This window comes from Podarcis bocagei, assembly GCF_964188305.1.
Source record: "Podarcis bocagei genome assembly, chromosome: 1".
Classification (NCBI taxonomy): Eukaryota; Metazoa; Chordata; class Lepidosauria; order Squamata; family Lacertidae; genus Podarcis; species Podarcis bocagei.
Genome location: NC_138125.1, coordinates 96,986,723 through 97,058,811, shown reverse-complemented (window position 1 = coordinate 97,058,811; position 72,089 = coordinate 96,986,723). Strand labels below are relative to the sequence as shown.

The following is a 72,089-nucleotide window of genomic DNA, read 5'->3' as shown; positions in this document are numbered from 1 at the left end:
ATGATAGATAGATAGATAGATAGATAGATAGATAGATAGATAGATATAGATAGATAGATAGATGATAGATAGATAGATGATAGATAGATGATAGATAGATAGATAGATAGATAGAGATAGATAGAGATAGATAGTATTCAGTGGGAAAGGGAAATCTCGCCCATTTACTGAATTCAGGTTCCACTGCTTAACACAGTTTAATCTCCCTTCGTCTCTGCGTTGAAGGCGCTGCGATTGCTCTTTTAAATGAAACTCTAACTAGAAGGAATGGGTGTGGACATTTGGAAATTGCAGCCGCGAGAGGAGCGAGAATAAACCTCGAACTTTTCCGACGGAGCTCTGCTGGGGGAGAGGAGAGCCAAGCTGGTCCCTTCCATCGGGCCAAAGAGCGGCCGCATTCGAGTCACGTCCTCCCCTTCGCCTCTTTTCGACGGCGGGGACGGGTCCCTCTTTTTGAGATGGTTATGCAAAAGAGGCCGGGACGTGATCTTGGCGCGATACAAGGGAGACAAGCTAAATATGACCGCCAGAGTCAATAAAGGACGGAGCGATTAAGAAACTCATCTCCCAGGCAATTATTTCAGTAATTGGAAATAGCTTTCTCCCCAAATTTCCCAAAGAAACGAAAAGTAAAGAAAGGCAACACGGAAGAGGGATGTTTAGCTTTTGGTGTGCGGGGGGGGGGGAGAGAAAAGGGGGGAAGCTGGACTAGTTTTCCCCCAACACTACACTGAAAGGGATTGCGCAGTATTTTGCAGATGCAAGCCTCCACTGACGTCACTTTGAAGCATTTCTTGCATTCATTTAAAATCCGATCTGGGTAGCCAACCTAAACACGGGAAACGAGCGCAGATCCAGTCTGTTTAGATTGAAGTATTTAAAGTTAGGCTAACGGACACGCATTGGGTTTCCCCCCATCCTTCTCCGCACCCCACACTTTGACACTTTCGCTCCTTCACTTTCCCTGTGTTATCAAATGCTCGCTTCCATCCCCGATCCTCAGTTTTAAGTTTTATCTCACAAAGGAACATTATCTTTGAGCCCCCAGCGCGCTCTGCTTCCTTTTACTTAGGAGCTGGTTCGGGCAGACGCCATTTGCAAGGGGAAAGCGCCATCTGCTGGCCGCTCTCGGAAAGGCGCGAGGTCTAGTTGTCAGTACTGCAAACTGAACTCGCGCCGTGCGCCAGCAAGTTTGGAGGGGGGAAGAAGCAGCGCGTTTTCTTTCGGGCGCTTGTGGATGCCCCTCTCTTTAGAGGTTTCCTAACACTAGTAGGTGTCTCTTGCTGCGACGAATCGCAATAGCGTCCCTACGGCGAAAGTAGCATTTTCTAGGGTATTGGAGCGTTGCAACTGTGTTGCTTGTAGGTTTCAGAACATTCTGCGCCCTTTTCGGATGCGGAGTAGGGAGGTGCGTGTAATTTAGGGTTAGGGGGCTCCTGATACAGGACTGAGGGCATAGAGAAGGTGACAGGTGCTGTTCACTAGAAAAGAAAGGTTCCTGCGGGTCGGGAGAACCACAGCTGATGGGAAAAGGAGGCAGAGTTCATTAAGGAGGCTGATAAAACAACTGATAGCTAAGCTGGCTTGTGGCATTAATGCAGCACACAGATATCTATCACCAGAGAGACTGACATGTGTGTATCTGTGCGTGCATGAGTGTGCACCAAGCAGCACGTTAACTTCCCACACTTACTGACTTCTTCTTTATTCCAGCAGGCTTTTATATTGAATTCTGATGTTATTATTTAAACTTATTATTGATTTCATTGTACTGAGCCCTCTGTATGCTCCTCAGAAGCAACTGTGATTAAGTGGCATACAAATGGTTGAAATAAATGAATCAATAACTTTTGGGGTGCTTCCAGACAGGTGCGCATTGTGGGATCATTGTGGAACGCATGTATGTGGGTGTCTCCCCCAGCATCGACATGATGATGTTTGCATTAGAATGTCAGCCTATATTCTTCCCCACCCTGCTGTTGAATCCAGATTTATGCAGAGCATCTAGTAAGCTTTGGGGGGGGGAGGGGGATAATCTCAATGATCCGAGGCCAATATTAAGCCCCTGCCCAGAGGCCAATATTGAGCCCCTTCTCTCTGAGCACAAGGCGCATGGCACATGGGTGCTCTTTGCCTCTCCCTGCACCCACAAGCAAAGAAGGGAGATGGATCCTGGTGCCAAAGAGAGAAACGCTGGGGGGGAAACCCCTTCCCCACATTTCTTGGTCCTTGTTGCCAGCGGGCAGGAGGGCAGCTACCCCACCTAAATCAAATAAATAAATAAATAAATAAATAAATAGGTAGAAATAATTAACTAAAAGTAGAAATTGTAGAAAGAATTTGGCAGATTTTCCTGAGCACTTGGGGGGTCCAAAGAAAGTAATTTAAAACAACTGTTGCTGAGACATTTCATTCCAAATCTGCTAGACAGAGCCATACAGAGGGTATGACAGGCGGGTGTCCTGCCCCACCCCCAATAAATCCTGGCTTTGCCCATGTTGCCACCTAGACTCAAGATTCCTTGCCTGTCAATGGGTGCTTCTCTTGCACTCCCATAGGGATCCCGCTGCTATAGCAGTCCTATGGAGATGGCTCCATCCCAGGGTCGGTCCTTTGTAAAGTTTCCAGTCTGTTTGGAGACCGAAATGAACCTGAGAAGAATGGTGCATTTTCACTTCATTTTTAACCCCAAGCATATTATTTCAGTGCAGGGATAAGAAACCTGTGGTATAACATGGTAGGGCAGGGAGAATCTCCTGCACAAAACTCTGGAAAGCTACTACCAGTCAGTGTACACAATGGATGGATTAATGGTCCAGCTTCCTATGAGGCTCATTGTTTCCTCTTTTTCTGGACTGTCCTTGGGATGTGTGCCTAGCATGGGCATAGCCAAGGGGGGCGGGGGGGGGAGTTGTGCCCCCTAGATCAAGTAAAACAATAGAAATACTTAACTGACCAATCATGTCAGTTCTGCCCCCCAACAAAAGTCCTGCCCCCCTAACAAAAATCCTGGCTACGCCCATGGCTAGTGGGGCTGTCGCGATGAGCTCCTGCCCTTTGAAACTGACCACAGCACCACACCCAGCGCCTGAAGCTCCCTGTTCTGTGTGTTGGGCTGCAAGGCCTTCCTTCTCATCTTAGAAACCGAGCTTTCTTCCCGTAAGCTGGAAAATAATCAAAATGAGCAAGTGGCGACGGAAAGTCAGTGAGGCAGCTGGTATAGATAGGCATAAGCTGGCTGTGGCTGATGAGGATTGGAGAGCTACCAGTTCCCCATCCCTGATGCACTGGAAGGAACTGGGCCGTGTTGGTGAAGAGGGCTCATGATGATTCTGAGAGTCTTGGCAGTGTGGACTCGATTGTTTCCCCCAACTAAAAATGTTGATGGGTTCATTACCGTCTCAGCAGCCCACTCTGTGGAACTCCACTCTCTTATGTCAGGCAGCTGTGATATTCATCATGATATAAGTCAGCTGTATATCAGCAGCCCATTCAACAAGTTTCAGAGAACAAAGCCAGCTCCAAGAATCCCTTGAAGCTGATTTTTTGCTGATCTCATTGCATCAAAGGCCAATTGCGAAGCTGACTCATCCTTATCTGAACATCAAACTTGCTTTCTGTGGTGATGGAAAGACCTGCAAGGAAACAAGGGATTTCCCACAAAGGCTGGAGTGGGTGGGATCGATCAAGTTTGTTTAGCCTGCCTGAGGAAGTCAAGGTTGCACTACCTTGAACGGTGATCTCTGTTTATGTGTGGTCCCAATTCTGCCCTGCAAACACCAGCTCACCAACCAACGTGAGGAGCTGTGTATGCTCCATATCTTTAAAGCACCTTCAAAGCACATTTCCTCCCTCAAAGAATTCTGGGCACTGTAGTTTGTTAACAGGAACTGTAACCCTGTGAGAGGTTAACTACAGTGCCCGGAATTCTTTGAGGGGGTGATGTGCTTTGAAGGTGCTTTAAAGGTATAGTGTATACACACAGATGTCTTGCACCACTATCAGGTGGTCTATTTGTTAGCTTTTACCTGAGCGCTGCACATTTTATTTCCCTTTGACCTCTTTGCATCCATCCTCGATGCCCACCCCCCCAACCCCTGTAATTCAGGATAGCACTTCATGCGTTTGATGAATGAATTATCGTCAGCAAAAGCTAATGCATAATACATTAGTTTGCCTTTAAAGTGCTGTAAAACCCTTTGCTGGTTTTGCTGCAACAGACTAATAAGGCTACCCCTCTGAAAAGTTCCTCCTGTTATTGTGACTGTTTACAGAGATACTTAAAAGCTTCCTATGTCCATAGAGAGAAAAGAGGAGATGGTAAAGTATAGCCAAAGGTGGCCTGCTTCACATATTCACAAGTCTAATTTGCAGAGTAGAGATGTAAAATGCTTGGGAGGGGGGGCGGGGCTGCATTTCATAACTGGTTAAATAGTTTGAGTCATTTCTCTTTCCTTTAAGTTATTCATCCACTATTCAAGTGATGGATCCTGTACAGAGGGAAGTTTAATAAAGACAACTGCATCCACCTTCCTTCTTCTTCTTTGGCGAACAATCGTAGCCGAGTAAGATTGTCTTCCATAAACACGGTTTTAACAGTGAGTCTGTAAGTGACTGTGGAGGCCAATTCTGGATCCACATGTCCTTCCACAGTGGGGACATTGGTTTCCAGGCGGGAGTTGATCACGGTGTGGATTTGCCAAGCGTACCTTCCTCCTAGCACGTTTCTCCCTTTCATCCTGAGTTTGAGCATCATCAAAGCCCACGACACCTTTGGTAAAGGCTGTTCTCCAACTGGAGCACTTGCTGGCCAGCGTTTCCCTCTTGTTGATGTTTATACGACATTTTTTTAGATTTGCCTTGAGAGACTCTTTAAACCTCTTCTGTTGACCACCAGCATTATGCTTTCCATTTTTAAGTTTGGAATAGAGTAGCTGCTTTGGAAGACGACCATCAGGCATCTGCACAACACGCCTAGTTGGACCTTCCAACTTCACCTCCCATGCTGTTGCAGACCTACATTTTGGAGGCCCTGAAGCTCAAACTGTTATGGGGGGCCCTTCACAATTAGCAGTGGTGTCTGGGTAGCCACTGTTATCTTCTTCAATTGACTTATTCTACAACAGATCACAACACACACAAAATAATTAACTGCTGCATCACAGATTTCGGTTAAAATTGCTGCAATGCGTTATCTTACACGTCAAAGTCACTGGCGTGAATACAAATTTCCTGCGCCTTATAGTTTTATAGTTTTGTGATTCAAATTGGGTCTACTAGACCCCAAAAATGTAAGCACTGTAGACTTAAGTCACTTCTGGGGCCCTTCTGGGATTAGGGGCCCTGAAGCTTAAGCTTCATTAGTTTCATAGTAGATCCACTCCTGCTTCCATGGACTGAGCAAGTTGGGTTGTTGGGTTGCTTTGAATGCTGACAATCTTGGACTCCAGTGTTACTCATCACTCCCATAAAGGCTGGGTCGGGGAACCTGTGGCACTCTACAGCAGACTCCAGCTCCCTTCAGACCCAGCCAGCATCAACAATGGCCAGGCATGATGGGAGTCCAACAGCATCTGAAGGGCCAAAGCTTTCCAACCACTGCATAAAGGCACCTTCAATTTGTGTGTGTATTTTTTTTAACAATCCATGCTGTAGACCAAAAAAGAAGAAAAGAAAATGTACTACTTGGCTTGATATGCTACACTTCTGCTTAGCCCTACAGCCATGTTTGAATTCCTTCATCAGGCTAAAAACATGACATTCCTAAACTAGGCAAATGATGAAAGCTCCCAGCAACCCTCTCATGAAAGGACTCCCTCTCCCCCCCCCCATGAGCTTTGAGAGGCACATATAATTATCTCTCAACACTTTATGAACACGGGGTTTACTAATTTCTCTTTGATCCAGTGATTTCCCACCCAGAATTTCACGATCATTGTAAATTTGTAGGGAGCCTTGGATAGGGTGATGATGATTTAAGGTTGTCTGATTTTCAGTACTCTTTGAAAGCCCATGCTTCTTGAGTCATCAAAATGTCACTCAGCTCAATTCAGTCTAGTTAAAACTGGAACACTGTACTTGAATAGATTTTGATTGATCTAGTCCCAGACAGAAAATCCCAAACAGCCTAAACTCAAATTATTCTTACCCCAAAGCACTACAGTGTTGTTGTTTAGTCGTTTAGTCGTGTCCGACTCTTTGTGACCCCATGGACCAGAGCACACCAAGCACTTCTGTCTTCCACTGCCTCCCGCAGTTTGGTCAAACCCATGCTGGTAGCTTCGAAAACACCGTCCAACCTTCTCATCTTCTGTCATTCCCTTCTCCTTGTGCCCTCCACCTTTCCCAACATCAGGGTCTTTCCAGGGAGTCTTCTCTTCTCATGAGGTCGCCAAAGTACTGGAGGCTCAGCTTCAGGATCTGTCCTTCCAGTGAGCACTCAGGGCTGATTTCCTTCAGAATGGATAGGTTTGATCTTCTTGCAGTCCATGGGACTCTCAAGAGTCTCCTCTAGCACCATAATTCAAAAGCATCAATCCTTCGGCGATCAGCCTTCTTTATGGTCCAGCTCTCACTTCTATACATCACTACTGGGAAAACCATAGCTTTAACTATATGGACCTTTGTTGGCAAGGTGATGTCTTTTTAAGATGCTGTCTAGGTTTGTCATTGCTTTTCTCCTAAGAAGCAGGCATCTTTTAATTTCGTGACTGCTGTCACCATCTACAGTGATCATGGAACCCAAGAAAGTAAAATCTCTCACTGCCTCCATTTCTTCCCCTTCTATTTGCCAGGAGGTGATGGGACCAGTGGCCATGATCTTAGTTATTTTTATGTTGAGCTTCAGACCATATTTTGCGCTCTCCTCTTTCACTCTCATTAAAAAGTTCTTTAATTCCTCCTCACTTTCTGCCATCAAGGTTGTGACGAACCTGTAGACTTCCAGATTTGTTGGATTACAACTTCCACAATTGCTGACCACAAACTATGCTGGCTGGAGCTGCTGGGAGTTAAGAGTTCAGTGGGATTTGCTTCCAGAAAAGCGTATATGCAATTTCAGGCTAAATATGGACTAAACTTTCACTGAGTTGGTGTTTGTCTTTCTTTGAAGCATGTGACTTGGCTTGCTTCTTCATGTGGAGCCACTGGCCTGTAGGCCCCTTTCTCCTATGAATCAGCTCCCTATTGTGAGGCAGATTGTGGTCTGTAGGTTAATTGATGGAAATAGCTTAGTTGGCACACAGGTCCTTTCCAGCCATTCTGCTAGCATTATGTTGAGATAAATTAGAATACTGTTATGAGTTTGTGGGTGTCAAGCTCCCCTAAATTCCTGGGTCCAGAAGGTGTTAGAATTTAATCAAGGAGACTTAAATTGGATCCCAGGCTCCTAATCCCTGGACCCAGCTTCCCTTGTTGAGGAGATCGTCTGGGAGATGGGCCATTAAGAAAGCATAGGCTCTGGGCTAGGTGGCAAATGGATGGGTGGGGGCCCTCCCTTATTTAGAAGTCAAAGGCAGAGTTTAGAGTTGGCTGCGACCGAGAGGAAAAAAGGTTGCAGGCTAGTAAAGGCAGCAAACTGGAGAGAAGGTCAGAGCACTGTGGTTGATTTCTGTTTGAGTCCAAGGCTGTGCCTATGGGAGAAGCTAGAACCTCTTGGGCTGATGATGCTGTGCTTATTGGGGTGGCATGCAAGAATACCATTGACGCTGAGATTCATGTCATAGGGATGGAGATGATTCAGTAGGGGGTGGCAGTGTTTATCAGAAGGAGAGAAGGACATGGGCCTCATGGCACGCATAATGCAGTCCAGCACCTGAGCTTCTCAATCAGTCATCAGGAATGACCTCATCACCAGCCCTATTTTGGCCCTATGGTGTGTGTTGTCCCTTGTGTCAGAGTCATGGCTGTGCTGTCCACCACTATCATTTCAGCAGGGAATGCAGCCTCTCAGATTATGCCCATGGATAAACTCAGCAACACCCTGCAAGTTAAAAAGGACTCTCATGATGATGATAATGATGATGGTGGCAGCAGTGATGATTAATTCCCAGATTTTGTGCATCTTATTCTCAACTGCAGGTTTCAAGAGACATCTTGTGGCTTTCCTTAGGCACTGCACATCCCTAAGTGGTCCCCACCCCCCTTTTTAATGAAAAAGAATGGCTACAAATTCTAGAGCGCTGCAGAACTATTCTGTGTGCCCAGTGGGACTTGCATGTGTTTATCGAATAGCCACTCTTTCCTCTGCCTTAATACTCAGAGGAGTATTAAGACCCTATTGATGTGCAGACAGTTCAGAATCAATTTGTAATGCAGCATGGGGCTCTGCTGTAGAAGCAACCAGAGTGTATCTGAGAATGCGCAGTGAACTCTTGTGTGCATTTAGCACTGTGGAGTGTAGCTATATTACTAGGAATCCTCATGCAAGAGACGGGACACGGATTTTCTGGTTGTTTGTGGTTTGATAGCATTTCGTAAGATGGATCTGCAGTCCTACTTTTGGAGTTGCCTGGAAAACAAGCTGATACTAACCATTTCACTATCTGGTCCAGTCCACTCACAGAATATTAATGCACACAATTCGAAATTCTTCTTAGGAGTGTCACCACTATCACAGAGAAGACAACATGGGCATTCTTAATACACATTTCATTCGCCATAGTTGTATGTACATGTAAAACTCATAGACTAGCAGTGGGCCCAAGTTACAGAAATACTTGAAATAACTTGAGCCTTTGTCAGCACCCTGGTAAAACAATGTCCCAACTGGTTTTAAACTGCCTTGCCCCTGAGGCTTCATTTCACTATTGCAGATAAATTCAGTGCATTTCCATGTGGATTGTATTGTCCATGTCATTGTTCCCTAGGTCAAACTACTAGGTAGCTACCTCTACCCCCACTCACTCAGGCACAGGGCAATCCTGTGGTTAAAACAAAGCTGTGAAGCAGTAAGTAAGGTAGGGTGAATCTGTCATTTTGCCTCTGTTTCTCATTTCCCCTCCAGTCTTTAATTCAGTTCACCACATTTTTTATTAAAGATTTCTTGGTTTACAAAGTATGTGCCATGTCTCTTTTTTCAAGTTACATTTTCTACAGGTCAGTTTCATTTGTTGAGACATTAGTGTTACATTTCCATCTCTGTTTGCAGATTATTATTATTATTATTATTATTATTATTATTATTATTATTATTTTAAAAGCTCTTATGAATATGCACCAGCAGTTTCGTGAGCGTTTATTCTGATGTGCACATTTTAAAAATGCAATTCTGCCTTACAGATGCGTTTTTTGCAAGCAACTTCCCCTAATATAATGCGCCTTGTGTGTTATTTTCACAAAAAGACACATCTGTTGAATACAGAAGGGACCTTTGCTCACACAAGCAAGCAAGCACATCCTGGCAGAAATGGTCTGGTTTCTTTTCAGAGACAATAATAGCTATGTAACATACAAAGTGGTCCTTCATGCACTAGCTACACAAAAAACAAAACAAAACAGGAAAAAAGGAATTGCTATAGATTGCTGTGGTGATTTGGAGATTTAATCTGAAATCAAACTGGATTTGAGTTTGTTAGTAACTTCTCTCTCTTACATCCTTAATATGAGCCATCACCCATGATGTATACCTGAAGGAGCGTCTCCACCCCCATCATCCAACCCAGACACTGAGGTCTAGCGCCGAGGGCCTTCTGGTGGTTCCCTCACTGTGAGAAGTGAGGTTACAGGGAACCAGGCAGAGGACCTTCTCAGCAGTGGCACCCGCCCTGTGGAATGTCATCCCACCAGATGTCAAGGAAACAAACAACTATCTGACTTTTAGAAGACATCAAAGGCAGCCCTGTTTAGGGAAGTTTTTAATGTTTGATGTTTTATTGTGTTTTTAATAGTCTTTTGGGAGAGACCCAGAGTGGCTGGGGAAACCCAACCGGATGGGTGGGGTATAAATAATAAAAAATTATTATTATTATTATTATTATTATTATTATTATTATTATTATTATATACTAATATTATTGATACAAGTTTGTCATGGCTAGGATAATAAACTTATTAATGTACACTAAAAAAACTGAACTTGCAGAAATGTTGCCAGTGACCCATTTCCAGTTTCTCAACAACATTAGCAATATTAAGGCCCTGCCTGGAAGCTCTCTAACCTGAGATAGCTTTCAGTATGCTGCTCTGAGCTTTTTGGAGGAAGGGCTAGATGTGTGTGCTAGATAGATGGTAGGTGGGTAGGGCTATACGTACACTGGAGTATTTCTTTCTTTTCTTTTTTTACCTGAGAAATAACTATGTTAGTCTCTTGCAGCAGAAACAGCAGATCCTTGTGGCAACTTAAAAACCGAAACATTGCATTCTAAACTTTTGTGGGCTACAGTCCACTGCAACAGATGCATGCAGTGTTATGCTGAGTTGAAGGTCTTCTCTCTGTGCCCTTGGAGGGGAGCTGAATACAGTAGGACTGGCAGGCTCCTGTGAATCCGTTACAACCTCAGTCCCCACCTTCTCCTCAGCTGCCTGTCCTGCATCTGCAAGTGCTTTCTGCCTCTTCTTCCTCCCTCTCACTCAAGCCTGTTGCTTGCTCAGCACCCAACCATTCTGCCCCAGAATCATCCTCTGATCTGTCTTCAGTGTCCCACCACCACTCCCCTGGCTCTGATCCTTTGAGGCTTCTCTAGGGGGTTCTCCGGCTGGAGCCTCCCACCGCTCCTCGTCATCCAGCCAGTCCCCAGCATCCATGCAGATTTCAGTGGAACAGCAAAGGCATAGTTGGCCATGGGACCGTAGCTGCTGGGTGGTGCCATTCTCGGCAAAGGAAACATTGATTCCAATTAAATGATTTGAAGGCAAAAATGGATCCGTTCTTACAAAACATGTAAGAAACTGGGGGAGGCCCAGTTTGTATTGCGTTATGTATTGATTTTTAAATTTAACAAGTACACATGTGAAGTTGAAGGCATCTGATATACATAAAGAGGACAGAACCAGTCTTCTCCATTGAATCCAAACCAGGGAGGTCCTTGAACTCTCTGCTGTCCTCTATGTAGTCCAGTCCACTGTCGATTTCCATGGTGATGATTCTGCTCATTATACTGTGAGGCTACAAATGATGTTGGCTTTGCTTTTTCCTATTTGTACTGGCTGAGATGGCCTCATGGTCTGCCAACAAGAAGCCTTGTGGTGCAAACTTCGGCATTGCTTACTCAAAAGGAAGTCATTTTGCGTTCAGCAAGACTTGTTCCCAGGAAAGAATGCAACAGGACTGCAACCTTTCCTTTCTCAGATTGGTCCAATTCTGAGCCGGCACTGTTTTTTCAACAGGTGGGAGGCAACCATATGAAAACACATATTGTTTGGGCACTAATAAAAGATTTACTGCAGGAGCCTGGTTACTTACGCTTTTTTCGAGTTCTTATCTAAAGCCATATAATGCCTTCTGGCAAATGTTCCACATAATGCTTAGAAAAACCTCCTTGCATCCAAGCCATGACTGGCAGCTGTAAGCAGACAGATCGCCTTGTATGGCCAAACAGTCCAGGGATCACGAGAGATGCCTAGCCAAGATCACTGGTAGAGTTGCTGTCAATTCCTTGTCCATATCTGAGGCCCAGAGAATGTCACATCCTTTGCGAGTTTCAAAATGATAAACTATCTTAGTCAAAATCAAAAATAGCTTATGGGTCCAAGATAGGCATGTTTATCTTAAACAGCTGCCTTTGAAATAAATTTACCCTTGACAAAGGGCAGTAGTTTGAGAATGGAAACACGGCGCAAAAAGCATCTGTTCCCGACTCCAAAACACATATTTCACTGAGATAATTGATCATTTGCACATGGTTTTTTGTGTGCTGATAGACTCTTTGGATAGCTAAGGTGGTGCCTCCAAATATTCTGTTGAAACATGGAATAAACTGGAAGTTAGCGTCACAGCCTGGATACTGTGAAGTGCCTCCTTTGTGACTAGTTACTATGTCAGTGTAGTGTTGTGACTAGAATGTTGGACTAGGACAGGGTTTCCCAAACTTGGGTCTCCAGCTGTTTTTGGACTACAACTCCCATCATCAGGGGTGATGGGAACTGTAGTCCAGAAACAGCTAGAGACCCAAGTTTGGGAAACCCTGCACTAGGACCTGGAAGACCAAGCTTCCAATCACTGTTTGTCCACAAAGCTGACTGGGTGAGCTTAGGCCAGTCATTGTCTCTCAGACTTACCTACCCCACAGGGTTGCTCTGAGGGTAAAATGAAAATGGGGACCAATCTTGAGCTCCCTGAACAAAAGGTGGGGTATAAGTGTAATGATTAGAATAAGTAAATATGAAACCACAATCCACATGCCACTACTGCTAGAGGTTCATGTAGAAGAGCACATAGTTTCTAAGGACCTGCTTTGTTTTGCCTTTTGAATGAATAGCTTGCCCAGGCTTCACCAGCCAGTATTCTGGCTTCTCGCTGCTGTGAGACTTCTGGTTCATATTAAATAACCAGCAGGTTGAGATTAGATGTGTTTTCCCAGGAGAAGAAATATTTCTGAAGAGCACACCTGCAAGCTGCCCCCTCATTAACACACCTCCCATCTTGACTTTAGAAGAAGAGGGCTCTATGTTCCTCCTCCTCCTTCTCTTGGGCTCCTGATGGAAATGGTTATGGGTTGTTTTCATTGCAGCAACACATTCACAGCTTTTATAGAAGCTTAAAGAACAGAAGGGACACAGCTGGTGCTGGCTAGTTAAAAATCATGGGCAGCTTGTTTCGATATTAACGGTGAATAATTCCTGTTGGTCAGGTGGCAGTGGGCTCTGTTATCCAAACAAAACAACACTAGGAAGAAGCCAGCTTGATCTTCAGGTGGTGTCCATCAGCTAAGCCCCATAATACAAGTGTTGTTGTATTGATTTATGTTGACTTGTGTCTGTAATAAATCCATTTCCAAAGGTCAACAGTTCCTTATCCATGGCATCTTTTCTGCAGTGGTGCATCTAGCATAGTCAAAATGGATGCAATCTAACTAGTGCACTATAAGTGGGGCCACCTTTGAAAAACAACCTGCAATCTTCAGTTTGTCCAGAACAGTGGTGAAAAGCAGTTTACTGGGACTTGATGATTTGATCAAATTGCACCAGTGCTTTGTCTACAATGGCTTCCAGGATGCTCCTGGGCTGAGTTCAAAAGTGCTGATTTTAATCTTATAACATCCCAAACTCAAATATCATATCCTCCCAACTGCTTTAGATTATCTTCTGAGGCACTGCTCTTAGGTGTGCCAAGTGAGGTATAAAGGGCAGCTACTGGGATGAGGGCCTTTTCAGTGGTGGCACCCCAGTTGTGGAATGTCCACCCCTGAAAGCCTTGCCTATGCTATGATATCTTTGGCACAAAGAGAAGAACGTTTAGCTTCTTAAGGCTGGAAACAACCCCCTTTAATGTTTTAAGGGCATGGGTTTTTTAAAAAATAAAAATTTCTGAATGTTTCAAGATGTTTAGGCTTCTGTTGTGCTGTTGAGAATATTGATTTTAGTCTTTGCTGGGAGATAACAACAACAACAACAACAACAACAACAACAACAACAACAACAACAACAGCCACTACTCTCCATGACATGATGACTGGGGTCTCTTCAGAGAATACTGCCTCTAATGCACTGGAAATTTAGAGTAATCTAATTCATCTGAAAGTCTTTTTGCTAGAGGAAAAAGCTAGGTGTAACTTGATTCATGAACTAATTTGAAATTGGGGTGAGGATAGCAAACTGTGAATTCTTTGTATTACTTGAATTGTCCAAACTCAGATGATTAAAATGGTTTGATTTCTTCGAAGTCCATCAAGTGTACAGTCGTTCACAGTCCTTCTGACTTCAGCGGAGCTTTTACACGAGCAACTAGATGCTCTTTAAATGTCAGTAACTCATGATCCCTATTATTTTAATTGAGCTCATCAGTTCCAAGTATCAACTTCTGCTGTATATTTTCAGATGAGGAATGTGATAGTTTTCAGGTATGTAGAAAGCTCAATTGTTTCTCTCAGTATTTGACCAACCACACACTTCAGATATCGTATTGATTCATATAGCAGCAATATACCTTCAAAAGGCTCAACATTTATTTGTCAGCTTTACTGGTTATGAGGTGTTAAGAAAAAGCTTCAGAGATTCTTTTCATTGGTGATTTTGTTTGAGGAACAAGGGAGTCATTATTTGAAACGGCACATGTCAATATTAGCTTATCGAAATATAGCGTTGCAGCAGCAGCAGGACCATGTGAATTTGGTAATAATCAACATGATACTCAGAGTGGAGGCTCTCAGCATCTGCTAATGCGAATCAGCAAGGGAAAAGGCCCCAGCAATTTTCTCCTACAGAGCCAATGAAATTAAGCTGCAATCTGAAGAAGGACGCTTCCTCTCCTCTCAAGTTTCCAGAAACTGGTTTGATCTGAAATACAGGGTTTGCAACTGATGGAAAGCAATCCACAGTTAAACCACAAGATGGAGATAGAATGCCTTTTGCTAGGCATCCTAGATCTTCTCCATCGTGGTCAGAAAACGACCCAAAGAAGTGAAGGCCAGGGGGTCAGTCTGGTTAAAGTCAGTAGTCACTCACAGTGCAATCTTGAGCGTGTTAAGTTCAGTGAGGCTTACTCCCTAGTAAGGCTATTTAGATTCGCTGCCTTAGGCTGAAAATACTGTGCACTTGGTAGAAAGTTCCATTGAACCAAGGGCTGGACTGCCTGTGGTTCTCACATTAATTTCATGCAGACTTTAGTCTAAGTTAATATGGGTGGCAGGAAGAGAGAGGGAGAGAGGGAGGCTCTGATTACACCCACTTTTGTCTCTGGCCCTGCCTACCCACAGTGTGTGGATCCTGACAGATTGCCCCTGTGGGAAATCAGGCTCCAACAGAAGGGCGGGGGGGGGGGAGAGGTTGCCCATTTCTGCATTAGACTCAGCAGGACTTCTGTCTGGGAAAACATGCATCAAGCTGCTCTGCGTGTCCCACTGAACCAATGAGTCATGGCTATGGATGGAGGAGAGATTTGATTCAATTCACATTTAAAGGCCAGCTCAGCTCGGCAAAGTTGCACTTTCCAAAGCAATATGCAAATCAAAAGCCAGCCACCTTTCAAAATTTGTGCCTTTCTGAATTTTGCAGCGCGGTTCTCCAGCAGACCATTATACACAAATATACATATACATGCATATAAATGCATACGTCAGTGAAAACAGCATACGTAAATTCATTATATTGGGGAAGATTGCTTGCAAAAAAAAAAAAGTGTATACAAGGAGAAATCCACACTAAAAGGCTGGGGGTTTTTTAAATTAAAAAAAAAATCACAAATTGCTGCAGAAATATGGAGAGCTGAATTTAAGACAGGTAAAATGAGAAACAGAGAGAAGCAATAATTGACAGATGTATCCATCCCAGTTGTGGCAAACCTAACTCCTGTGGAGAACCTCATGAGAACTGGCTAGCATCACTTTCTCTTGATCTTCCCCACCCTTCCGCCAATGAATTCAGGGTTATATACACAACCCCCCCACCTTGTACTTTATCCCCATACCTAGAGGCAGAGAATCCTCCCCTCACCTGGTGATCAGGCCAAAATGATAAAAGGTTGGGAGGCAGGCATCTCCTTCTCTAGGACCCAGCAGCACACTGCTGAGCCTTATTCACTTTGCCTTGGAAGCTCTTTGCTTACTGCAAACAGCACCTTCAGGGACATAAAGCACCCATGGCGGAGGGTTTTTTTTGGCAGGTAACTGCTGTGGGGCCCTGATTGGGAGCAGGACCATGTTTTGGATCGGAGACCCATGGATACTTTTTCTTCAAAATAAAAGTTCCCTGTATGCCCACACTTTGGGTTGTTATAGAACGTAGTCTGGTATTTTGAGCAAAGCTGAGCGAGAGATTTTTAGACTTCTTTCAGGCTCCAGTTACACACAGCTGAGATTGATAGTGGGTTCTGAAACGGGAGCTTCAAATTTATTTTACCAATCTATACTACTCATGAACTCTCTTCTGTCTCTTCAGTACAGTTGGGATCACTCTTGTTTTTGTTTTGTTTTTAAATTAATATTGCCCCAGTTTACAGCTTGCCTTCACCTTTTGAAACAGAGCAAACTTATTATCTAACTGCCTGATCCTAAGCGTTTTTATTTAGAAGAAAATTTATTTTAATATTAATGTCTGTGTAATTTATAAGAACAAGCCAATGCTTTGATTCCTTTTAGGTCAATGTAAAGAAAAAAGGGAGGGAGCTTATAATGACTGCTCCCCGAATTGAATGGGGGGGCGCCCTTTGCGTGGTCATGCTCAGCCCCTGGACCCTATGCAGCAACATTTAGCACAGGCTTGGCTTCGCCTTCCCCCAGGTCGGATACTTGCAGGTCTCTGCCTACCTCAGTCAGTTGTCCAATCCTGCCTGGGGAAGCGTTGCCAAGGTGATCAGGCCAGGTAGGGGGAGGGACCACCTGCCCACACAATCAAGGGAGGATCTTACCTGGGAATCTTCAGTTGGCTCCAGAGCTCCATTATTTGCTTATCAAATAAGCAGGTGTGAATATGTTCCTGAAAAGCAGGCAACATTAATCTCCATCTATGACACTAATACACCTCCCCAATCTTAAATGTACTTCAGGGATTTGTGAATTTACAAGAACCCAGTGAGATGGGTTAGGCAGAGAGAGAGAGCTGCATGTCAACCAGTGAATTTCATGGCTGAGGCAGGATATGATATGGAACTCCATAAAGGTGGGGTGGCCACGCTTAAACATAGATGACACTAATAGATTTGGGGTAAGCCCAAAGGAGTCTATGAAGAGTTCCGAAAGATTTCTCCAGACTCCAAAACCAATTTCGGGGGGAAATGAGATCCTCCCTCGATAGTGGACACAATAGCAAAGCAAAGCACATCAGGCCTACTTTCCTAAGTCTGTTCTTCATTGTTGTCAGTTAGGCAAATTATACGTTCTAGGCCACAAATGAATGTAACTTTCCAGATCTTCTTTCCCTTGAGGCTGACTGTGAACACGAATGACCCTTTGACTAGCTGCAAAGAGAAGTGCTTCGTTTACTTCATTTCCCCCTTACTTAAGAGGAAGGCTCTTGCCAATGCCTTCCTCATAGAGCGGTGGTTCTCAGACTTTCTACCCTGAGGGACCCCTTGAGGTAGCTAAAAGTCATTGAAAGAGAATAATAGTCAGGGACAGGAGGAGGAGGTACTAACTAAATGAAACGGTAATATGCAAATATTTCCAGAAAGGCCAACCAATTCCCCTGATCCGATCTGTGGTCCGCATTTGTAAATACAGATCAGACCTGATCCAGCCTGGACTGATCCAGACCTCATTTGACCCAACTTGGATCTGAATCCAAATAAGACATGGTATTACTTCTGTGTGGCCCCTGGCTTATTTTTGGACCCTATACTTCGGCACAGCAGCTCACAGCATTCTGAATTCAGAATTTATTTTGCCGAGGATAAGCTTTCAGCTTTATAGCTTTTTATTTATTTATTTTATTTTATTTTTGTAAAAGGACACATGTGCACTGGAACCTGTTCCCTTTTGGACAAGACAAAGCTGAATTAGAATTTGTTTTGTTTCAACGTGAAATTTCCATGCATTACTCCATTGTGAGCGCTCTGAAAGTCCAAAATTTCCCAGAATGTCTGTGGCGTAAGTGATTTGAGGACTGTTATTATTGGGAATCTGACAGAAAAGATCATACTGACTTCAAAGACTCTGCATCAAGCCCCAAATTTGTCTCGGAAAGGCAGCATTCCACACGGGAGTGTCTGCGAACATCTGCTAAGCTAATTTAAACAAAGGCATGGCTATAAATCGCCTTCCTTCATGCAAGGCCTCTTCATTCCATTAAGATTATTGCAGTGATTTGCAAATATTAGATGCTGATTAATAAAGGTAAACAATGACAGTCTAGAATGATTGCCTAGAGTTCAAACATTTTACTAATAAGCTGCACATTTGCTTTCCAAAATGTGTTCCCCTTTTCCACTATTTCATTTTCATGCCTTTTAAATTCATTCCTATCAAAGTTTATTGGCTGTTTAAAGAAAGAGACCACATTGTCCCTGTCCCCGTCCCCCCATCTCATCCGCATATGTATGCTTTGTTCAACTTTGGTTTTTATTCCAGCAGTAAGACACATACAGGTATGATATAAAGGCTTCTCAATATCCCATCATTTGTTCTCATTCATAACAATCCATCTGTATTACCCTTAAGAGGCAATTTATTTGTAAGATTTCTTACCTACTTTTCACCGTAAAGTCCAGGGGTGGATTACAACAAGAGAATACAGAATTATAAAAACAGATGAAACCGTTATAATTATAAAACAAGCAAAGCTGTTCCAAAAGGAATAGGGGGGTATAATATTTTTTAAAAAATGTTTTAATGGTTGAAAACTTTATAACAGAAATATGCAATAGATGTTACAGGCAAAATAGGAAATACAAAATAAACAATTATTCATTCTTTAACTAATACTTGCTTTGTACATCCATTTGTGCTTAGATTTGACAAAACCTCCAAGCTTCCCCTTGCGTTCCTGAATTAAGTTTCTTAAATACACGCTTAAGCTTTACTTTCTCTCTCTCTCTTTTACCTCTTGGATATTCAGCAATCTATATATATAATTTTTTATTAGTTTTTTAACATATCATTTTCAACAGTAATTAAACATACTTTTACATCTTATTCAATTTTTTTGACTTCCATCAATCCTGTCTGAAAATTTTCCAATCTAATCTCTCAGTATGCATTTCTTATCTTCCCTATTTCATTTCAAACTCATAACCAATATCTCTATCTTTTTCTACTTTGTAACACTTCGTATATTTCTCCTTACAAAACTTCTTGTAGTCATACTAGCGTAATTTGTTGATTACAGTTGCTCTTCAAATAATTCATATACTTCTTCCAATCTTCTGTAAATCTCTGGTCCCACAGGTTTCGAATCCTTCCTGTCATTTTGTCCAATTCTGCTTTACTTTCTTTATGTTATTTGACTTACTATAAATTTTGTTTTATAAAATTATCCTACTTACACACTGAAGCTCAATCAAGACCTGCCAACAGATTGATCTTTTGACAGTGTTCTTTTACATATACTCTGTATATATCCCACTCTCTGATAAATTTTTCATCTGTAATGTCTCTTAACCTTGCTGATAATCTCACCAGCTCAGCATACTCTCTTATTTTGCTTTGCCATTCTAATTTAGATGGAATATCCTCTCCCTTCCAGCCTTCTGCGATTAGAATTCTGGCAGCAACTGCAACATACATAAAGACTCTCCTGAACTTTTTCGGGATTTCATTACCCACAATTCCTAGCAGGAGGAGGGGTATAACTTCAGCAAAAGAGGTGGGTCACAGAAAATAAAAAGCTTTAATTTGTAAAAAAAAAAAAGCCATGGTAAAGATGTAGTATCAGTATGATTTTATTTTATTTTTAATAGACAAGCAAAATACATTTGCTAACAAAGCAATGATTGGATAAAGGATAAGGATATTGCTGATTCAGTAAGCTGACTAGAAACCTATCTCCATGATCAGTGGAATTCTTGTATGCACATCTACCATATCAGATAGATAGATAGATAGATAGATAGATAGATAGATAGATAGATAGATAGATAGATAGATAGATATATCCCACAGCAGTAATAAAAATCCCTCTCACAAGTGCATCACTTCTTCCAGATTAGTGTTATCAGGAGACACAACATGGAGTTGGGAGCTCCATGTTTTTTCTGCACAGACAGCAGGGAGAAATTTGAACTCGCATTCAAAGGCGAACCTCTTTCTAAAACAATATGTGAACCAAATTGTAGCCATCCTTTGAAATCTGTACTTCTCCAATTTTTGCAATGCAGTTCTCTAGTCAAGTAATTTGTACAAAAAAATTCACCTGGTAGCCTAAAGTGCCCATGCTAGTGAAAATAACATTCAAAAATGCATTTTATTAGGGGAATTCCTGGATGAAAACCAGCCTTTTCCCTGCTGGGCTAGTTTTCTTAATGCCTGCAAAAGTAATACCCACCCCAATCCTAATACTGCAGCCTAAAAGGTTACACTCCATTTGTCCACCTCAGAACTTCATTTTCAGCTGATTCAGCTGCATGTGTAGATGGTGCCCACATACAGAAAAGATGAAGAGATTAGAATGTGCATGTGTTTAGAATTATTCTCCGACTTTAGGACATTTGGAGAGGGGTTTATTGTTTGGTTTGGTTTTGTTTTTGTTCCCACTTTTGCTATATACAGTGGTAGCTCGGGTTACATACGCTTCAGGTTACAGACTCCACTAACCCAGAAATAGTGCTTCAGGTTAAGAACTTTGCTTCAGGATGAGAACAGTAATCGTGCTCTGGCGGTGTGTCGGCAGCAGGAGGCCCCATTAGCTAAAGTGGTGCTTCAGGTTAAGAACAGTTTCAGGTTAAGAACAGACCTCCGGAACGAATTACAGTAAGTACTTAACCTGAGGTACCACTGTATTTTGTGTTTTTATTTTGTGAACTGCCCTGAGATCTTCAGGTGACTCCACAATGTGTGCTAGAAAATCAGCATGTGATTTTTTAACTAGTCAAGCACAGTTATCCAGAATGGATGGATCTATGTTATATTGTGATCACCACCACCACACTCAGCTGAAACACATAGGATGTGGCAAAGAATTGAGGGACAGAACATAAAAATACCCAGATAATTCTTGTAGTTTCTGCATGCCGGTATAGTGTGGCAACAGAATAAAGCTGCTGAAGGGAAGTATTTCTTGGTGTTGATGCTAGCAAGATCCCACCCATCCTGACCATCAGATTGAGCAACAAAGTTCTAAAACTCTCTTCCAGCCTGAGAACATTTTGTGAAATGAAAGTCTAAAATCTGCAATGGAGGTTATCCATGCCCTGGAGGTCATCACAATCTCGTGATCCTTGCCTGAATTAGGAGAAAGGAAGGGAGGACAAGGGGCCTAATAAGCAAAAACTGGAAGTCAAGAGGCAGTTGCACCATCATGTACAATTCCTGATAACTTGAAACTGCAAGAGTCATATAAAGGGGTGGTAGGTTTGCAAGGATTTCCCCATTTTCCTCAGTAGCGCAACCTCTGAATTGGCAATTCTTGTCAATTCTTGTGTGAGTCTGGAAGAATAGGGGACCCTCCAGATTGGTGGTGGTGGTGATTGTTGTTGTTGCTGCTGCTGCTGCTGCTATTGTTGTTGTTTTGCTGATGCATTCTGCAACATGTCACTGGTGAATAAATTGTGCATTAATGGTGAATTGATGCTAGACTGCCCACACGTCATTCCACTTTATGCATTCTTCTGCACCCCCAATGTCATCAAGTTATTGCTGTCTTGAGAAACACACTTGTGCTCTAGTGCAACAAAAGTGTGGGGGGGGGGAAGCATGGGGTCTTAACACCACATTTGAATCCCAGGACTAAAAACACCTTCTAGTCCTGACAATCCATCAGAACATAAACTTGATATGAACAGCACCATATCTCTCCTATGTCTTCCTGTAGCATTATTGTGAACAGAGAATGGTGGATTTGGAAGGTGTCTGTCTATACACATCTATTCTCTCTATGCATCATATTCTAGATTGGCTGAGGGAAATAATATTATCTCACTTAAGCCCATATGATATGGGGAAGATGACTCAGAGAAACATTTCTGTCAGGCGTGCCTGCTTTGATGCAGATAATTTCTTCTTTTCCTCTCCCTTCCTCTCCCTGGTGGTGCCCCTTCCCACCCCACTGATTATTTTACCAGGCCACCCCAATTTTAGTTCAGTTTCTGGGCTGGAGTCTTCAAAACACTTTCCAGGTGGTTTTTTGTATCGGTAGCACAGCTGGGATTGGGATATAAAGCACCAAAAATTCCTAATGATACAGGAATGATCATAACTCAGAGCTTGGCTTCATTTTGTGTGATAAAGCTAAGCAACTTGTCAGGACTGGATGGAGATATGTCAGCTATTCAGCATCTGTGTTTTTACTGCTTTTCAGCAAGGATGTATTCACTGAGGCCAAGTAAATGTATGTATCTATTTTGCATTGCAGGGAGTTGGACCAGACAACCCTTTGTGTCCCTTCCAACTCTACAATGCTATGAATCTATTATGGGGAATCAACTGAGACAGGGATCCTTGCGCCCCAGGCCTGATCCCTGACAGTGTCACAGATAAGTTTCACACGATATTTTCATGCATGTTCCTGGATTACAAATCATGTCCAGTCCCAGGAGCCTTGGGAATCAAAATACTAAAGATCAGTGAGCTTGAATAAGTATATGTACTCAATCAAGAGTGCATTCAAAGGTTCTTGGTTGTTCCTTTGCAACCACGGCTTTATCCGTGGGTGTTGCTTGCCCAAAACAGCAAAGTGAGAGCCGTGGCAGGCTGAATTAAGCCTCTGGCCACCACTGCAACAGAGGAAAACAGAAAGGGTTGCACAGGGAAGAGAGCACAGTTTCTGACCAAGTACTATTATCCTTGTGGCAAGTCCTCCCCCTTTCTTAGGACTACCAAACATAGTGTGGCTATGTGTGCTGCTTTGCCGAGAACAGTCACCTGTCTGAAGAAGTACAGTGGTACCTTGGGTTACATACGCTCCAGGTTACAGACTCCGCTAACCCAGGTTAAGAACTTTGCTTCAGGATGAGAACAGAAATTGTGCTCCGGTGGTGCGACAGCAGCAGGAGGCCCCATTAGCTAAAGTGGTGCTTCAGGTTAAGAACAGTTTCAGGTTAAGTACGTACCTCCGGAACGAATTAAGTACTTAACCCGAGGTACCACTGTACTGCTTTCCCGCCTCTGGGCTGCAGCTACATATGATATTAATTCCTTAAAATACAACCATTCTGCCATCTGTAAACCAGAATTTGTTCTACCTTCAAATCCAAGTATTACAAGATCAAATTCTCTTTCACACAAAAAGTCTATAAGGAATTTCCAATCCTTAACCAGCATCAGCAATAATTTTTTCTCTAATTAAACATGTTAACTTAGCTATCTCAACACCAGGTCCAATAGTTTTATCAGCCATTTTTCTGTTGTGGATAGGGCTGTGTCTTTCCATCAAGAAGTCCTGCTTTCGAAGGGCAGTCCTATCCAAGTCTAGTTTAAAGAAACATCAGAAGGAAGCATCTGGACCTGAGCAGGCACACAGGCCAGCTGGTCAAAAACAATAGATCTGATCATAATGGTTGAGTTACAGTAAGCATTTTTGAATTAGCACCTGTGAAGATGAATTAGCACATGCAAGCTGGTGTCTTCTTTTTGTGGTGATGCATTTCCTCATTAATTGATAATGACTAAGTGGACACCCTAATCCAGGCATAGGCAAACTCCAGCCCTCCAGATGTTTGGGACTACCTGATTCATTGGAAAAGATACTTGCCAAGCCTCCCCACAACTGAGTTGAGCTTTTCCTCCAAAAGGGCCGAATGCATGTTTCAACCCAGTACAAAGTGGGCTATACAATTACTGTACTCAGATCCATCTGCAGGGAATATGGAAAGTGTCTCATAGCGTTCCTCCATCACAGCATCACGCAGCCCCTCTCTCTAATCTTGGAAATGTCGAGCTGACTATACTGTGTGCACAAATAAACAAACTAAGGAAATGGGAATGCACACATCTCCTGAAAAATCAATGTGAGTTTCAAAAGCAAGTAAAAACCTAATGACCCTGGTAATTAACATTCTGTAAGAAGGTTGGTGAATTTCTCATACAAGCCTAAACAATGTGTGACCCGCTAAGTCTGGGGTCGCCAACTTTTTAAAGGACCATTTGGATTTCTTTTCTTTTTTAAAAAAAAAAATTATTTAAGATTCATTAGTTTACAAAAATACGTGCATTGTCTCTTTTTTCAAGTTGTGTTTTCTACAGATGTTACATTCGTTGTGAGACATTAGTGTCACATACAGTGTTAGGTTAGGAAGAGGGGAGGAGGGAATAGTGAGTGGGATGGGGTCGGGTGGCAATGTTTCTGTTCTTCTAATTAGTGTATGTGTGGGGTTTTCTGTCAGTGACACTTGTGTGGGTTTTCTTACTATTCACTCGTATTTCTTTGGTGGTGAGAGAGGTTGGGGGTGGCCTAGGGTGTGGTTGGTTGTCTTTGATTGGCTGTAGTGAAATTTGTTTTTGTGTGTGAGTGGGGTATGTGTGTGTTTTTGGATCAGGTTAGCCAGATTGATTCGTTGATGGCCATGGGTAGGCAACCTAAAGCCCAGGGGCCGCATCAGGCCCAGGGCCCGCGGACGGGAATCAGTGTGTTTTTACATGTGTAGAATGTGTCCTTTTATTTAAAATGCATCTCTGGGTTATTTGTGAGGCATAGGAATTCGTTCATTCCCCCCCCCCAAAAAAAAAAAAATCCGGCCCCCCACAAGGTCTGAGGGACAGTGTACCGGCCCTCTGCTGAAAAAGTTTGCTGACCCCTGTAATGTTGGCGGATTCATCTTGTTGGGCTTGTTGGATTTCTGAGTAAGTAACATTGGTGCCAGCACCTTGGTCACTTTCCTCCCACTTTGCCAGATCAACAAACACACACACACCAGAGATGAAAAGAGAGATATTGCGTGCAGAAACATTCACACTTTGCAAGTGTATAATATATATAATATGTTCATACTGTTCATATTGTGTGTACGCCACGTTCTTGGTTTACACATTTCTGGATTTCCCATGGACTGCTCCCTGCCATGGATACTTCCTCCCAGGAGCTGGTTTTTGGTACTCACAGGACATGCAGGAAGCTACGATGCTATTAATAAGCTTTCTGCTTCCACAAAACCCTACGCCTAAAATCTCAACCTGAGTCAGCACATTTTCTTCCTTTATTTAGCAACCCATTTCACAACAGCAGTCAATGAGTTGCTGCAAATGCTTACGAGAAAACAGATTGTCAAACCACGCTGCAGAGGAAAGACTACACATGCAACTTGAATGTGAGATTAATCTGCTGATCTCTTCCTTCTCTCTCTTAGCTGAGCAAGGTTGTTTCTTTGGTTACATCTTCTTAGTATTTGAACATAAAGGTTGGCGTGTTATTCAAGCAGCTTGCCATTGTATTACAATTTCAGTATGCATTTCTTAGTTGTCCAAGCACACATAGAGAGAGATTTCTTCAGTTCCGGCAACAGAAGTGTCTGATCTGCATCAAGCCACACAAACACCACACAAACCACACAAGCCACACAAACATAAATACATACAAGCCTCATTTCTTCCACCAAACCCCTTCGTCAGACGCAATGTAAACAACAACTGGGTGCTTCCAGATGGTGTTCCTTGTGAGATAAGTGATCCTCATGCATGGTTTTTCTTCTTCTTCTTTTCAGTGCCCACATGACACCATTGCTGTCAAATGCCAACCCATATTTCCCCTTATTTAATCAACATTTATCCTTTCAGATAAGGTGGGGATCTGATAAACAAAACCACAACTGTTGCCAATGAACACCGTTTATGCATTGAGCTTTGTGAATGTTATAATAATAATAAAAAATTTTATTTATATCCCGCCCTCCCCAGCCAAAGTCGAGCTCAGAGCGGCTAACAACAGTAAAAATAGCACAATTTACATAAAACAACAGTCAATTAATTAAAATACATGTTGCTGCTTTTTATTTTCTATTTTTTTTTACAGATTCCAGAGTTAACTCCAACACCCAGGGTACCAGCTGGGTTTCTGCATTGCTTTCATTGTTTTCTATGGCAGTGATACCTCCTGTTGTGCTGGTTTTCACTGGGTTTCATTCAAAATCCACTTTGTTAAATTCTGCAAAGCTCACTTGAAAAATGGGAAAGTGGCAGGAAGGGTTGTGGCGGGGGATGAGGAAAGGGGCTTCCACAAATCACTTTCTTATTACATTTCTCCATCTCTGTCCACATAACAGCCAGGTTTGATCAGCCTTCTCCTCTGTGGAACCGATTGATTTGGTTTATTCTCCAAAGGCCCTCTTCTAATTGTCATTAGTTAGTTAAGCAATTAATTTAGAGCAGTATTGGTCGAAATGTTCAGAAACTAATCTGTTAGAGCCACAGAGAGGAAGAGAAATCAGGCAAGGTGGTACTTATTAGAGGAGTAACATCTGTTGCTGCCAGGACACCAAATTACAAAAGGCAACATGGACACAATTACCTGAACTCCATCAGAAATAATAGGCAGAAGGTAGCAGACAGCAGAGGTTGAAAGCAATCTGGTTTGACTTGGGGAGCCCTGCCAAACGCCCCCATGGAAAAAGAGAAATCAGAGCAGGGAACCTTCTGCCTCGTAGAGCTTTGGCCTTCAGGAACAGTTGAATGTGGGCTGCATTTAAAAAATAATAATGGAGGAAAAATATAAAAATTCTATAGGAAGCTAGTCCAGTTTCAGTGGCAGGAAACGTTGGCCCATTTGACCTATACATTTTTGGTGTGAATTCTTATTTTGAATAACTGATTGTGCAAATTTTTACTATTTTGCAGAGGTTTAGTCTTCTTGTGCCATTTATTGGATGAGACAAGGAGGCAGAAAGTTTACAGAATTCCCCACAGTCGTACAGAAATCCCCCAAAGAATGTCCATAGCACAAACGGATGATGCTAGCTGGTACCTCTTTCTCCCCTTCTGCTTTAGCACTAAAATGCTAAATCAGCTGTGTAAGCTGTTGTTGGTTTACAGTCTTCCATAAAGTGCTGTGGGGCTAGTTTGGCACACCCTGAAATTTGGAGGTAATGTCACAAATTCAGGAGTAAAGGATACGCTTTCAATTAAGGGACACGTGAGAAGCCCAGTCCCATGAGTCTGTTCTTTCAAATCCTCACCGATTCTATCATCAGCTCAGTCATTTTACAAGAAATGGATCATTGTCTGAGAGTAACCTTTTGCTCTAGCCATTGAATACTAAAATCTTTCACACATTAGTCACATGAATGCGGTTCCAAGTATAGAAAGGGGCAGGCACAGTGCCGGATTTACGTAGAAGCTAAACAAGCTATAGCTTAGGGTCCCACTCTCCTGGGGGCCCCCAAAAAAAATTAAAGGGGGGGACTGGATGTACATTTCCAATTGTATTTCAGTTCAACAATTAACTTTGATAAAATAAATATTTTGTTATGTGCAAATGGCTTTAGATACCTATTAGGTCCATAAATCACCATATATTCAACACAAAAAACAGCAACAATTTGTTGTTGACAAAGGACAGCTGGACATATGAAGGGCCCCGTTACCTTCAGTAGCTTAGCCCTGGGCAAGCAGGCAGCCACACAAAATGCATGGACACGGTGGGGGGGGGGTGAAGCAGGCACAACAGTGCAGCTACCCCCTCAGCTCCCTCTTCTACATGTGGAGCCCTTCACATAAATGGGGAGCCTCAAGTTGGGGGGGGAGGTATGGCCCAGTTTTGCACCCTAAAAGTTTTTGCCTGCCCCAAACAAAGCCCATTTATTTATTTATTTATTTATGCATGCTAATTTCAACTAATAGTATTTTAGTATTAGTTCAAAGGGTAGGTGGGCTGATCCAGCGGGAGCATAAATACCAGCCTGTCTGCAAAGTCTCTGCTATGCCACATTAATTATCTGAAGCCTGCAAGTTAGGCCAATCCAACAATAATGCCTTTTGAAATATATTTTAAAAAATAAAAAAATTGTCCAGTAGCACCTTAGAGACCAACCAAGTTTGTTCTGGGTATAAGCTTTCATGTGCAGGCACACTGTGTATCTGAAGAAGTGTGCATGCACATGGAAGCTTATACCCAGAACAAACTTGGTTGGTCTCTAAGGTGCTACTGGACAATTTTTACATTTGTTTATTATTATTATATTATATTATATTATATTATATTATATTATATTATATTATATTATATTATATTATATTATATTATATGCATCAGACCAACGCGGCTACCTACTTGGATCTGGAATAATGCATTTGTTACCTGAAAGTTTTATAAAATGCGATTCACACTGACAAATCAAATTCACATCATCGTCATTTTTAACGCACATCTTTTTTGCTTTCTGTATTAAGACATGCATTGACCAACCTCCTTAGAAGTTTTGGAGGAAGTGCTGAAGACGCCACATCAGAAAGTTGGTGGGGGTTTTTTTTGGTTTTTTTTTTGCAAGTCTAGTACAAAATAACCTGAAACCAACAGAAAAGGTTTGCTTAATAGCACACATTCCCAGCAGATAAAGCTCAGAAACCCCTTCTTCTTCAGTGCCTAAGGTTATCCTGGCAAGATTGTAGTGTGGCTGTCAAAATTTGATCATGGACAACCTTGCTGGAAGTGTTAAAGATACCGGATCCTTTACATTTTCGGACAGGATGAAGTTTTCAGCATCTGGATTTACACCCTTTGAAATAGATGGTAAAGTATTTTCACTGTTTCATAATGATAGAGACTTTAAAAAGCACAATATCTCAAAGCATTTTACTAGTGTTCAAAGGTGCTTTTCTTTTTAAAGGTTTAATTGGGATTCAATTGCATTAAAAACATTGTCTTATTTAAATTTGTGCCATTGACAAATTTAGCAGAATATGGCACTGAATGGTTTAACAGCACAACCCTAACCATGTATACTCAATAAGCCCTATTGAATTCAGTAGCCCTTACTTCCAGGTAAGTGAGGTTAGAGGATTCCTAGGGACCATTACTCACTTTATTAATGTCTATGTGCTTCACATTAGTTAAGAATAGCATGCACGTATTTTAATCAGCCCTTCCCCACAGCATAACACACAAAAATCACACTTATGCTATTTCTGAATATTTCACTAAAAACAGTGTCAAGTTAAATTGATTACACAGCATGCCAACTGACACAAGCTGTGTATATATTTTATACCGGGGTATGCCTGCCTACAAGCAGATGTTTCACTGTGCTTTAAAGGAAGAATTAATTTGTCTTGCATTTCAGAATGAAGGATATATGAAGATGGATGCTTCCATAAAACAAGCTTTTAGTTGCCTTTGTTGTATTTCTGTGGCCAGCAAAGGGAAAGAGGCGAAGGACTTGAGTTCACACAATGGTTTTTTTGTTTGGGTGTAAACATTAGCTAAACATTCAGTGAAACATGCTTTTCACTCTGCACAGCCCTATTTGCCATTCTGAGAACCCAGCAAATGGAAAGTTTGTCTGGAAATACAACCAAGTTGAACAAAGTTATTAAAAAGTACTATATCACAGCCTGCTTCTGCATGAATTCACTGTCAGCTTCAGCCATGCGGCTTGATAGGATCCCTATTTATTCAGAAGCAAGCAATTGATTTTAACTCTCAGTACTTGTGCGTAGGGCTGCAGCCTTAAACAGTAACACAGCACATTGGTCACTCGTTTACAAGCCAAAAGGATGGAATATCAATTCTTAGTGTGTTCTTTCCTCTCCAAAACTAGAACCCAAAGGCCAGAAAAAGACTTGCAAAAGGTGCATTTCGGCTCTGGTTACAATATACCTGATTCTGCTCACTGCAGGCTTCGGACTGTTGGCCTATAAAGGTAATTGATTTTAAATGCTGTTTCCTGTCCCGAATCTAAAGCTAAAAGATTGTGCACTGGTTATATTTTAAATATCCAACAAGTAAATTTGTTTCCAGAAAGGAAACAACCACCAGGACAAGAGGTTAGATGGGGATGAAAGCTGCATCATTTGCTGAAGACCTAGAATGTGTGTTGTCATTTTTAAAAAGAGTTTTAGTCAAGCCTTTAAAAACTCAGAAAGAATGGCAGTATAAAACACAAACACACAGTGGCGTAGCGTGGGGGGTGCAGGGGGGGCCGGCCGCACCGGGCGCAACATCTGGGGGTTAGGGTTAGGGGGCGCAAATCCATGGGTTAGGGGGCGCAAATCCACTGGTTAGGGGGCGCAAATTACTTGCCTTGCCCCGGGTGCTGACAACCTACGCTACGCCACTGCAAACACACACACAAAAGAGTTGTTACAAGGGTTGCACACCACCCCCAATCTCTGCCATGGCAGCAAGATTCCAGGGGGTTCCAGGCACTCACCCAGGATCATGTTTCCACTGGGAATCAAAACACAGTGGAGACTGTCATGTCTTTAAGAGATACGTATTTACAACCTGGGTACAGGTGGAGGGAGTGCAGAGTTAACAGCATTCCCATCCCAAGAAGGGCTTGTCCTTTATAGCAGCTGGGCATTGCATCCATAGGCTTTCTAAGCACCACCTCTGTGCCTCTGCCCCAGCTTGTCTCCAGCCAGCCCCCGTGGCATCTGCCTTTCAGCTCCCTCCCCAACACAGAGTTCTCCCCACCTCCTGCTTCTCCTTCCCAGAAAACCCCTTGCCAAGCAACTCATCCCCCTTTCCCTGCTGTTCCAAGCCTAGTTTTAAAAGGTGATGATTTCCCTGTATCCTATGTGATCGGTTGGCAAAGACCCATCAACACCTTTTGTCATGCTTAACGGCTTCCATCCCAGATGAGGCCCTGGCCTGGAAAGGGAGCTTACCCTGTATTTTTCCACTGGACTGCATCTTCCCTTCAGTACTTCATAAACCAGCTAATTCTTACCCCTTAATTAATTTCTAACATTCACTAACTCTAGCAGTTATGGGTTCCCTTCCACCCTCAAACTCTTGTTACCCCAGATTTGTAACAATATATTACAACTCTAAAAGTCCCAAGCGTGTAACGTGTTTGTGAAAAACAAACACGAAGGCTGCTCAATTCACAGAGGCCAAATTCCGTACATGCGAGGAAATAACCCTCAGACCTTATGCCTCCCAAGCTATTTCCTCAGATGTTCTCCCATCCAGCCACATGTTAGACAAATTTGTCATCTTAAGGACCCAGGTGACAGCTTGGGTAGGAGTGGTTTCAAGTGCTTCTTATCCTACAGGTTGCTAGTGACTTCTTTGTTCTAATGCAGAACTGTTCAGAATATACTGCTGGGGTAATTAGGAATTACAGTATTGTACAAGCCTATTGATCCAAATGGCATCAGGCACTGGTCTTGAACTGGTGGCTCCTGTGACCAGATCCTATATCATAGCTGGATAGCTGGTGGTAGTGATATCACCAATTTCTCTTTCTTTTTGGTTGACTTTTTTGAAATAGAAAGAGGGGGAGAGAAAAAAGAAGACAGGGAAGAGGGAGAAAGGAGCAAGGAGTAAAAATGATGACAAACAGAACATGCCTGTCTTGCCATATATGGTAAAATAGTCAAAGAGGACCCCATACTGTGGGTTGAGGTTAAAGTTGGGTCATGGGACTCAAAAGGTTGAAGGCTGCTTACCTCGGGGACATTGTAAATGTCCATAAAGCCACACAAATAAGAGCCAGCCCCAGCTGCATGTGCTTCATTTGATTCCTTACCACTTAATGCCTCATGGCTGAGGCTTGGAGTATCCGTCGCTTGCAACAGCAATGTGGCTGCTCCAATATTGATATGGGTAAATGTGTGAAAAAAATCTATCATGTGTGTGATGGGGATGACCATGTGGTTTTCTACCATGCCAGCATCTGGTACTTGAGGGGGCCGAAAATGCTGGTGTGTGAAGACTTCCGGGTCAGCGCCATTGGTGAATGGCGGAGTTCCTCCGTTCGGAGGAACGGGCTCCGTGGAAACTGGGTCTTCCCGCCACGGCGAAGGTGGGGACCCGCTAGAAATCCCAGGTGGAGGAAGCCTGGGAACGTGGGGTTTGGCAGGGCACCAGGAGCGCCCCCCTACTCGTAGGGAATCCCATTTAGGGGCTCCGGAGCGAAGTGGGGTGAGAAGCGCGGTGCTGCGAACTGACTGCTACTTTCACGGAGTGAAGCAGCACAGCCATTGCCAGAGAGTGCTGACTTTTTCCTGTGGACAATTGGATTTAAAACAAGTACCCGAGAGTAGAAACGGAAAATTGGATCAAGAAATTTCTTAATTTGGTAACGAAGCGGGAAGGTTCAAAACAGGAAGTCTGCCTTCCACTTTTTGTATATAGACTAAAGCAAAAACTTTGTAAGCTAAAGCCTGGAAAGCTGTCAAAAAAGTCTAAATTTCCTTCATTTAGAATTACTGAAACCCCCTTGGAAGCAGGAGAAAAGGGGGGGGGACTTTGTTCAACCCTAGCAGGAGAGGGAGTGAAGAAGGATAAGTTTCCACCGTCTCTAACCTGGGAACGGGGTGTCAGAGACAGAAATTGTTGGAGAGGTTCATTGACTGTCAATAGAATATTTTGACAGATAGCTAAAGAAGAGAAACAAGCTGATTCCAATGTTGCCTTTTGCATTTTAAAGAAACAAAATATCTGAAAAATATCTGAAAAACGAAAGTAATTTTCCTTTGTTGGACTTGCCTAAAAAAATGGATACAAATAGAAATTGCCTCCTCTAGAGGGAGCTTGTCAAATTGTTGCTGCAGTACATTTGAGGGCTCAACAGATGTGAGATTAAGACCGTGGGAACAGGCTTTTCTGACCTTGACTAAAGATGAGTTGGAAAGAAGAATGGGTGCTTGCCTTATGCAAGACAAGTGCCCTGCTGGAACAGATGCATGAGAAGATGGACTTGATGAATGAGAAAATGGATTTGACTGTTGCAGTTAATAACTGTGGGCAAATAGGGAATATTGATACAGAAATAATCCAGGGACCAACTCATGAATCTGTACTGACTGGGCAAGTGCAGAAGATAATGGAGGAGGATGCGGTTGCACCCCAAATAATACAAATGGAGAGTCCCGAGGCCCTACAGGAGTATGAGCCGTTGTCATTGAAGATTGAAGTTGGAGTGGGCCAGGGGGCGTCTGGAGTTGAGGAGGTTCCCAACATTGGAGAGACCTTGGAATATGCTTTTAAATACTTTTTGGACTATATTGAGGATTGTGGGGAGTGGGACTGTGGGGAATGGGCGGGTTTGATGAAGGGAGATGGAGACAATTTTGGCTTGGAATCCCCCAGAGGCCTACCCCTCAATGAGAAAGGAAAGAAACTAAGAAAGAGGCCAACAAAAGACTAGGAAAAGGGCAAGTATAAACAACAAGAAGAATTGCAGAAGGGACATGGAAGAGACTTAAGGGCCTCGGACATAAGGCTTCCAGGTTGATGGACTAGATGGAATGGACAGTAAGGACTGACACGATCCGAGACCAGGAAGAAGGGACGTTGGATGAAGATTGGAAGAAAATTTATAAAGAAAATTTTCTATTTGGGGAATGGGCTAAAAATTAATGAATACTAGGGAAATGTTGGAATGAAACTATATGACTTTAACAGAAATGATATCAGGAGTAATGTATATTTGATAACTAAGATTCAAGCTTTAAGGTGTTTTAGGGTAAGATAAGGTTAAATTAATTAAGGTAATGTGAATAATAGAATATGGGGAAAGATGGAAAGGATTGGTTGAGTTAATTATTAGATTAAATTAGGTTAGGATAAATTTTTTAACAAAAATTGAGAAAGATGGAAAGAATTTGCTGAAATAACTAATTAAACTAGAATACAAAAAGGGAGGTGTGTGGAAGTCAATGAAACAAGCAAATGGAAGTTTTAGATATGTAATCTGGGATTTGTGTTGTTTTCTTTTTTCTTTTTATCTTTTTGCTGTATTGTTGTATTGGTTTTTGTGTTTTTTCCTTTTTTTGTCTATTACAGTGTTGCTTTTTAATGTTTTTTCCCCCTCTTTTTATAATTCTGAAAACGACTAATAAATATTATTTTTTAAAAAAAGAAAAAAGAAAATGCTGGTGTGTGTGAGAGAGAGACAACCAAATTACCAAATCTGACCACAAGATTGTTGACCTTTAAACGTTATCCCCTTCCTTTGCCACTGCAGTGGGCCAGAGTGTGTGAGGTGATTCTCGGTCCGAAAGCATTGCGCATGGGGTGCTATGGAAGTTCTGTCCATGGAGCACAGATGGAATCCATCACTGGATGCTCTGTTCCTCAAGGGATGGGGTGTGCATGTGTTCACTTGGCCCCAGCTGTGGAACAAGTGGCTTTGGGCTGCCACTATCTGCCCCCAACTACGTTATAGCTTTTGCATGATCGCCCCCTCCTAAGTTAATGAAGTCATAGCCAGTCAATAGCAAATGGATTAAGAAGGGGGAAGTGGCCTTGTTGTGGTGTGCTAGCCCTACTACTGTGTGGACACAAGAAGTGGGGGGATTTGTGCCGTCCGTCATCGTTCACACTATAAGCAATAGGCAAACAGTTGCACAACCATATTTTACATGGCAGTGGTAACAATAATAGATGTGCTGCTGGAGAGTGGGGTAGAACCACATTCTCCCAGGTACAAAACACTGTGACACCGAGGCTCACAAAATGTGATATCCTTGCAATCTCTAGAAAATACATCTAGGCACATAGGAGCCTGACTTATAATGAGTCAGAACATTCTTGCTCAGTATTGTCTACCCTGACGCACAACTGGTCTCCAAGGTTTAGGACAAGGAACATTCCCAACCCTACCAGGAGATGGTGGCGATTGAGCCTGGGACATTCTGCATACAGGACAGGGGTTCTCCCTCTGAGTTATGGCCCTTTTCCGTTGCACATTTGCTGCACTAAAACCCGGCTCTTGAAAAGACCTTGTGACTCTTAGATTTGGATAAAGGGGAAAGTTCTTCACTTTAAAATGCAATCCTATACATGTCTGCTTAGCAGTATGTTCCTTGGCGATTGGGTTGCAGTCTTAGTATTGCATTACCATATTAGGAAAATAACAAAATGAGTGTAGAAGGTTAACAATTGAATAGCAGCTATTAAGAAAGAGGCAATGCACATGATTCACTTCCTCCTGGGCGGCTCCTGCAGACTAATCAGGATGCTGCCTTCTAGGATCCTACTTGCCTATTGTTCTAGGATCCAAGCTCAGTACATAACAGACATCATTGTACTTTACCTATGTCATGATTTCTTCTCCTCTACTTTCAGTCTATGAGATGAGCAAAGACTTGGAAAAGAACAAAGTCAACTTACCTTTAGCAGAAAAACTGGCAAGCTATTTTGTCAATGACACCATCCTTGCCAATGATATTGAGCAAATGGAGGCAATCTCACAAAGACAAGGAGACAATTGGATCAGAAATCTAAAGGAAGAAATTCACATAATCAAACTAAGCAACCAACATTTACAATGGAGAATGACCAATTTTACAGGTATTTTCTTTCTTCTCCTTGGCTGGACATCATTTGGGGGGGGGGCAGTTAATGTGTGAATAGGCATTTCAGTAACCTTCCCATCCAATCTTACATGTTTCACATGAACTACACAAAAGATAGGGTGTGTTTTTTTAACAAAAAAGCAAGGGAAGGGAAAGAGGGGAGGAATCAAGACGTGAGGAAACAGTATATATACACACAACGGGAAGGTAAAGCCAATAAAACTAATCACCAGTGGTTATTGAGTCCATTACAGGAGCTACTGCCCTGGCTGGCAATTAGGCCTTCCGTCTTATTGAATAAGTCATTAATGCAATCTATAATCGGTGTTTGAGCCTCTCGGAGAAAGGAGCCAGTCTCTCTAAGACAATTTGTAGTGAAGAAAAATGCATTAACGGCTCATTCAATAAGGCTGAGGCTTGCTCCAAATGGTACCTTTGCACTACACGGCTCTCTGGCTTCACAGTGAAGGTATGTATGCTGAAACAAAGAAAGTGTAGTGCTCTGATGCAGCCCAGCCCATTGTCAGGAGCCCAGTCCTGCTTCTAAAGCTGAGCTTGTCAATAACAATAGCCTGGTACTGTTCAGGGTGTGAACTGCAGCATTAAGCAGTTTCATGTGAAAGTCCAGCTCACTTACTCTAAGCCTGTATAGCATCCTGAGGACAAGCATGATCAGAGTAAATTTGGGGGAGGGGAAAACGTTTTTTGGACTCCCCATAAAAACAATTGTCCTCTTCTGCTACAGTTTTCACTGAAACTAATGAGCTGGTGGAATTCTGCCTAGAGTTTGTTCTTTTAAAGGTTTCATTTTAACTGTAGACGTCTTCTGCCATTGGTAGGAGATTTCTAGTAGCTATCAATATCTGTTTCAGAACAACTGGAAAGCCACGCACTTCAAGGGCCTCCGGGACCTCCAGGTGGGTGGAAGCGCATCATTTTGAATCTCTCCATCTACAGATCTTGCCCAAGTCCTATGAAGCAGCTGCAGATGACCCAACAGCCCTATTTGATTGCTGTCATTTATTTTATTTTCATATTTTATTATTTACTCTCAGACAAATATATGACAAATAGCATAAACAGAACGTACAATTACAATCATAAAATTTACAAACCACAAAAGCAACTGATATGAGAGTACAGTGGTACCTCGGGTTACATATGCTTCAGGTTACATACGCTTCAGGTTACAGACTCTGCTAACCCAGAAATAGTACCTCGGGTTAAGAACTTTGCTTCAGGATGAGAACAAAAATCGTGCTCCAGCAGCACGGCGGCAGCTGGAGGCCCCATTAGCTAAAGTGGTGCTTCAGGTTAAGAACAGTTTCAGGTTAAGAACGGACCTCTGGAATGAATTAAGTACTTATCCCGAGGTACCACTGTAACTAAATTCGGCATTCACCAACACAGAAACAAGGGCCCGATAGGATTGCAAGTTCATATGCACAACACAGTTTCACATGACATCCAAACCAGGAAACTGTGGATTAAGGACAACTTCCAAACCAGATTATGAAATACAAACCAGCAGTGGCGTAGCGTGGGGGGTGCAGGGGGGCGGCCGCACCGGGGGGGGCAAATCCACGGGGGGGGGGCGCAAATCCACGGGTTAGGGGGCACAAATCCATGGGTTAGGGGGCGCAAATTACTTGCCTTGCCCCGGGTGCTGATAACCCACGCTACGCCACTGCAAACCAGGCTAGGAATGAGCACATGGCTCATTTTTTGTACTGTACAATCTTGTGTTGAGATTGTGGTGCCTGAATGGGACCACTGAAAGATGCAGAAATATATTTGATGTCACATCTTAATGAGTGAAAATTTACATCTTCAATAAAATGAAATAACAGGCAGGCAGGCAGGCAAACAGGGTTCAGTGTGAAATCCATAAAAATTATGTGGCTAATATGTGACTTTGACTTCAGCCATTTGCAATAAGTACAGTGTATTCGAGTTGCAACACACACATGTTCTGGACATCTTTTAGGAAGTAAAGGTGAGAAAGGAGGCATCAGCTTAAGAGGAAGCCAAGGAGAGCCCGGACCAAAGGACAAGCAAAGAACATGAAATCTCAAATCTTCAAGGAGTGGAGGGGGATGGGGATCAATATTTCACATTTTTGACATGCTGTTGTTGTTTTCAGGTGCAGGATTGCCTGGACCAAAAGGAGAAATTGGTAATGTTGCTTGCCCACCTCTGGCACTATAATACCTGTAAACATTTGGGCAATTCCCTTGAACCCACAATTGAACGGAGGCACTTCAGATAGTTTTTACACTGAGTCTATGGCAGGAATTGTCGAAAGGGATGAGCAGCTCTTCTGTGGCCCTATAATGGAGATGTAGCACCTTTGCAAGCCTGTAAGGAAGACATACATTTTTAAATGAATCAACCGTACTTCCTAAATGCTCCAGCAGAATCCAAGGAGAGTAGAGGGGAAGTTCCTTTGAGTTTAGGAGGAAAAGCGATGGGAAGTGCATGGCCACACCTCATTCTGGATAGAGATGTTAAACTCAAGATAGGAGCCCTTCTTTTAAAGAAGGGGAGGAGAAAATTGGATTGAATTGGAGAAAAGAGTCAGGGAATATTGATACTTTGCTAACTCCTCCACTGTTCTACTGCAATCCTCGTTTCTCCCATCCATGTTTCTCTCTTCAGAGTTCTAGGTGTGTGTTTATATAGTGACATGCCCTTAGTGATATTTGGAAAGGGTCTTCATATCCATTTTCTATATAAGTTTTTTGGTAAGTAAATGCTACTGTAGTCAATGGGACTCACTTTGAGGTAGTTGTAAAGAGGACTGCAACCTCAATGTATTTATATTTTAGGATCTCCAGGGATGAGAGGACCTCCAGGTACCCAGGGAGAGAAGGGCGATACAGGTAATGAAAGAAGAGCTGTAGAAACAAATGTTGAAAAGCAGGTGAAATTCCACCTCATTTGCTTTTCAAGCTTACTATTATTTATAATAATTTTTATTAAGTTTTCAATTTTACATTTCAAAATAAACATTTTACAAACTTTAAAATATCCAATGACATCCATTCTTCTTTTTTCATGTTTCATTTTACGTATCATACATTCCTGCTTATTTTACTATAATCATTCAAATCAGTTTCCCACTTTTACATCCCTCAAAAATTATTTACTCTGCTGAATTGATCTTAGTGTTGCCAGCATTTTCAGCTGTATAGTTATTTTCCATATAGTCAACTCATCTTTTTTTTCATTTTGCAATACCATATAATTTAACCTCCACCTAAACGAAGAACATTTCTCACCTGTTAATACTGTTATCAAGATGGCATTGTGATCAGATAATGTCTTGGGTTGAATGTCTACCCCTTTTACCATACTTGTTAATTTTTCCAAAGCCAAAAAAAGAATGTACAATTACAATAATAAAATTTAAAAACCACAAAAGCAACTGATATGAGAGTAACTAAATTCGGCATTCACCAACACAGAAACAAGTGCTTGAAGAATTGTTTGCATTTGAAAAAAGGAAATTGGCAATCTAATGGATGCTTAAGTCGCCATATGTCAGTTAAGTCAAAACTGGACACCATATCAAAAAAGGCATTTGATAATTTCCCTTCTTCTCCACTTTATTATTATTTCTCTGTATTTTTATTTCAGGAACCATGGGGCCAAAGGGTTCAAAAGGAGAGCAAGGACTGCAAGGTAAGGCCCCTTCCACTGGCTTGCAATGGGTGAAGGCATATTAGGTGTAATGTCAGCAGCATTCTGATGCACATTGAGAAATCTTTGCATTACACCATTGGCACTACCAGAGTAACTGAACCAGTATTATGGCAATAATCCAGATCAGGGTAGCCACTGTGATGCCCTCCAGGTTTTGCCAGACTACAACTTTCATCAGTCCCAGCCAGTATCACCAATGATCTGGGATGATGGAAGTTGTAGGTCAACAGCATCTATCCCTGATATTGATTTACACCAGCCTTCCCAAATTTGGTGATCTCCAGATGTTTTTCACTATCATTCCCTGCATTCCTGACCATTTGGCTATGCTGACTAGGCTGGTGGGATTTGTAGTCCAAAATCTTCTGAAGGGCACCAGACTGGGGGGAGGCTGATTTACAGCAATCTATCCAGTTGTAAAATGCAGGGGTGGAGAAAGGGGGGCAATGGGGGCGGGCCACCCTGAGTGTCACCACTGAGGGGGGTGACAAAATGCCAGGCGGCACTCACCACGGGACCTGTAGCGTGCCCGAGCCATGCGTCTCTCCTGGGAGTGACACGGTGGCTTGCGTGACTGCAAGCTCCCCACTGCTCAAATGGTCCACCCACCGCCTCCCCCTCAGCTGTAGGCCGGCTGAGGGGGAGGAGGCAGGCAGACTCCTCAGAGGCCCTGTGGAGCATCCTGCCTCAGCTTGCCCCGCCCCCACGGACAGTTGGCCCCACCCCTGAGTCCCACCCTGCACACCACCTCAGGAGCCCAATCGGCTTGCTCCACCGCTGGTAGAATGTGCCATTCTTATTGTTTTCTCTTAAAATAGACCCCTCCCCCCAATTTTGTATATGCACATAAGAACTTTGCTGGATCAGCCCAGATGTTCACCTAGTCCAGCATTCTGTTTTCAGCTGTAACAAGCCAGATGTCCCTATGAAATTCACAGATTTGGCATGGAAATGATAGATATCCCCTGTGGTTTGCCCTCACCTTTGGTAATCAGAGGTAGCTACGATTGTTTCTGAACATATAAGTCCCCTCTAGCTTCCAGAGCTAACAGCCATTCCTAGATCTACCTTCCATGTGCACGTTTATCCAAATGCATGTCAAGTTGAGAGTGTCAGTTTTTCAAGAATTAAGGCCAAGCTACAAACCGGTAAGGCATATTTACAACCACCCAGCTGGCAGTCCTGCTTTGAGCGAGGATTCAGACAACTCAACCAAGGTGATAGAACAAAACACACAGCTGCTTAAACTAGGAGAAAGCAATGACTGGAAACTAACAGTACAAATTTCAGATGACTTAGAAGACTCAATGGCTGTGTGAGGACCCAATAAAAGGTCTGGCTTCTGACAATCAGTATGTCATAAGATGCCATCACAAGTAAGCCAGTTTCCTCAAATTGCAGCTTTCATGTGTCCTGGGAACAATTAACATGTACATTTCTGATGGCAAGGCATCCTGTGACCATTGTAAACATTCTGCAATATGCACAGGCAGAATTGTTTTAAGACCTGAAACCACTTGCATCAAAGTACAGTGGAACTTTGGTTCTCAAACTTAATTCGTTCCAGGAGTCCGTTTGACTCCCAAAACCATTCAAAAACCAAGGCGCAGCTACCGATTGGATGCAGGAGCTTCCTGCACTCAAGAGGAAGCCAAGTCGGACTTCCCAAAAAAGTTCACAAACCGGAACACTTACGTCATGGTTTGCAGTATTCGGGAGCTGATTCATTCGTCAACTAAGCCATTCAAGAACCAAAGAACCACCATACTTCCAAAAGAAGGCAGTGGACTCACTAGTGTAGCAACTGTGTTGCTTTAAAACAAACAAATAAATAAATCACAATTTTGTTTGTGTGTGTTTTTAAAAAATACAGGTTTAAATGGACTTGATGGTGAAAAGGGATCTGAAGGAAATCTTGGGCCGGCTGGTCCAAAAGGTGAACCAGGAACAAAAGGGGAAATGGGAGACAGGGGACCTCAAGGTAAGACTTTGCCAAGAGTGTTCATAATCATTATGATATTTAATATTTGGAGAAATTTGCACTAAAATGCTGGTGATTTTCATGAGGACTTAAAAATAAGAATAATTGCAAACTGATATGGAAATGTGGAGACTTGAACTTCAGACTAGAGAAGAAACTGAGGAAACAAATGGACAGATTCACCCATTTCTAGATAGGACTGTTCTCCTGCTTTCTTGAGTTGATCCAGCTTGTATCAGTTGGTCACCACATGCAATGGTGTGAAATAGTATGAAGATTATCACTGTTGCCCATATTAGTAATCATTATACTGACTTCCCTAAGATACTGGGAGGCAGGAGCAGAATTGTGTTTTTCTGAACTATTGCCTGTAGACTGTCCTGTATATCTCAGAAACTAAACAGGCGGTGGAGTTACCTTTCCCCCCTTGAAATGATAGCTAGCAATGTGGACCAGCTGCTGACCAGGTAAGTGACTTAGAGGAAAGTCAGCACCCTCATGCATGTTGGGAGCAGGGCACTTCACTAACCTCCTATTGTTGACCAGCTTGTGTAGGCTCCTTGGTTTGGTGCTCTTGGGGCCTGGCATGTGGTACCTGCTGAACAATGAACAGTAGGGGGTGGTTAGCATGGTAGGTCAGACATACACCCACAATTTCCCATCATGCCAGTTTGGATGATGGAGTTGATCTGGGGAGGCAACCAGCCATTGGGCTAGACTAGCTGTTTTTATAGACATAACGAGGTATTGTGTTGCTTGTGGTAGTATATACTTCTAGATTCATTTTCCAGAACTGATAATGATGTTCTTGCAAACATCATTAAATTGGCCTCAAACAGCCCCATGCCAACATGTCAACTCTATGCATATCTTTGGAGGCCAACAATACGTATAATGTCCTATTTTCTTTATACACTGTGTCACAGAATCAGGCAGACTCTGGAAAAGGGAGAAAGCAAATTTAACTTTGTACATTCTAATATTTCATTTTGGGCATATGTGTATGCAATACAGGCAATGAGTATTTAATTATCTTTCTGTCTCTGATTAATGGAAAGGTGTTTATAGTAGGATTTATCTGGTACAAACTAATACGGTGTAATTTATATGTATAAGCATGTGTGTGTTTGGCTAGTTGGAGATATTGTGAAGTCGATTTCTGAGTTGTTTGTATCATGTATAAGCCAGAGTTTTGTCTTAGTTAAACAGAAGAATTATGCAACGTGTAACTTCCATTAAATTGGCATTTGCAAGCCTTAACAGGGGCATGCATGCTAAAAAGAGAAGGCAAAACCCTCCCCAAAAAAACCAGAGCATCACCAATGCAGAAAAGAGCCAAGATAATGCATAGAAGATTGAGAAATGGATCAAATTTTCAGTATACTTTTCTTGACAATAACATTTCTTAAAAGTGCACGCCAGCTAAAAGCTAGGTATGAAACCATTAGCCTCTCTAGTGAATTGGCATTTATGATTGTTAATTAATGTTTCCATTTTATGTAATGTACTTTACAGGTATACAAAGGAATTTAGTATTATTATTGATTTATTATTCAAGGCATTCCCCCTCCCTCTGCATCCCTGGCACTAGAAGACCCTCTTTATCTTCTGCAGTTGTGTAGAATGGAAAATCCAGCAGGCATAGCTTTTCTTGTCCTGTCTAAGAAGTTATAGCAGACCAAGTTCCTTCTTCCATTGGAGCCCTGGCTTCCTTGCTTCCTGAAACCCAAGAGAGAGAAGAAAGGCTGAGTTTATACCCTCCAACATTTCTACAATGAAAATAGGGGCATCCCATTCCATAATGATAATTTTACTGTTTATACCCCACACATTTTATTAGGTTGCCCCCGCACTCTGGGCAGCTTCCAACATAAAAAAAACATAACAAAACATTAAACATTTTTAAAAACCTTCCCTATACAGGATTGCTTTCAGACAGCTCAGGAGGCAGATAACTCCATACCCTCCAACATTCCTCCAATGAAAATAGGGACATCCAAAGGAAAAGTGGGACATTCTGGGATCAAATCAAGGATGGCTTCTCTGACTCAGGGACGTCGCTAGAAAATAGGGACACTTGGAAGGTCTGAGAAATAGCAAAACACACACACAGTTAAAGGAGGGCTTTATGCTCCATCTTATGAATAAGGGTGAGGAACCTGTCTTAAAAAGTGGAAGTTCATTGTTCTGAAAGTGTGTCCATAAGAGAAGGCAACTATCGCACACAGGAAATGAGGACCAGAGGAGAGAGGCACTTGCAAGCCAGGAAAAATTACTGTGCTGTCAGTTTGTTCAGCAATGTTACATGAATGTTTAAAGTAGCTGAAACAGTTAAATAGTGAACAGCGGTAGAGACGATACTGGCAGACAGACTCAAGACTCAGCATTGTCTCTCCAAAGCCTATGCTCAGCCTGAAAACCTTTATCGCCATACTTGTAAAGGGGAAGCCCATGGGTTGCTTGACTGGGACCTGGAAATGACACTGCCCACCTTGTACTCTCAGGCTGAATATTAGGCTGGGCAGCCAAGTGCAGCTCTATACAGTTTAGCCCTCAGGCTTTGTGTTGGTCACCAAGCAACAAAATATTGACCCCGTCTCTTCCAGGAGCTTTAAAACAAAAGCCGCATAAAATCAACATGCGTTGAAAGCTTGTTCAATGTTTGGATTCGTTAAGGGAGAGGTTATTAAGAGTTTTATTGTTTCCTTTGGCAACACTTACACATTGTTCTAACTTGGGAGTTTATGGTGAAGGGCAGATAAGGAATCTAATAAATAATATATTGTATGTGCTAACACCTGAAACAAGCTTGTTCTGTAGGTCTTCCAGGACTCCAAGGACCAGCTGGTGGAAAGGGGGATCTGGGCCCACGAGGACCAGTTGGTCTCACAGGAGAGAAGGGTGTGCAGGGAGAACGAGGCCTGCCAGGTGAGCGGACACAGCAAAGTGCCAAACCTAAACAACATCTGCCATGTTTTTAGGCTTGAAACTAGCCTTACTGACTTAGCCCAACACTCCCTGAATCTTCATCTTGTCAGTGCTCGGTTCAGATACCATAAGGGAAGAATATAACCAGAGAAAACCATGCCTGGATCTTGTCACTCTTAAGGGTAACGACAGACAGGCATTCTAAGACCTGGTTTGCACAACAGGGGAAGCTAAACCATGGTTTATCAGGACCACACAAACTGAATAGTTCTTCCTTCTGCATATTTCTGTTAATCTTCTTGAAATCCAGCGATACTGTTTGCCACAGTTGCATGCAGGCAAATCTGCTGCTTTTCTGTTTTCATCTTATATTGAAAGTTCAGGTGTCTGTTCATCATCATCATCATCATCATTTTTTTGTATGCCGCCCCTCTATAGTTAAAACTATGTTCAAGGAGGCTTACAGCAGGAAAAGATTTACATGATTACAAGCATAGCAAAAAAAGTAATAAACAAGAAATAAAACACATTGAAAAGTACACAACAAAATTGAACAATTTCCACATAAATTATAAGATCAAAAATTAATATCAATAGCAGCAGCAGCGACACCCCCTATGCCCCAGTCCAAGACTCTGTTCCCATTCCTATTCTCATGCCTCCTTATATTCTGTTAGCCATTTGTAACTTAGCTGCAAAATAAAGATAGAAGCATCCCATATATCATTTATGTTCTCTTATGTTCATTTATGTTCTATTTCAGGTATACGTGGTCCCCAAGGACCTCCTGGACAACCAGGTATATTGCAATTAACCTCCTGGACAACCAAGAGAAATGCAATTTAACACAAATACTTCCTACCATTTGTGCTTCATTTAAGGTTCTATTTAGACTGCAATGTTGTACACACTTACATGAGAGTAAGTCAACTGAATCCAGCACAGCTTATCTCTCAGCAGATATGCCTAGGATTGAATAGTTAATCAACATGTAATCCTATACATGTTTACCCAGAAGTGTAACTCTGTTCAGTAGGGCTTACTCTGAAGTAAATGTGATATGGATTGTACACTAATAATACTTACCCAGTGGTACCTACCTCTGAGTAAACTTGCCTAGGATTTTACTAGTAAACTGCTTCTTATTTCACCCATAGCTGTCAATTTTTCCCTTTTCTTGCGAGGAATCCTATTTGGAATAAGGGCATTTCCCTTAAAAAAGGGAAAACGTTGACAGCTATGATTTCACCAACCTGTAACTAACTCCTAAGATTTATTTAAAAAGAAACAGTTCCATTCTGGGGTCCTAAGGCAAACGACAACTGACCTATCTAGTGAAATACTGCTGGGAAGTTGCTGTTTTGGTTTCTTCAGTGGATTTTTGGGCAAGAGGTTCAGGACTAACTTGTGCATCACTTGCTACAACAGCAAAAAAGTAAATGCTGATCAGCTGCCATTGGTTGATCAACAGATGCCTCTACGATCATGAAAAGGCTTTTGTTTTCCTCAGGTTTGTCAATAAGTTTGGTGGTGACTTAATAATCGAAATGAATTCTGACTCTCTGGCCTTGTCCATTCTAACTATCATGCTACTTTATAGATTTGCAGCCAAAGTCTGTGGTTATACACACAAATGCAAAATGATAAATCAACAGGAAGCTGGTGTGAAATGACTGAAGAAGACAATTTCGCTTTGTTGGAAGGCAGTATTTAAGAGAGAGGCATCTGTGAAATGCAAGTGCTGTGTTGTTCTGATACTGTGTTGTTGTCAAGGGATGTCTTGTCCTGAGCCTTGAAAGGATGTGGAACAAAGGAAGCTTCCTGATTCTGAGTCAGACCAATTGGACTATTTAGCTCAGTGTTGTCAACACAGATTGGCAGCAGGTTTCTTGGGTTTCAGGCAAGGGGCAATCCCAGTTGCCAGGGATCAAAGCTGGGACTTTATTTCTGCATGCAAGGCAGGAGCTGTGCCAGCACTAAGCTGCAGTCCTTCTAAACCTTCCCTCGTTCACCAAATATGACAGATACTTCAGTGCTTGATTGCTCTCTCAGTGTCATTCTGGCTTTGACCAAGCTTCTTTGGTTCACTTACAAGGTCCCGCAGGCAGCATGGCGCCACCAGGAAGTCCTGGCCCAAAGGGAGCGCAAGGGGAGAAAGGACAGAAAGGAGAAGCAAGCACCCTGCCAGGTATACAAATGGGAATGTTGCTCAATCTGTTGAAATACTGATTCCCAAGAAGTTTCTGACCTGACCTTCCCCTTTATTCTTTCAGGAGTACCAGGAGTGAAAGGCGATCGGGGGGAAAGGGGTTACAAAGGTGATCCAGGTAAAAATATAAATGGAAGTGGAAGAACCCAGTGTGTGAGCAAAACACATCTCATTCAGAGAGATGTGAGATGCCATAAGGCCAGGACAAATCCTTTGCTGTGGTATCTAAGTGTTTTACAGAGATGTATCACCAATAGAAAAGAGTTTTTATTCCAAGTCGGTCTGTTAGTTCTCCAACATTCCCCAGGCTGAATCTAGCTTCAGAGCGATCTGACCTCTGACAGCCTGGTCAAAAGCTGATCAAGGTATAGTTGGCATTTCCAGTTCCGGAAAAATTACCCAGAGATCTGCTGGTAGGTTCTGCTCCACTTTCTCCTCACCCCAGTTCTAGCTAATTCAGGACTCTAAACTGCCTTACAGAAATCAATGGGACATAGTCTCTCCTGTGAAAATTCCCTGAGGAAAATAGCCATGGAGTGGTGCAATACACATTCCTAGCATGGATCTCCTGTCCTTTTTTTTTTTTGGAGAAATAAATCAGACCACTGGTCCATCTAACCCAGTATCCAGTGTGGACTACAGCTCCAGTAATCTCTGACCATGATCCATGTTGGCTGGGGCTGTTGTGAGTTTGAATCGAGCAGTGTTTGGAGTGCACAATGTTGGCTACATTGGCCTATGATGACTGGCAGCTGCTCTCTAGATTTAGATGGGATTTCTCCCACTTCTACCTGCAGCAGCAGTGCATGAGGAGGGGCACTCCTCTACCCCCCATCACCCTGCTGCCACTCACTGGGGCAGGAAGAGGGCGGGATAAGGCAAGGCTGCAGTGTGATTGGTGGTGTTGGTATGCCACAGGTGTGCCCTGCTAACCCAACTTGGCCCTGCGACCGTGGGTGCCTGGGGCTGTGGGTGCCATGCGGCGTGCCTGGCCCTGGTACCAAAATTTGTGGGTGCTCAGTCCTTTCAAGGGGAAATTTTGTGGCTGCTCAAGCACCCAGGGCCCCAGGGAGTTGGCACCTACGTAACCCAGTGTTCCCCTGACCTCTCTGCTGTCTCTCACCCTGCCCCATTCTGGTTAGCAGCTCCCAATCCACCTCCCAACTCCCCATGCATCACAGCTGTCTATATGGAGGTGGCAGGGCTCTTTTGCATCCGCATAATTAAAACTTTATCTCAATACATACATGTAGTAGAATTTTGAATATTAAGCAAAAGTTTGAAATTCCCATTGTCTTTGGATTTGCCGCTTTATATTCTTTCCCCCTCCCTCCACCCCCATTATTTTAGGCATACCAGGAAGTAAAGGGTCGAAGGGAGATCAGGGAATGACAGGTAAGGCATTTGCTGGAGTTCCTAAATGAAAGTGACGACTCAGTAGAATCAAAGCTGTGTACTCCATACCTTCGGCCCAGTATACTTGAAGGAGCATCTCCACCCCCATCGTTCAGCCCAGACACTGAGGTCCAGCGCTGAGGCCTTCTGGCGGTTTCCTCAATGCGAGAAGTGAGGTTGCAGGGAACCAAGCAGAGGGCCTTCTCGGTGGTGGAGCCCGCCCTGTGGAATGCCCTCCCATCAGATGTCAAGGAAATAAACAACTATCCGACTTTTAGAAGACATCTGAAGGCAGCCCTGTTTAGGGAAGTTTTTAATGTTTGAAGGTTTATTCTGTTTTTAATGTTCTGTTGGAAGCCACCCAGAGTGGCTGGGGAAACCCAGTCAGATGGGCAGGGTAGAAATAGTAACTACTACTACTTCTTCTTCTTCTTCTTCTTCTTCTTCTTCTTCTTCTTCTTCTTCTTCTTCTTCTTCTTTATTATTATGCTCCCCAGAGTGACTTACAGTTAAAACATAATGCAAAAATACAATGCAATGCAGTATTAAAATGCAGCAAAGCTATAATAGTGACATGGGCATATAAACTCTCAAGGGGACGAAGCAAAAACCAGTACTCCAACTACTTAAAAAGTTGCTTTAAAAGCTTGGGGAAATAAAAATAGCTTGAGCCTCCCTAGAGAGAGCAATCATGAGATCGGGGAAGCACTACTGAAAAGTATCTGTCCCGGTTGCTACCTGGTGAACATCAACTCTGATAATGCCTCTTTTTTGACTGAATGGAGGATAGAGAGGAATATGTGACTGTGTGCAGAAATTAGCCCACAGTACAAAGGTGAAATTCACATTCATTGCTCCGCTGAGTTTTATCTGAAGGCCACATTCCTTTCCCTGCAACTTTCCAGGGGCCACATGCCAGAAATTTGATTGATTGCTGTGTTACGTTCTAAAATTATTCGACCTTTGACTTCTATATGTAGTGATTTGCAGTTCTGTTGTGAGCCACTCTGAGCATGTTTTAATGGGGAAAGCGGCATACAGATTTAAATAATAAATAAATAAAGCCCACTGTGTTCCCCAGGGCTTACTCTGTGTTTAGGACCACAACCCTTAACTTTCATTTCTGTGGAAAAGGCAGAGGAATGGCAGGATCCATTTGGTTATTGCACCATAATGGTTTCATGGTTTCTGCAGGTAATGCCCCTTGTGCCATTTGCTGTTGTCTTGTCCCTGTGAAATTGAGACACCCACCTTTCTTACTTAGGGAGCAAAGGCATGCCTGGTGAAAAAGGAAGTAAAGGAAGTGCCGGATCTAATGGGGAGAAAGGCGAACCAGGAAGAAAAGGAGACAGAGGCATTCAGGGATATACAGGTAAAAGAAAGAAGGCAAGACAGAAAGAGACGACTGATTACTATCTGATGTGCTTTATATTGGCACCAAGTTCATGGCAGGGATTACTTCTGAACTGGGAATTTTCTTATTCATAGTCCAGTTTCTTAGCCACTATATTCCAGCAATTAGCTCCAAGCCACAGTTTGCAATGATCATTACACTTGGTTTGACCTAACCATGGTTAGCAATGTTGCACTGTGCTTAGAGGAGTGAAATTGAACATGAGAAGGCAGGAGAAGGAAGAGGAAGAGGGCATGTCTGGGTCCGGGGGGGGGGGGGTTCCCCATCTCCTGAATATGATTAGGAAACTTGGCAGCTTTTGCACGAGGCAAAAACCAGAAATACTGATATCTTATGCAGTTAAGGGAAACTCAAAAAAATTTCATTTGAACCTTATTAATGCAAAAAATTATCTAGATGTGCCATCATTCATTTGTTCCTTCTGTGTTAAATCAGGAGCAACAGGAGCAAAAGGGATTAAAGGTGAAAAGGGGGATTCAGGCAAGTATGGTCTTTTTCTCTATAAGTATATAAACTTTTCCCAATCCAATGTTTTGTGGAGCTTCATTGTACATTAGACATGGGTGGCACTGTGATCTAAACCACTAAGCCTCTTGGGCTTGCCGATCAGAAGGTCAGCGGTTTGAATTTCTGCGACGAAGTGAGCTCCCATTGCTCTATCCCAGTTTCTGCCAACCTAGCAGTTCGATAGCATACCAGTGCAAGTAGATAAATAGGTACCACTGTGGCGGGAAGGTAAATGGCATTTCCGAGCGCTCTGGTTTCCGTCACAGTGTCTCGTTGCACCAGAAGCGGTTTAGTCATGCTGGCCACGTGACCCGGAAAGCTGTCTGTGGACAAACGCTAGCTCCCTTGGCCTGAAGCAAGATGAGCGCTGCACCCCATAGTCGCCTTTGACTGGACTTAATCATCCAGGGGTCCTTTGCCTTTTTACCTTTTTTATTGTACATATGGAGCCCCACATGAAGTGAGGCTTCTCTGTTTCATTTGGTGTCTGAGAAGAAGAACACTAGAGGCACAATAACTTGCTTATCAAGCTTTCTCTGTTAGTGAAGCAAATGTGGGACAGCTTCTCCTTGTGTAGGGAGTCCTATTAGGCTTGTAAGAAGGCATCGACATCTGTTCCGACCCACATTCATTGCTGTTTCTGTCCCACTGCACTTCATATTCTGACAAAAACTACATTACTTATCTCGCTGTCTGCCATGGTGGAATTTTACATTGTTAATTCCGTTGTCATTACATTATTCTGCACCATTCATTTCAATGCAAAAGAAACACAATGCAAGGTATGGGGGGGGGGGGAGCCATCAATTACACATTATTTGTGGACTGAAAACAACAGTGAACACCCAATAAATCAACTTTGGCCATTTATGTTTCTGTTTCCATTGGAAGCCTCCACCATCCGTGATTCATTTCCATGCACACCAGTCAGTAGGGTCAAGGAAACAGTACTCTAAAGTGCAGCAATGCTACTAGTAAACACATATGTGCACATTATCATTTTTATATGTTTATCACAGGATTAGGCTTCAAGTCCCAAGTGATGTCATGTGTCCTTGTGTTACACTGCGAGTTGGCAGCTACTCACGAACAGCTTCCCTTCAAACCACCATCAGAGTTGATTTGGAAGCTTACAAAGCAATAGGCTGGGCCTCATTCTTGGAATGTACAACACATATTTCAGCAACCAAAAAGGAGGGGATGTGTAGAGACCACCTCTCCCATCATTTACTCACACCCTGCCCCAAATCTCGATGTGTTGCCTCTGTCTCCTGATGTGCATAAATGTTGCCTTTCAAAAACATCCAACAGGGAGCAGTTCTGTTGTAAGACTTGTTGGAGGACATCAACGTGGTCGAGTTGAGGTTCTGTATTCAGGAGTATGGGGTACCATATGTGACGACAGCTGGGACACTAATGATGGAGCTGTGATTTGTCGGATGCTGGGATTTAGTCGAGTAGTTGAAACCTTCACTGCAGTTGCAGGTAATTTATTAGTTCATTCCCTGGCTGATTTAATCAAGTCGCAAAAGATTCAATTGTGTGTAATATGACTGTGTTCAAAAATAGCAGGGAAGGGGAAGGTATTTCTCTTTGCCATCCAAAACATGTCACTAGAGTAGAGCTAGGCAAGCAGCCTTATGCTGCTCCCCTCTGAATATTCAGTTTGAATCCTCGAGACCCCTTAAAGGGAGTTTTCAAGTGCTTGAAAGACTCTGCCACTCCAAGGGGGGGGGAAGGTTGGCCAATGTGATGGGGTAGAAACTCCCTTGCAGATGGTAAATGCCTGCTGGGACTCTCATCCTTCCTGGATTGTTTGTAAAGAGAAGGCTCTGTTGTCAGGATCTTTTATTGCTGGGGGTCATGGGAGTTATAGTTGAAGTACAGTTCCCATGACCCCTGGTTGAAAAAGAGACTGGCAGGATCTTCACTTTCCAAATAGTTTGGGAAATGATGAAAGGCTGAGTAGGGGTCCCTTCACTTTGAGGAGCCATCTAGTACCTGGTACCTCATCCCAGACTCACAAAGCAAGTTCTTTGCTCCTTGGGAGATGGGGTAGCAAGCAGTGGAGGTGTGATCAGAACCTCAACAGGCACTGCCTGCTCACAGAAGGCTCTGGCAGCCTTGGCTTCTTCTCAGAAGAATGTGGAGTGTTCACCTAATAGGGGAAGGGCCATAGCTTAGTCATAGAGTGTTTGCTTTGCATACCAAAAGTCCCAGATCCAACCAGGAAGGTGTTTCACCACTGGAACCCAGTGTCCAAAGTTTATTAAAGTGTACTAAAGTCTGCAGGAGGCAGTGGAAGACAGGAGTGCTTGGCGTGCTCTGGTCACGAAGAGTCGGACATGACTAAACGACTAAAGTCTGCATGCTTCCTTTATGGCTAGTTACTGCTTTTGAAGTTGCTGCTGCCTGAAATTGTTTGCTGGACAATAGGATGGTAGAAAAGAAAAGAAGAGTGAGATTCTCTTCCCAAGCAATTTTCATTCTGGAGTAATTAAGCAGTTGTTATGCAGCTCCAGAAGCATTTCCTAAAGCAGCCTCCCCTACCCCTACCCTCCACTTTCCTGGTACTTAGGCATAATGAGATATTAGCATGTGAGTCACACGATGGATTGTTGCTTTGTTATTTTTCACCCTTTTCCTCCCTGTGCTAACTCGTTACATGTCTGCTTGACAGCAGGCTCTGGACAAATCTGGTTGGATGACGTGGGATGTACCGGAACAGAATTCTCCATTTATTCATGTAAAAAACGTGACTGGGGTCAAAACAACTGCAGTCATAATGAAGATGCTGGGGTAGAGTGTGCCTAATGGAAAACAGTTCTGCTCCAATGTCTGAGAAACAATACCTTAATACTGATGATTCCACGAAGAAGTGTGCATGGCACTGTCCTTCAGAGTGTATCTCTTGGCTAATCAGAGAATGGATTAATTTTGTTTGACTCCTTTAATTCCACTGTACAACACATCTCTACGTTCTCCTTTGCTGATCAAGGCTATTCTAATTGGGTATGTGAGGAATCAACATCAGTAACTGGGCTCACTTTATTAGAAGACCAGTAACTGAACTATTATTGCAGGGGAAGGGATGTAGCTCAGTGGTTAGAACATCTGCCTTGCATGAGGAAGGTTCCCGGTTCAATCCCTGGCATCTCCGGGTATGGCTGGGAAATATCCCTGTCTGAAACCCTGGAAAGTCGCTGCCAGCCAAGCGTGGGCAATGCTGAGCTAGATTGACCTAAGGTTTAACTTAGTATAAGGGCACTCCCTGTGTTCCTAATCATGACACAGGAACTACATCCTAATCACATTAACTTGGGAGTAGGGTCTTTAGAAAGGCCTACAATCTTGACTGTTTTCAGTAGCCTTCTCTTGTGTAATGATTTATCATGCTCTTTTGCTGTTGATGGTTTTGGCTGTAGTCCCATTTTATTTGGGCTGGGAGAGCTGGGTGTGTTTTTATAACTGATAGGTTTGTTCATGGTTTGCATTGGGGAAGTTTGATGCTTGTATGTTGTTCCGTTTTTGTGGAAGCTGCCTTGAGATAGTTTTTCCTTGTAAAGGGCCCCCATATAAATCAAGAAATGAAGGACCCATTGAACTGAGGGATGCTGACTTCTGAGTAAGGATGCAGAGGATCCAGATAGAGGAAGGTGACTTGAAAAATATGTGCAGCTGGCTTTTGTAATTCAAACATGCCAAATCATTTTCCAGGTGTCTTCAGCTGGATATTGTCCATAAACCCATTGAAACGTACATCACAGAAACACTTTCGAAAGCAGATGAGACTTGAGGCAACACTTATAGCCTTTGTCTCCCAGAACCTTATGAAAGATAATGCCCATGTTTATTTAGTCTACCTTTCTGTGCCTTGTTCATAACTTCTTCATTTCACTATTTTCCTCTTAGAGCTCTAGCAGTGTTTGGCTGAAGTCACATGACACTGTCCATGATCCCAAGGAAGGATCTGGGTGTGGAGGAGAGAAATGAAACTGTTTCTATTGCCAAAGAGGCAAGCTTCTCAGAGAGAGAGAGAGAGAGAGAGAGAGAGAGAGAGAGAGAGAGAGAGAGAGAGAGCAGTGACCTGCTCCTACTGCTGGTGGGGGCTGCTGTAGTGAAAAAAGAAGCAAAGCTCTCCAAATCAATGTGTTGATTTATTTCTCGATGTCGTGATAAATGTTGAAATGTCAAAGCTCACAATGGCTTGCATAGCCATGATTTCCAAGGGGAGTCCCTGGACTCAATGCAGCCATCCACGTTGATTCCTTATAGATACATACCAAAAAGCACATAGCAGATGGTGCCTTCCAAATGTGCTGGACTTCAACTCCCATCACCCCTGACCATTGACTCTGCTGGTTGAAGCTAAAAGGAGTTGGTAGTCCAACAACAAATGGAAGGACACCACATTGGTCTCCCCAGCCATACGGCACAATAGGCATTATATTAGGATCAGCTGACAGTCCTGTAATAGTAAGTGTAGTGAGTACCATGTTAAACTTTGACTTGTGAGAACTGGGTTCATATTCCTGATCTGCCATGAACTTCACTGGTTGACCTTGGACCAGTCATTGTCTGAGCCTAGCCTCCATAACAAGGATAGTTCCAGACTAGAACTATCCTCCAAACTCCCAAGCTTGCAACACAGGCAAATAACCAATCCAGCAGTTCACATCATCCCTCCTCCTGTGAGTAAAAACTCTGGTGCTTACACTCCCCTGTGTCCCTGCTCCACTGTACCAATGTTTTTATGGTCATGGCATTCCTTTGGACTGTGGGCATTGGTTTTGCTGCCTGATTGGATGGTGGCAATATTGAAAAGATGGCCAATGGAGAGAGAGAGGTGGGGAAAGGGCAAATGAACTGTTGAGCGATTTCTCCAGATTTCCAGTCTGTATAATGAGAACCCTGCTGCATCAGGCGAAAGGCCCATCTAGTCCAGCATCGTGTTCTCACAGGGGCCTACTAGATGCCCGTGCCCGTCTCCCCACTGACCATTCCCAGCAGTTGGTATACAGAAGCATATTTGCTCCAGCACTGGAGGTAGAACATAACCATCATGGCTAATAGCAATTGATAGCCTTATTCTCCATGAATTTTGTCAGTCTGTATACTGGTGAAAACATTCCTGCAAACAACATAGCCATGCATTATTTTATTTTATTTTAAGTGCTGAGTACTTGCATTTGGAGCCAACAAGGTTTACATGGTTAACTTTCTGCTGGTTTAATAATGATATTGTGTAAGTTTCAGAATGTGCAGGTTTTAATTAAATACTTAGGCTTCCATTCACTGACGAATAAACCTTACATATACTTTACTAAATAATACCTCTCCTATACCAAATGTCTAAAGGCAAGCTCATAGTGCCCAATAGAAAAGGTGGATGATATAAGCAAAAACCTATCATAGTCACTTCCTGGGAGAGCCAAAATACATGACTGATCAATTCAGAACTAAGGTCATGTCTGCGCTACACCTTTAAACGCATTTCAAATATGTTAAGCATTCTGAGGCCCCAAGCAAGGAATCTTGGGGACTGTAGTTATAAAGGATCTCTGACAAAAACTTCTCAACCATCTCACAAAATTAAAATTCCCAGGATTCTTTGGGGGAAATCATAGCAGTTAACTCAGATGTCATCTAGTTTAAATGTATAGTGCAGATGTGCCCTGTTATTCCAGTTAATTGGCGTACATCCATGAATGTGTGACACTAAGGAAAGATTCACACCCTACATTTAAAGCACGATTTCCCCCAAAGAATCCTGGGAGATGTAGTTTCTTAAGGATAGTGGGAAATGTAGTCCTGTAGTGGGAAAACTACAATTCCCAGGAATCTTGGGAAAGTCATGCGCTTTAAATGTGGATTGGGTGGCCTTTATTTGTAGGGTATGGATTTGCCCTAAGTTTTAGTGACTGTATAAAGATTCTTGGGTCTCATTCTCATGAGGCACCAAAATTAATAGGGTACCTCTGCAAATGGTAGAAATCTATTCATTCGTAAGAAAAGAAAATGAATCCTGGTTATGAGAAATTTCAGTTACCTTTACATTCAATAGTCAAAACTTTGTGCTCACCATTTCCCCCATAGAAATAGCTAGCATTGCAACAGTACACAAGCATGTCAGACATGGAAAGGGACTGGGGAAACCCATTTTACACCCCACAGCTAGCCTTAGGCAAAGGTTGGGGGATTTAAACAGACACCTAGAAAAGTCATGCTGAAAATGGGCCAGGCCACACATGTAGAGGGAAAGAAAGGATTCTGGAAGCTCCTAAATGACTTGATGAATGACGAGAGCTGATTTCTAGTAGCAGGTCGGGACCTATATCTAGATTACAGTGCAGAATAAAAGAGCAGAATATGAATGCACTGTGCTGCCATTTTTGAGTTTCTTTTAAGGATTGAATGAATGAGGTGTCCCTATCGGGCAGGAGAAAATCACGATGTACCTAGCTGAGCAATTCAGGAATTTCCAAAATCAGCACTGCCAGCTGATGTCTCTCCTATATTTCCCCTACTTATGCCCAGGCATGCCAATATCTGGTATTTGGCCAAACACTCAAGGAAAAAAAATATCATTGAAATTGCTATTTCAGTGTTGAATATAATTGAATGCTAAGTACTATATTTTTAGACCATTTTTTATGCAGAATTTATTATTTCTTCTAAAGCGCATGTCATTTTAGTTGAACTGCAAGCCTAGCAAATGCTGATCTGAAGGCATTTCTGTCTGAAGAAATACAGTGGCACAGAGTCTTGTAATACTTTGTCCTTTGCACAAGAAATATAGAAGAGTGGGCTTAAAACACACATGTGCACACCATAATATCAACATGCTTGACATAGCCGGAGAGAGAAAGAGACCAGCTTTAACACAGAGTGCATATATATACGAGATCTTTTAAATCATGCAATCAGAAAAGCAAACTGTGCTGAATAACCTTCCTTACTACTCTAGGGTTGCCATATTTCAAAAAGTGAAAAACAGGAAACCCCCAAAGTTGTCAAGCTTTTTTTAAAACACACACACCAAAAAACCCCACAAATTTTTGATTGACTTGTCTAGGAACCACCACCTTTTGGAAATCCTCCCCCTCCGGATGTCAATTTCCCCAACCCCCATAATGTATGGCAGCCCTATACTACTCATCCCTCACCACTCTCTGCTTTAAGACACGAGTCCTGGGAATGCCTTCAAGCTTCAACTCAGAATCCTGGAGTCTGTCATTAAGCATCAGATGAAGCTTCCTTTATGGATACAATCAGATCTGGAAGAGAAGATATGGAGGGTCAATTAAAAAATATATTTTCACCTCTAGTGATATGTGCTGCTTTAATGATTATCTTAAGTGTACACTTAAAAGGCAATGTATGGCCGTGGTCCCAGGTTTGGAGTGCCAACGCGGCTGAAGTCAGATGAACAAAATCGACTTAAGCCAATAAGTCCATATCTTTTCCAAACTTGTCCCATCTTCTGAGCCACCCAACCTACCAGCAGCCAAGAATCTTCACTGCATCAATGTAGCCTGTTGCTGTGTGTAAAGGGATCCCTGGGAAAGCACTGGCATTCAGGAAGAACTAGAAGAAGGAGTCTCTGGATCAACAATACATTAGAACAGCTATGGGAAGCTTGTGTGCATGAACCCAGCAGCCTGGCTAGCAGGGTTGGGCCAAGGGGGTTTGCTACTGAAATGCAGAACAGTGAATGGTGTGTCCCCTTCCCCACTCCAGCTCAAGATGTTTACTACCCAGGGCTGGCCAAGTTATCACAGAAGCCTTTTCCTCTGCTCTGGCAGCGGAAATATACCGTATTTTTCGCTCTATAGGATGCACCCGACCATAGGACGCACCTAGTTTTAGAGGGGGAGAACAAGAAAAAAATATTCTCTCCCTCTCTGTGGCAACGCCCCTTCAGCGAAGTGGCAGGAGAAGCGGAGCCCCATCCATTTCTCCTCCCGCTTCGCTGAAGGGGCGCTGAGCAGAGAGGGAAAGCTGCGCAGCGCCTCTCCAGCGAAACGAAGCCAGGAGAGCAAGAGGGATCGGTGCACACTGACCACTCTTGCTCTCCTGGCTTCAGCAAAGGCAACGCGAAGCCTTCAGAGCACAGCAGGAGCTTCCACTGAGCTCCGGAGGCTTTGCGTTGCTTTCGCTGAAGCCACGGAGCCTGCATTCACTCCATAAGACGCACACACATTTCCCTTTAATTTTTGGAGGGGAAAAAGTGTGTCCTATAGAGCGAAAAATACGGTGACCATAAATAAAGCTGGAAGTCTGACCACCCCTGCCCTAGAATATAACACTGACATTTCAGAAGAAAGCCCCCATCCATATCATTCGGGCTGTGTGGTGCCTTGCTACATATGCTGTGGATGTGAAGAGACATCCACAGACACCTCATTTGGAGATTTAACATCTAGAGCAGGTAGGGAGGACCTTTGAGGTTGTTGGGCTCCAGCTGTCATCATCCCTGATCATCGTCCATGCTGACTGGAGATGGTGGGAGATAGGTCTAGCAATGTCTGGAGAGTCTTGGGTTCCAAATATGGTATATCTGTTCTGGCGGCCCTGGCAAAGGAGCTGATCCCTGCTCTAGCAGCTCACACAAACACAATTATAACAAGGCATCCCTGAAATGACAAAAAAGATGGGGAAAGGACAGCAACTTACCTAGAGATCAATCCTAGAAAGCAGGGACTACCCCTTCTAAACATTCTGCAGAACAGCAGAAGGATATGCACCCCTCCACCGTTGGCTGGAAAAAATCACCTTAACATATTTCTTAATGTGGATAAACTTTGTTTGCTGTGTCAGGCATTGGTCCAAAGCCTAGGGCATCAATGTATAGTCCATTCATCAATTAGATTGATGAGCCAGTGTGGTGTAGTGGTTAAGAGCAGTAGTCTCATAATCTGGGGAACCGGGTTCGCGTCTCCGCTCCTCCACATGCAGCTGCTGGGTGACCTTGGGCTAGTCACACTTCTCTGAAGTCTCTCAGCCCCACTCACCTCACAGAGTGTTTGTTGTAGGGGAGGAAGGGAAAGGAGAATGTTAGCCGCTTTGAGACTCCTTCGGGTAGTGATAAAGTGGGATATCAAATCCAAACTCTTCTAGATTAATTGAGCACAAATCAAACATTTAAAAAATGGCTTTAAAATAGTGCCCTCTCTCTTTTGTGAGCAGCAGTTGCTATTGCTGTTGCTTTTTGATTTTTTTTAAAAAAAGCTTAATTGTTTTTAAAACGTGCACTTCCTTAGAAGCACCATTTCTCCTCCTTTGCCACATTGGAGACACATTGACTGTTGTGACATACACATCATCCAAAAACAAGATAAATGTCCTTAGTTTTTTCCTTCCACAGGTCTGTTTTAGCCACATGTTTTAGCCGCATATAGACTTAATTGATTTATCAGCTGAAACCCTTACAGTGAATCAACTTTTTTCTTATTGTGTGACGAAAGACAACACAATCCACAATAGAAACAGACAACCTTGTTGCTTCTAGGTGTTTCGTCTCCTTTCGGATCTTTTGACAAATTGCTCCTTCCCAGCGCTAGGTGGAGCTCAAGGTCCTCATCCCCATTTAGAATAAAGATGTAGTCCAGTGTCACGAGAGAAATATAGCAAGGAGTCACTGACAAAAGTAATCAGTGAGTCTAGGACATTGCGTTGAAATATAAACCGTCTTACTCCAGGTGTGTGCCTAGGCAGATAGGCTACTTGATAATTTCTAGTCATTTTAGCAATGTTTAGATTTCATTGCTTCAAATCTTCAAAAAAAAAGATCGCTCATTTTTTTAAAAAAAGAGAAAAACCTTGCCTCTTTTCACCTTCAGAATTTGCATGGCTGTGCCTGACAACTATCCATTAGAAGCAAATTGGCTACGCATCTGAGAAGGATCTGATGGCTGCTCCCTCCCTCTTTAACTCTGTATCTAGCAATGGGTGAATCCATCAATTCAAATTTCTCCCAGTTTCTCCTTTATCCAGTCATAGGTGCTGTTCACCACATTTCCACACCACTTTCCAATTCCGTGCAACTTTTTCTTAATGTGCACATTTTGGTATGCACTTCTGCATATTATGCACATTCTTGCAAAACGATCACCCCGATATAATGTATTTCATATGTTATTTTCACCAGTAAGTGCCTTTCTGTGCATACCTTACCCTAGTACGTACATTATAATTTTTTACACATTCCTTGTCTGGAGTACTGCATGGCAGAATTCAGAGAGGTGGAACTTTCAAAGGATGACTGTGTTTTAATTTGCTTTTTATATATTTATTTTATTTATTTATTTATATACCACCCTATGCCCGAAGGTCTCAGGGCGTGCACAGAACAATGTCAGAATATAAAACCACAAAATATATAATGAAAATAAAAACAACAACCCAATAACACACACCCCCCAAAAAACCCCCACACATACCTATTTTAAAAAGGCATAGGGTGTCAGTCAAAGCAAAGCAACCAAAGGCCTGGTTAAAAAAGGAACATAATTTGCATGAATTTCAGAGGTTCGTCTCTAAATGCAAACTGAATCGAATTTCTCCCCAATTCCTACCTGAATCTGAGAAAAGGGGGAACGTAGTACTCCGATTTTTCTAGGTCTGCCAGAGTGCAACATGAAATTCCTTCTTTCTACTGCCTATGTCCAAGGCAGCTTACAGGTAACATAAGGATACACTGACGAAAATAACGATAATAGTAAACTGTAACTATTCACCTGGATCTTCCTCATAGGACAATTGGAGGTAGATGATCCTGAAGGAGGGTAGGGGGCCCTGATCTCTTCTTTGCATGGCCCACTCTCCTGAAAATCCTGACATTCCCATCATCCATTGCGGCACAGAAATATCTGAAGTTGTCCAGGGACTAAGAGAAGACTTTGGCAAAAGCAGGAAACATTGTCCTCTTGTAACCGAAGGCATTTCAAGTTTATTGTACATCTTTGTGACTGATCATCAGGCTTCTCATCTCCGCAATCCAATCAGGGCTTCAAAAAGTTTTTAGGACATTGCTACATGGTAGAGATAGTGGAAAATTTGCGTTCCGTTGCTGTCAGTGTAGAACAGACGTGAGGACCATTTGGCAGGAGGGCATCTGCTTGGCAAAAGGTCCCAGGTCCAATTCCCAGCACTTCCAGGCAGGACTGGGAACCGGGTTGGACCAGGTTTTCACTGCCTGAGGCAAAACAGGAACATCCCTCCTCCCCTGGCCACGCCCCACCACCACCTATGTCCTGGCCTCAGTGGCAGCCAGTGGCATAGCGTGGGTTGTCAGCACCCGGGGCAAGGCAAGTAATTTGTGCCCCCTAACCCGTGGATTTGCGCCCCCTAACCCTAACCCCCAGATGTTGCGCCCGGTGTGGCCGCCCCCCCTGCACCCCCCACGCTACGCCACTGGTGGCAGCATCAATTTCCAGGTGCAGGACCACCACAGGAAAAATGGTAATAAAATCCAAGTGGAGAGATTGCTGTTGTGCTTAGATTCTGTTTGCAGGCTTCCCATTGGGGCACCTTGTTGGCTACTGGATGCTGGACTAGAGGGCCTTTGGCCTGATCCAGCAGGATCTTCTTATGTTCTATCTCATTGGCTGTATCAAAGCCTAGTCTCTACACTGGGCCCCTGAGCTTTGTGTAAAACCTGGACTGGAACTGCTCCAGACTCTGGTGTACAGGAACACATAAAACATGGACTGGATTCCCTTAAAATCACACCATATTGCTGTGACTGTTACTCTGATGTGCGCCATTGTGTCCTCTCTCTACATAGTAGATAGGATGAACGATTGTATGTATAAGATAGCTAGTAAAGAATTGTACAGCTATGCTTATCATTACTTCACAGCCCCAATTAAGATTTAGTTAAACAGAATGCAATTACATTGTCATGGATAAAAGGGATACCAGTAATTAAAAATGAATATTTGCCCTTAGGAATGGTTATTATTTCCAGCTGTTTTCCCTTCTCCATCCTTGATCCTTTTTTTTTAATGATGTGAGGCTAAGCTTTTTGAGAACATGGATCGACTGATTACAAAGAAGGACTAAGTTGTTGGCGTTTTAGGGAGAGAAAATGATTTCTCATAATGTCGACTTTGTCCTCTGTCTCTCCCCTCAATATTATATGAGAAAGTGTTGGACAAGCTTCCCTTTATCTCCCAGATGCCTGGCTTTGTAGAACACGAAGTTCAGCAATCTTAGCAATCACCTAAAGAAAGCTACAAATAAGAGGTGTTACAGCAGGTGTAGGAAATTTGGGCCCTCCAGATGTTGCTGCACTACAGCTCTAATCAGGTCCAGCATGCATGGCCAATGACCAGGAATTACGGACCAAATGTTCTTCACAACTGCACTAAGGAAAGGCTGGGCAGGCACCTGTTGGGGTGAAGGCAACATAGAGCAGTTGACCTTTTTTAAGACTTTCCCATCTTGTTGGGACAGTTCCATTTTGCGCTTAGCTAGCTGTCCACTCTATTTCCATCAGATGTGAAGGACATAAGTAGCTACAGTATACAACTTTTAGAAGACATCTGAAGGCAGTGCTGTATAGGAAAGCTTTTGATGTTTGATGTTTTATTCTGCTTTTACAGTGGTGCCCCACAAGACGAATGCCTCGCAAGACGGAAAACTCGCTAGACGAAAGAGTTTTCCGTTTTGGAGGTGCTTCGCAAAACGAATTTCCTATGGGCTTGCTTCGCAAGACGAAAATGTCTTGCGAGTTCCTGCGGGTTCCCCCCTTTTTCTAAGCCGCTAAGCCGCTTATCAGCTGATCCAATAAGCTGATAAGCCGCTAAAAGCCGCTAAAAGCGCTAATCCGCTAATCCGTCAATGGGCTTGCTTCGCAAGACGAAAAAACCGCTAGACGAAGAGAATCACAGAACGGATTCTTTTCGTCTTGCGAGGCACCACTGTATATTTGTGGGAAGCCATGCAGAATGGCTGGGGCAACCCAGTCAGATGGGCAGGGTACAAATAACATAAAATCATCGCCATCATCATCATCATCAGGTTCAGTGGATTCACAGCTTGTTCCTTCCAATGCAGACTTATTATTAGTTGATGTGTGAGGTGGCCTGATTCAATTAATTTTCTGTAAAAAGCAAAAGAAAAATTCATACCTTCATACGGGTCTTTTTATAGTGCATTCACAGCACTGCATTATTCTAGTATGTGAAGGGGATCACTGATAGGATATGTTGAAGGCCAGGGATCTTAGCTGAAAGCAGAGCACACACTTTGCATGAAAAAGGTCCCAGGTTTACACACACACACACACACACACACACACACACACACACCACCACCACCACCACCACCACCATCTCCAGTCTAGGCCTCCTGCCTTAGGATCCTGCAACAGCCACTGTCATTCAATACTGACAATCTTGAGCTAGGTGGACTGAGGGTCTGACTCGGTGCAAAACAGCTTCCCAAGTGAGTAAACAATAGTTTTATGATTGTCTCATTGCTGCTATTGGACTAGAGAAACAAGAGCGTAAGTTTTCTCCCACGTGGAAAATGGTCAAGCTGCATGATCTGTGGTGTTGCTTCCAGCTTAAAGGCTGATCATTATAGTATTGAAATTCAAATACCAAGGTCCTACTTTTAAAAAAATTAATGGGGTAAACCCATTTCTTCACAGGGTTGGATTTCATGCCAACACCTGGAACTGCATTTCTGTTTTTGCTTATAAGCAGTCCGTTTAGAAACAAGGGCATCTGTCAGCCCCATGGATAAGGGACTGGTGGTTTTTCAGTGCCACCAAAGGCATTCTGGGAAATGCCCTGGAGATTCAGCATCAGGATTAGATTTAGATACAAATTATTTAAATGGTACACATCAGATTGCAGCTGATGGACATAGTGCACTTTTCTGTTGACACCACTTGTCCCATTGTTATCTGTCTCCAGGAAAATATTTCAGCTTACTCAAGTGACATGCCATAACAGCACTTTTCTCTGTCTTCATTACAATGGATCTGTGTTACTGTTGCTACAATTTCTTCCCCAATCCTGCCCCTACCCACCTGGACCAGAATCTCTCCATCAAATGAAAGAAACTGGTTAGTTTCATCCCCCATGCTTAGGTTAGTTACCAATGTTGCTGGTAACTCATATTAGAAAAGATATAAAGCTCAGTCGTTACTCCTTTCAAAAGACTGTCTTATTAATTTATTAAGCTGATGTTCTTCCAAGAACTTATTAGCAAATTAAAGAAGATGAATTTTACATGAAGTAAATCAACCAAGATCACATCTTAAATATAAGACCTTTTAAAAGAGCACCCATGTAAAAATAGTGGGAGGTTTTATTAGGATATATCGGGACGCGGGTGGCGCTGTGGGTAAAACCTCAGTGCCTAGGACTTGCTGATCGCATGGTCGGCGGTTCGAATCCCCACGGCGGGGTGAGCTCCCGTCGTTCGGTCCCAGCTCCTGCCCACCTAGCAGTTCGAAAGCACCCCTAAGTGCAAGTAGATAAATAGGTACCGCTTTATAGCGGGAAGGTAAATGGCGTTTCCGTGTGCTGTGCTGGTGCTGGCTCGCCAGAGCAGCTTCGTCACGCTAGCCACGTGACCTGGAAGTGTCTTCGGACGGCGCCGGCTCACGGCCTCTTGAGCGAGATGAGCACGCAACCCTAGAGTTGGACACGACTGGCCCGTACGGGCAGGGGTACCTTTACCTTTACCTTTACTTTATTAGGATATAATGCTAAACTATAGCTTAGCATTACATGAATGAGCCCTGGGTTTGTCAACTGTCTTCTCCCTTCTTCTCAAGTGCAGTCATAAGGATATAGCATGCTTTCATTTTTAGCTAACAGCGGTTTGGTGTTATGTCTGAACTTGGACAAACTGTGGTTAGTCTTAACTTAGGTTTACTGAAATGAGATAGCTTCAGACTGTGGTGTATGTAAAATGAGCCTACTGAAAATCAAAATATGGTATAGGTAACATGAGTCTAATGTGTGTGAGGTGAGGTGAATTGGTATAAAAGATCTGGCTGGTATTGATTTGAGATAGTTCGTTCACATATGCAAACCACCACTGAATGCCGCAGTCGTCATGTTGAAATGCATGTGACAAACAAATGAAATGCATGTGATCTGGCTGGTATTGATTTGAGATAGTTCGTTCACATATGCAAACCACCACTGAATGCCGCAGTCGTCATGTTGAAATGCATGTGACAAACAGCCGCACATACTAGAAGATTTATGTAAATCACTCAAGCAGCTACACATCATATCACAGTAGCTCACAATCCAGGGATTTCTATCAACAATAAGTATACAGTAGCTTGGAGAGCTACATAACACAACCATATTACACAACTGGAACTTCCTATAGAACCGGCACACCAGACTTCTTTTAGATAGACTGATGTAAATCATGTGTAATCCTAATAAATTCATTTACTTGGCTATCTACTGAATTCAGAAATGTACCCTCACTGGGGGGTGGGGGTGGCTAGCAGAAACTCTAAATGATTGCACCTTTTATTTAAATATTTATCTTGTTCAAATTTGACTTAAAATCTATAAGTAATTAGATATTGTACTAGCTACTTCCCCCCTGCCTTTTTTATCTTTTTGCAAAGTGCTTCCCTTAATTTCTTATTCAGGCTATGAGTTACAACTCTAAAATCATTCTAGTCACACCAGGCATCAAAGATCTGAATGGGAGGAGGTAGGGGGAGGGAGTTAAATGCCTTAATATCTTTGAGATTTGCAAAGATATTTGAGGATTTGCTAAGGGATTCGGTGTAAGATGAAGAAAGAGTTTTTGTAAGCAACTCGAATAACTTTTGGCTATGGCTCAAAAGGAAATATGCATCCAAGTGCACGGAGATTATTTAGATCTGAGCCCCCAATAATCATTGTGATTCAATGACTGCCTCTCTCTTTTCTGAGCCTTGGGTTAATGCTAGTTCAGATGAAAAAAACACAAACAGCTCTCCCTCTCCTTTGTAGCTGGTAAATGAATTTTAGCAGTACATGTCCCAACGATAGAAGAAAATGCTCCCGTTAATTACCAGGCATCAAATGCGATTAACTAAAGGCCAGAACTATAAAGTGTATTTGACTTTTTGAGGTGTTGTCACTAGAGAAAGGGAAGGGAGGGAAAAAGCAGGGCAGCAGAACTTTCACGCAAAACTGAGAAAGGACAAGAGTAGCAAAGAGCCTCAACTTTCTGTCCCAGTTTGAAGGACACCGTTTGGGTGCCAGGACCTCGAGACACAAAAGCTCTGCCCAACACCTGCAAGTCCCATTTACCTGGCATTCGTCATCAACCATTTGGTCACATGCAATACAAAACCAGAAGTGCTGATCAAATGCATCGGGGCAGCAATTGCTCTGACAATCTTATGATTATTTTTTCGCATGTTATTTTTTTTATAAAAAAAAACTTCCTTACTTTTAAGTTGTAACCTTGCTTGGCTTACTGCTGCCTTCTTGTAAAAAGCTCCTCTTGCTAATGAGCTGTTGGAAGACGATTAGCATATTTTCTTTTTTTTATATACATATAAATACTCCAGCCTTTAAAAAAAAACCACACCCTAAATGACAGCTGAATCTTGGAGGGAGGCATGGGTTGGGAAGGGGGGTTGTCCCAGCTACTACAATGGTGTAAACTTGCTCTCCCCCCCCAAAAAAAAAATCTGACCTGCAGAATATGGGACACCCAAAAGAACATGGGAAAGAAAAAGTCCCAAGAAATCCCCCTGCTGATTCCTGAGTTTGCTGTGCTTTGTTTGGGCCAATGGAAAGTATTAGGATAAATATGGGAACAGAGTATTCAACATAAAATCTGTTCTGTGGAAGCAGACTTAAGTGCCCTTCCTCTGACACCAAAACATGCACTACCCTCAGATGCATTAGAATTTAGCTTGGGGTAGGGAATTGTCCCCAGCAACATTTCTGGGAGTATTTTTTAATGCTTATAAGGTTTTTTAACATCCCTATCTCTGTGGTTATGGTCTGAAGCTCAACATAAAAAACAACAACTAAGGAATTGATGCTTTTGAATTATGGTGCTGGAGGAGACTCTTGAGAGTCCCATGGACTGCAAGAAGATCAAACCTATCCATTCTTAAGGAAATCAGCCCTGAGTGCTCACTGGAAGGACAGATCGTGAAGCTGAGGCTCCAATACTTTGGCCACCTCATGAGAAGAGAAGACTCCCTGGAAAAGAATCTGATGTTGGGAAAGATGGGAGGGCGCTAGGAGAAGGGGATGACAGAGGACGAGGTGGTTGGACAGTGTTCTCGAAGCTACCAGCATTAGTTTGACCAAACTGTGGGAGGCAGCGGAAGACAGGAGTGCCTGGCATGCTCTGGTCCATGGGGTCATGAAGAGTCGGACACGACTAAACAACTAAACAACAACAACAACATCTCTGTGGTGGATTGTGGGAAATGTGCAATCTGGATGTGGTACAGTTGCCTCTGAACAAGAAGTTTGAGACTGGGGGCACTAAAGTCACATTCACATTATACATTTAAAGTCCTCTTATGGTGCCAGTCAGGGCTTCCCCCTAAGAATCCTGGGAACTGTAGTTCGTTAAGGGTGCTGAGACTTTGTAGGAAATCCCTCAGCAACAATTCATTGTCTTGAAGGTTTTTTTAAAAAAAATATATTGCATTTTTATTGCATTGTTTTATCACTTTTGTTGTGCTTCCTTCCATGGACTCTTTTGGGAGGAAAGGACAGAGTAAATAAGTAAATAAGTAAATAAAACAGCTCTCTGTATGAATGCATATCAACATCTGCAATGGAATGTTCAAATGGGTCCCAGAGAACTGGCCAGACTAGCCTTTTAATGCAGATAATCATTTTGACCCAGGGCCATTTAGTTGCTGTGCATGACCAGAGATGGATTTTTTGTTATGGATGGATATGTAAAATGGGTAGAGGTGGGGGAGTAATTTAATTCAGTTCACATTTAAAAGGAAATCTATCAAATTTGCACTTTCCAAAACAATATGACAACAGAATCACAGTCATCCTTGAAAATATGCACTAATTCAAATTTCACAATGCAATTCTCCAACCAAAGAGTGTTTACAAAAATGTCAATATTCGGCAAAAGTGTGCATAAGCATTATCTATGAAAATGACATATGAACATTCTTAGCTTTAGGAAAAATTGCTTGCAAAAAAAAAGTATGTTGGTCAGAACTGCACAGAAAAATGTGTTTATTGGCAGAAATGCTAATGAATTTTCACGAGGCTTTTATTTTTATTTTTAATGTAAATCACTGCAGAAATCTGGAGAACTGAATTTAACTTTCGGAAAATGATAAACTGAGAGAACCAAAAATGACAGATCCTTCCATCCCTAATGATGGGTAAATAAGGCTGTAACTAAAACAAGTCATGGCCCACAATTATTTTTTCCCAGAACTGGTCCTCAGTCATAATTGCTTGCCCTGAAAGATCAATAGATGTCTGCAGCACAATACTTCCGCATGATTCATGCAAACAAGTCAAGCTACGTGTAACTAAAACAAGCCCTGGGCTAGCCTATTCAGAACAACAACAGCATGTTTTGTTCCCTGGGAAGAGTCAAGTTTCTGTGCCCACCCACCCATTGTGGACCACATTCCCGTTCATCTTACACACATTCTCTCTAAAGACAAGAACCTTCGCTGCTCAGCCCCAATTATACTATCCTGTGGTAAGGATCAATCATTTAAGTTGGTAAGGATCACAGGAACGGCAGGTTTTCTGGGCATAGCTATAAACGGTTCATCTTCCACAAAGTACTCTGAAACTTCCTCTGTAATACACAAAGATAGGCTCCTGCAGCGAGGCTGGGGGAGGACCCAGTCAAAGGCTGGAGGATGTTGTTTATTTCAGTGGAACTATAAATATGAAATATCAACTTACATGAGGTCTTGGAGGGAGGGAGGGAAGGAGGGAGGGAGGGAGGGAGGAGGGAAAGAAGGAGATCAGGAGAGAGATGTGGCAGAACAACTCTGCATTTTGTTACATAACAAGGAAAATAAAAGTTATTGTTGTCCATTATTTGGGATGCAGCTGAGAGGATCTGTACCCATGTATTAGAACTCAGTCCCCTCCCCCTTCCTTTTAGGCTCACGACTATTCTTCTGATGGGCCTGCAAGGCTCAATGACTTTCCACCGTTTGCATTAGAATATGTAAAAATAACACTTCCTACATTTTCACTAAGTTGCTTGAAGACATTTGGTGCCACATGGCATCACATCCCTGGCTGTCATTGATGGTCTACCATTGTGTGGCACGCATGACCCGACAGAAATAGATACAATGCGCGGAAGAAGGAAAAATCAATAAAACTTCATTTTTATTGGGTCAACACACAGAGCTCTGCAAATATCCATGTAGGGAAGCCACCAGAAGAATCTCCAAAGTCATGTTTATTTAATGGAAAGAAACTGACTGAGATGTTTAGGACAACCCATCTTTTCAGGGGGGGTTTCTGCAGGTATATTGCAAGGACAGGAAACAGTGATGGCCTGAAGTGAAATCACTACATGTTAGCCAGGTCAGGTTCTCACCTCTAACGTCACAATGTTTCTCTTCAGAAGAAGTCGATGGGATCTACTCCCAAGAAACTGGATATAAGATTATAGCCTTAGGCTTCAATGCTATACTTAGTGCAACAAGACTTTCGCCCACCCTCTGCCCATAAGCCCCGGGAACACACACCAACATCAGCTCTGGGCTGGGGGCAAGGGAACCTCCAGAAAAGTTTGCAGGTATCATGAAGGAGAGTTTGTGTCGTCTGTCAGTCAGAAATGCTTTCAGTGACAGACCCATTTTATTAATGTCACGTTGAATCCCACCCAATGTGTTATATATTGAATCACCTTTTACATGTGTGTCAATGGGATTTTCAAGCATACCAGACAAAACAGCTAAAAATAATGTACAAAAAGTAATGGAAGATAGGTTTCAACAGGGCTCTCTCTTTCTTTCAGCTGGAAATCACCTTAAATCAGTTCTGGCACCTCTCAGGTAGGCGCCATTGCCGTTGTAAGAGAACAAGGGAAGCATTCATGGTGAGTTCCAGCACCTCTTTTTCTAGAAATGGCACAGGGTTTAAAAACAATCCAAAATGAACATCTAAGGGAGATAAACCTTTTCATGCAGCTGGAAAAAGCTTTTCAAAATGAAAATGCCTTCAACTGTTTCTGAAAAGTACAGATAGCAAGACCTGCTGTATCTCCACATGAATGCTGCTCCATGGTACAGGGGCAACCACATAATGAAAATCTCTCAGCAGTTTACGATAAAAATATACTTCAAGTTCAGAGCACATGTATATAGGAATGCATTACATGGGAGTCAGATGTGATTGCATTCAAAGGATTCACACTGGAGATCTTCACTACTGCATCTTGCTAATTCACAATGCATAATTTGCACTGGCTAATTGGCAGCTCTTGTCTTCATAATTCATGACTTCACAATTCATAATTCATGACTTCATGAAACCTCAGTGGCACAAGGAGAATATTTACATTTTTTAATAGCTGTTAGATGATTTGTACAGTAGGTTGGCGTCCAGTGGGGTCAAGAAACAGTCTTCCCAATGGCCTCTTGAGTCATAGGAATAAAACTGCAACTGAGAGTAAGTCCCACGGAACTCAGCAGGTTTCTTACATCCAAGGAGACACACATAGAACTGGGCTGCACATTTGCATAAAATCTGGTAGTTCTTGCAGGTTGCAGGTGAAAAACTACACAGTTCCTGAATTACAAGTTAATTTATGAGGAAGTTGACACTAAATTCAATGGAATTTGAAATGAAACTGAGAGCTCTATCAAAGCAGAAAAGTGTTCTAAAATGGCAAGCTTACCTAAATCCACATTGCTTTTGGCACACGCTGCACGTTAATTCTAGATTAATGTGTGCTAAATCTATATACATATCCATGCATGAGAACTACTAAATGCTTGGAAGTGGGCAATTTGGTGCCCTCCAGATGTTACTGCATCCCATCTGTCACCAGCCATAGCTAGAATGGCTAGTGGTCAGTGATGATGGGAGCTGCAGTTCATCATGGAATACATCATGCTGCCTACCCCTGATGACCTGAAAACTATTAAAGTGCAGTGTGGTACGTACTCCCAGTTCACAGACTGGGAACAGAGGCAGAAACTTGCCAAAGGCCACCCTGTGCATCCACATTGGATACATATGCACACATGCCTCTAGCCTCTGGGCAGCCGTCCCCAGGTCTAGGCTCTGCAGAGCAGTTGCAGCAATAGAGAGCAACAGGCTTATATACCCTCCCTTGACAGGTTGCGCACCCATCCTGACCTGTCTCTCAGCTGACCAGCCTCCTTTTCTACCACACCTGCTGCACCTTTCTTCATCTCAGACTGCCTTGACTCTCCTTCCTCCCCCTGCCATGGCTCCTGCCTCGCGGGTGGCATCAAACCCCATAAATTGCTGATCCCCTCTCCTGGGTCACTCCCCTGATCCCCTGCCTCTGCCACAGACTATTCGAAGGCCTGCCAGTCCCTGACAACTAATTGAAGTCTGTAGGTCTAAATATAGGGTGCAGGGATTGAGGGCTATACTCTATATCAAGAAAAGAAAAAACCTCATGCAGCCTATTTCAATGCAGTTCAGAAGCAACTGTTATGGGATTCAGTGTGCATTGCTCCCAAGGGAATATGCATAGAACTGCAGTCTTAGCGTGAAATCTACTGTGCATGTCCTCCACTACACACAATGGGTCTACTTTGAATGGAGCACTGGAGCAGATAGATCTCTCCATGAGCCTTCCTTCTGCCTATCAAGCATCACTTAAAGGACTGCTCCTTTGAGCCTTGATGAGACCAGCTGGGGCTCGACTTTGCAAGGGGCTTCCTTTCGTGCTCCACACCCCTGTTCTCCCCACCAGAGTTTCAGAAGCTCAGCAGCATCCCCAAAGTAGAGCAAGCATAGCCTCAGGTTTGCAAAACTGAAGGAAAGAGTCATGAAGGCACGTCACCTCCATTTTTCAGTACTGGAAAACAAGAACGCCTGCAGTTTGTCATTCAAGATGTTTCAAGCCATTGCCTGCAGGAAGGTACTGGAGGGGTAGCAGATCGTACAAAGATCCCTGGAAGGCAAATAGTCATTTGTGGGTGTAGACAGGAAACACGGCTGTTGGTTTATAGTCATGTCTTCCTGCTTTGAACTGCTATTGCATGACGCAAGCTGAAATCACACAAAATTAGGGGCTCATAGGAAACTTCTCCCCAGCCCGTTTGAATGCCGATGCTTTGAAATACATCCACTGATTCCTTCCCTGCCCCTTTTCTGTTTTCAAATGCAAGCCTCGGTGGCCTCCTCCAGATTTATCTTTTGCTTTCAAAGGACGGTGCAAAACTCATCAAGAAGCAAACAAATCAGGCACTTGAATAAGATAAGCAATTTGCCGCTCTGTAAAATGTCAGCGCGATTCAATTTGTACCATTTAGGACAACCCAACACTTCTCCCATTTATTGTTTCCCTGCATAACCAGCTGCACCAGAAGGTAATGCATCCCCCCCCCTTTGCTCTTTTTCAAGGAGGACAGACACAGGCGGCCCATTTAATGTATGACCTTCAGGAGCTTCAGACAACAGTTACAAATGGAAAAAAATGGTTGTGAATAATCCCATTTGTAGTCCATATCATATCATACTGCAGAGGTTTGTTATAAATCTCCCACTCAAATGTAGCAGATGATAAAGCAAACTTCTTTCCATGAGTTGTTGTTTTTTTAAGAAAACAAACAGGTCATTTGGCATTCCAAAACGTTCTCTCTGT

General features: G+C 42.8%; 1 protein-coding gene across 4 annotated transcripts; it reads left to right on the top strand.

Annotated features, from left to right (window-relative positions):
* The first annotated feature begins 24,846 nt into the window (after positions 1-24,846).
* Positions 24,847-54,572, top strand: MARCO (macrophage receptor with collagenous structure). Of its 4 annotated transcripts, none has more exons than XM_081199793.1 (18): positions 24,847-24,985; positions 28,059-28,398; positions 29,426-29,527; positions 34,909-35,133; positions 36,011-36,055; positions 37,282-37,314; positions 37,967-38,020; positions 38,778-38,822; positions 40,717-40,824; positions 43,645-43,752; positions 44,516-44,551; positions 45,848-45,940; positions 46,026-46,079; positions 47,312-47,356; positions 48,621-48,728; positions 49,206-49,254; positions 50,593-50,762; positions 51,961-54,572. In XM_081199793.1, the coding sequence occupies exons 2-18, from the start codon at positions 28,299-28,301 to the stop codon at positions 52,089-52,091; spliced, it is 1,506 nt and encodes a 501-aa protein (XP_081055919.1). In that variant the 5' UTR covers positions 24,847-24,985; positions 28,059-28,298; the 3' UTR covers positions 52,092-54,572. The 4 variants fall into 4 exon arrangements, with proteins under 4 accessions (XP_081055919.1, XP_081055920.1, XP_081055918.1 ...); XM_081199792.1 differs by having other exon boundaries at positions 24,851-24,985; positions 49,206-49,250; positions 50,589-50,762; positions 51,958-54,572; XM_081199791.1 differs by having other exon boundaries at positions 24,852-24,985; positions 51,958-54,572.
* Positions 54,573-72,089: the final 17,517 nt, after the last annotated feature.

Coding starts and splice junctions, on each gene's coding strand:
- MARCO (XM_081199792.1), top strand. CDS start 28,299: ATGGACAACCTTGCTGGAAGTGTTAAAGATACCGGATCCTTTACATTT. Junction 45,941..46,025: donor AGAAGCAAGCACCCTGCCAG/GTATACAAATGG, acceptor TTATTCTTTCAG/GAGTACCAGGAGTGAAAGGC. Junction 46,080..47,311: donor GGGTTACAAAGGTGATCCAG/GTAAAAATATAA, acceptor CCATTATTTTAG/GCATACCAGGAAGTAAAGGG.